The following is a 61,968-nucleotide window of genomic DNA, read 5'->3' on the forward strand; positions in this document are numbered from 1 at the left end:
TGATACAGCCCAGAAGGAGGCTATTTGGCCCATTGTGCAAGTGGCAGCACTTTGACTGAGCTATCCAATTCATCCTATTACTTTTGCCTCCCTTTTGGTATGTGATTTCTTTCCCTTTCAAGTTAAAAGCAAGTTCTCTTTTGAAAGTTAATGTTGACTCTGCTTTCATCACCCTTTCAGCCAGTACTGTCAGTTCCAGATCATAACAACTTGCTTTGAAAAACAACAGGCTTCCTCATGTTGTCTCTGATTCTCAGTCAACTTTAAAAGTGATCTGTAAGAGAAGGAGGGATGAAGTGAGGAAAAAGAACAATACACTCAGTGAGTAGTTACGGTATGAAATGCATTGCCTGGAAGTGTGGTGGATGCAGATTCAGTTGAGGCATTCAAGAAGATATTGGATGACTGTTTGGATAAAAATATTGTGAATGGGTATGGGGAAAGAGCAGGAGTTTGGCACCAGGTAATGATGTTCATTCAACAAGCCAGTACAGGCACAATGGGCTGAATAGCTTCCTGCTGTGCTGTAACAATTCTGGCATTCTATGGACTTAAACCCGTGCCCTCTCATTATTGACTCTGCTGCCACTGGAAAGTGTTTTTCCTCAGTTACTCTATCAAAATCCTGTAAGAGCACCTCTATCAAATCTCTTCTTTACATCTCTTCCCTGAATTTACTAATCTCAGCTTCCTCAGACTCTCCACATAACTGAAGTTTCATATTCCTTTCACTATGTTGGCAAATCTTCTCTGCACGCTGTCTGCCTTGAGTTGGTCATAATCCTCCAGCAGAGTCCTAGCCAGTGTTGAATGTAATTATTAGCATAACTCCATTGCCTTTGTGCCCGATGTCTCTGTTTATAGTCAATTATCCCAAATACCTTTCTAATAGCTCCTTCAACTTTCCCGTCACCTTCAAAGACTTGTGTATATAGACCACCAGGTGTTGTTACCATTTAATTTACGTTGCCTCTTCTCATTCTTCCTGTCAAAATGATTTACTTCATATTTCTCTGCATTACATTTCATCCACATGTCTGCTCACTTTTTACTGTATGCTAGAGTTTCATGCCATCTACAAACTTTGAAGTTATCTATATCCAAACTGGGTCAATATATGCCAAAAACAACAGCACTGGGGAAATGTCACTGCACATTTCCTACCCTTTTGTAAAACAATGGTTTATCACTGCTCTGAATCCAAAATGTTGACTCTCCTTTCTCTCCACAGATGCTGCCAGACCTTCTGAGTTACTCCAGAAAATTCTGTTTTTGTTTCAGCTTTCCAGCACCTGCAGTTCTTTTGATTTTTTTTTAAGTTTGACAAACTTGACTGAGATCTTTGATGATGTGACATGTTGGTGGATTAGGGAGTTTATGTTATTGTGGAAGAAACACAGAGAATGCTGGAGAAACCAGCAGGTCTGGCAGCATCTGTGGAGAGAGAGGTTTCAAATCTGGTATAACTTTTCTTCTTGAATGCTAAGGTCCTGGGGAGTGTTGCCGAACAAAGAGACTTGGAGTGTAGATTCATAGTCCCTTGAAAGTGGAGTCTCAGGTAGATAGGATAGTGAAGAAGGCATTTGGTATGCTTGCCTTTATTGGTCAGTGCATTGAGTGTAACAATTGGGAGGTCATGTTGCAGCTGTACAGGACATGAGTTAGGCCACTTTTGGAATACTGCATTCAGTTCTGATCTCCCAGCGATAGGAAAGATGTTGTAAAACTTGAAAGTGTTCAGAAGAGATTTAGAAGGATTTTTCCAGGATTGGAGGGTTTGGCAATGGCTGAACAGGCTGGGGCTATTTTCCCTGGAGCATCAAAGGCTGAGGGGTGACCTTATAGAAGTTTATAAAATTATGAGGGCCATGCGTGGGGTGAATAGCCAAGGTCTTTTTTCCCAGGGTAGGGGAGTCGAAAGCTAGAGGGCATAGGTTTAAGGTGAGAGGGGAAAGATTTAAAAGGGACCTGAGGGGCAACATTTTCATGCAGAGGGTTGTGCGTGTGTAGACAGAGCTACCGGAGGAAATGGTAGAGGCTAGTATGATTATGACATTTAAAAGGCATCTGGATGGGTACATGAACAGGAAGGGGTTAGAGGGATATGGGCCAGATGCTGTCAAATGGGACTAGATTAATTTAGGATATCTTGGTCAGCATGGACAAGTTGGACCAAAGGCTCTGTTTCTGTGCTGTATATCTCTATGACTCTATGACTGAAATATGTTGGAAAATAGTCCTTTTTTGACTTGTGGATTTCAAGAAGGCATTTGATAAAGTTTCACATTATGGACTTTTTAACAATATTGAAGCTCTTAGGACTGGAAAGGTCCATAATTGGCTGATGGACAGTAAGCAGAAAAGGGCTACTGGACCCAAAATGTTAACTCTGATTTCTCTCCACACATGCTGCCAGCCCTGCTGAGATTTTCCAGCAATTCTGATTTTGTCAAGCTCGTGTTACCATCAACAAATCCATGCTGGTTTGCATTTATTAACTTCTACTTTTCAAGCGCCAGTAAATTTTGTACCAGATTATTGTCCCCAAAATAGTGCCCACCAACAATGTTAAACTGGTTAGCCAGTGCTTGCTGGGTTTAATCCTTTCTATTTATTAAATAGGGGTGTAAAATTTGCAAGCACCCAAGCCTCTGGCACAAATATATGGCTAAGGATGATTGGAAGATTGTGGTCAGAGCCTTTGCAAATTCCACCCTTCCCTCTGTAAACCAGGATGCATTCCATAGCAACAAGGTGCAGGGCTGGATGAACACAGCAGGCCAAGCCATGGGTACCCGCATGGGCCCAAGCTACGCCTGCCTCTTTGTAGGTTACGTGGAACAATCCCTCTTCCGTACCTGCACCGGCCCTAAACCCCACCTCTTCCTCCGTTACATTGATGACTGTATCGGCGCCGCCTCGTGCTCCCATGAGGAGCTCGAACAGTTCATCCACTTCACTAACACCTTCCACCCCAACCTTAAGTTTACCTGGACCATCTCTAACACCTCTCTCCCCTTCCTGGGCCTCTCTGTCTCCATATCGGGCAACCACCTCGAAACCGATATTCATTTCAAGCCCACCGACTCCCACAGCTACCTAGAATACTCCTCCTCCCACCCACCTTCCTGCAAAAATGCTATCCCCTATTCCCAATTCCTTCGCCTCTGCCGCATCTGCTCCCAGGATGAGGCATTCCACTCCCGTACATCTCAGTTGTCCTCGTTTTTCAAGGACCGTAACATCACCCCCGTCAATGGTCGAGAACGCCCTCAACCGTGTCTCCCACATCTCCCGCAACTCATCCCTCACACCCCGTCCACGCAATAAGAACCAAAAAAGAATCCCCCTCGTCCTCACGTACCACCCCACCAACCTCCGGATCCAACGCATCGTCCTCTGACACTTCCGCCATCTGCAATCCGACCCCACCACCAAAGACATCTTTCCCTCCCCACCCTTATCTGCTTTCCGGAGGGACCACTCTCTCCGTGACTCCCTTGTCCGCTCCACACTCCCCTCCAGCTCCACCACACCAGGCACTTCTCCCTGCAACCGCAGGAAGTGCTACATCTGCCCCCATACCTCCTCCCTCACCCCCATCCCAGGCCCCAAGAAGACTTTCCACATCAAGCAGATGTTCACCTGCACATCTGCCAATGTGGTATACTGCATCCGCTGTACCCGGTGTGGCTTTCTCTACATCGGGAAAACCAAGCGGAGGCTCGGGGACCGCTTTGCAGAACACCTACGCTCGGTTCGCAATAAACAACTGCACCTCCCAGTCGCGAACCATTTCAACTCCCCCTCCCATTCCTCAGACGACATGTCCATCCTGGGCCTCCTGCAGTGCCACAACGATGCCACCCGAAGGTTGCAGGAACAGCAACTCATATTCCGCTTGGGAACCCTGCAGCCCAATGGTATCAATGTGGATTTCACAAGTTTCAAAATCTCCCCTCCCCCTACCGCATCCCAAAACCAGTCCAGCTCGTCCCTGCCTCCCTAACCTGTTCTTCCTCCCACCTATCCCCTCCTCCCACCTCAAGCCGCACCCCCATCTCCTACTTACTAACCTCATCCCGCCCCCTTGACCTGTCCGTCCTCCCTGGACTGACCTATCCCCTCCCTAACTCCCCACCTACACTCACCTTTACTGGCTCCATCCCCGCCTCTTCGACCTGTTTGTTTCCTCTCCACCTATCCGCTCCTCTATCCATCTTCTATCCGCCTCCCCCTCTCTCCCTATTTATTTCAGAACCCCCTTCCCCTCCCGCTTTTCTGATGAAGGGTCTAGGCCCGAAACGTCAGCCTTTCTGCTCCTATGATGCTGCTTGGCCTGCTGTGTTCATCCAGCTCTGCACCTTGTTGTCTCGGATTCTCCAGCATCTGCAGTTCCTACTATCTCGCATTCCATAGAGACCAGCTCTTCAATTTTGAATACCACCAACTTTTTAAGTAAGTTCTCTTTATCTACTCTTGTTCTATCCAATTTCTCCAACACTATCTCCTTTTTAGGACTTTGACAGCATCCTCTTCAGAGAAGACAGATTTTGTAAACTGAACCATGGCTCCTGCTTCCAAAAGAAGATCTCCTTTTGATATGTAATCAGCCTTACCCTTCCTTAACTGTGCTTTTATGATTTAAATGATAAAACAAAACTTCTGCTTTCTGTTCTTTGAGCCCACTTTCATGCTCTCTTTGTTCCTTGTTATACAAATATACTTCTCCATTCACTCACTTTACAGATAAACTCTGGAATCTCCCTTACAAGGTCAACGATGGATTGCTGCTATGCTCGAAGATACCCAGGATTCTGGCTCCTGCACATTTCTTCTGGGATCTTCCAATTCTGGCTTTCACAGAAAGAGCTGTGCAATATCCCTCAGTGAACTCCAGCAGAGGAAAATAAAGCTGCAGAAGATGGGACAACCCCCTTCTCATAGTACTGGCTGACACATATAAATTTGAGATCCAGAGTCATAGAGGTCTACAGCTCAGAAAAAAGCCCTTCGGCCCATTGAGTCTACACTGATCAGAAACAAGCTGCTTTGAATGTTAGTAAATGGATAAGTGAATGGGTCAATGTGTGAATGAATGAATGAATAGGTTGATGAGGTTGCTTGGTGAGTAGGTGGGCAAATTGATGGGCAGGTGAGTGCAAAGGTGGATTGGGAGGTAGTCAGGTTGTTGGGGGTTAGGCAGATTGTCAGATAGGTGGGTATTCAGGTCAGGTAGGGCGCTAATCAGGTCTGGTCAGTGGTAATTGAGTCAGATCAGGCAGTGGTTGAATCAGTTCAGGGCACAGTTGGGTCAGATAAGGGTTAAGTGGGGGATGAGGGAATAGTTGGTTATGGCTGTAGGGACTGGGGTTGCTGAGTGATTGGAGTATAGTTGGCTAAGGTTGGTAGGGAAACATTTTAGGTTAAGGGGGTAGTCAGGCGGTGGTAGCAGGATAGTCAGGTTAGGTTAAGGGGTAGTTAGCTTTGGTCAGGAGTCAATTGGGAAAAGTTCCAAGTGGATGATCCACTTCAACCTCCTCCAGAAGTTCCCTGTATTACAGGAACCAGTCTTCACCCAGCACTATATAAAGTTTCCTATTCTAATTTAGAGTCAGAGACTTTCATGGAGGGCCCATTTAGTGGAGTAACGTCCACCAAAGTTTAAGCTTTCTGGGCAAGTCCATTGTAGGATCATGCAATAGGACTTCCACATGGTCCTGACATGCATCTTCAGACAGCCTTAATTTCTGACTACTAGAAAGTAATTTGTTTATTTTCAGTGTTTTCTATCTTAATTGTTGCAAAACAAATAGTCTCCACTGTTAGGAAGGCTTAAAATTCATATGGCAATAAAATATACTTTAACACTTCCAAAAAACCTTCAAGCAAGGCAGAATTTGTTAAAATCCAAAAGGAATCACTCTCAGCCAAAGATTGAAATTTCCAGGAATTTGCGGAGCCCACAGAAGTAGTTCTGTTATTTTAATTCTCAGTTGTTCACTCGGGGGATAAATATAGATGATAAACATGTGGCCTGTCGGAAAACTGGGCAATGCGCCTAGATCTTTTCAAAGTGTCCTTGTGTGCTTCAAACTACTATTTGTGTACTTTTTCTATGTCCAAAATAAAACTCAGGATATAATGCATGAAAGAATACATGTTTGAGAATTTCTGAAAAAAGATACATTTTGTCATGGGTTTTTCATCTTGCACTCATTAGGACAATTTACAAGAATCACCACTGTAGGAGAAACCAAACATCATACACTTATACAGTATGAGAGGGGTGTGCTGATGGGTTAGAAGCATTGCCATGGAGAGTATGCCTGTTAATGATAGATTATAGTTAACTGCCAAGTTATGCTTAAAATTTAAACGAGGCACATTTGGTCTGACTAGTGAATGCATTGCCCTGAAATATGATCCATGAAATGGCAGTCACTTAGCGTATTGACAATACATCCACCACAAGATCCCTCAAAACAGCAATGTGGTTAATGGTATTTTTTGGTGTTGTTGTTTAAGGCATACAACAAATAGTCTGCATCATTGTTCAAGGCCTCTTGATAATAAGCTCTCAAAAGATTTCCCAAACAAACAGAATTTGTTTTGAACTCAAATTTTTATGGCAATCAGTTTCTGCTAAAATTGATGTTCATACAATATGCAACTTTGAATAAAAATACTGGTTAGTGGCTCCCTCTGCTGGTTAAAAGATAATCCCTGACAACACTTTGTTGTGTGACCACGCCTAGTATACAGATTTTAACACTTCTCTTATACAAACTATCTTTGAGCAAAGGAACATAATAATAAATAGAAATTCCTCTTCTTACTTTGCAGAATGACCAAAATACCTGTTGCAACAAACTTTCTGCTCCTATGATGCTGCTTGGCCTGCTGTGTTCATCCAGCTCTGCACCTTGTTGTCTCTGAATCACCATGTCCCTCTTTTTGACTGTAACAAAATATTATTTTTTTAAACAGCTAATTTCACAGTTTTTGCTTCCTTTTCATGGACAAGTGTATGGCCTGGACTAATTAATGAAAAAAAACAATAAATGCTTTAATGGTGGGACTTTTGGGTCTTTCTGAATGAAAGAACTAAAGACACAAAGCTAGCAAGTGCACCACTCCTTATAAACTCCTCAGCGTTTGATAAGGTTCCCCATGGTAGGCTGATGGAGAAAGTGAAGTCGCATGGGGTCCAGGGTGTACTAGCTAGATGGATAGAGAACTGGCTGGGCAACAGGAGACAGAGAGTTGTAGTGGAAGGGAGTTTCTCAAAAGGGAGATCTGTGGCCAGTGGTGTTCCACAGGTATCCGTGTTGGGACCACTGTTGTTTGTGATATACATAAATGAACTGGAGGAAGGTATAGATGGTCTGATTAGCAAGTTTGCAGATGACACTAAGATTGGTGGAGTAACAGATAGTGAAGGGGACTGTTGGAGAATGCAGCAGAATATAGATAGATTGGAGAGTTGGGCGGAGAAATGGCAGATGGAGTTCAATCCAGGCAAATGTGAGGTGATGCATTTTGGAAGATCCAATTCAAGAGCGAACTATACGGTAAATGGAAAAGCCCTGGGGAAAATTGATACGTAGAGAGATCAGGGTGTTCAGGTCCATTGTACCCTGAAGGTGGCAACGCAGGTCAATAGAGTGGTCTAGAAGATATACAGCATGCTTTCATTCATCGGACGGGGTATTGAGTACAAGAGTTGGCGGGTCATGTTACAGTTGTATAGGACTTTGGTTCGGCCACATTTGGAATTCTGCGTACAGTTCTGGTCGCCACATTACCAAAAGGATGTGGATGCTTTGGAGAGGGTGCAGAGGAAGTTCACCAGGATGTTGCCTGGTATGGAGGACGCTAGTAGATTAGGATTATTTACATTAGAAAGACGGAGGTTGAGGGGGGACCTGATTGAGGTCCACAAAATCATGAGAGGTCTAGACAGGGTGGATAGCAGGAAGCTTTTTCCCAGGACAGTTGGACAGACAGAGGAGTCAGTAACGATCAGGCTGGGAGGGTGAATAGTTGTTAATGGGGACTGTTAGTGACTAACAACAGGGGGTGTGTACAACTGTCTGTCCAACTGTCTTTCTCTCTCTTTGGGCTCTATCCTATCGTTTACTCCCTACCCCACCCACCTCCCTATTTTCTGCATATAAACTGATGTTTTCCCAGACACCATCAGTTCTGAGGAAGGGTCACCGGACCCGAAACGTTAACTCTGTTTTCTCCTCCACAGATGCTGCCAGACCTGCTGAGCTTTTCCAGCAACTTTGTTTTTGTTCCTGATTTACAGCATCCGCAGTTCTTTTGGTTTTTACTTTGTAAATGGGCCTATTCATACAAACTCATGAGTACTCTATTTTAAAGCCTCTCTGTTGGAAGAAAATATCATTTTCACATAACAAAAATAGAGAAAAGAAAATAGGTTTTCTAGATTTCATGATGCCTCCAAAAGTTAAATATGCCCTGACACTTGTCCACAGCAGAATACATAATACATAAAAATTTAAGGAGAAGACATTGGATAGAACTATCAAAATCTATTTCTTTCATTTGTCTAGTTTTCTCTGCTGCTGACATGCCTGTTTAGATAAGTACATTAAAAATTTGTGGGCAGCTCATATTCCATCCAATTATGGTGTCAATTAAGTCACTAATGAAAAATGGATATTTAGTTAAACAATGGATAATGCTCCAAACTAGGGTTATGCCTTTTAAGTAACATACTGTTTAATCAGCAATTATGAATTTGTAAATAATGTGACTAGGACAGTAATCTCACCTTCATAATTACAAAATTCAATTATATTGATTTAAATATTTGGATATTTCATGACTGTAGGGAAAATATTTTCCGTGTTAAAATATATTGGTCAGATCATTTTGAATGTTTTACTCTTGTTTATCCCTTCTATCCATGGTTTAACTAAATATTCACTTTCATTAATGACTTAATTGACACCATAATTGGATGGAATATGAGCTGCCCACAAATTTTTAATGTACTTATCTAAACAGGCATGTCAGCAGCAGAGAAAACTAGACAAATGAAAGAAATAAATTTTGACTCACTAGAATAAGGTTGGCAGATGCTGGCAGTTGTTAATATTTCCCAATAGTTACTGGATGCTGAATTGCAACTTTAACTTCAAATCCTACTGTGGCAGTTGGGAAATGTAAATTTGCTTAATAAATATGTCAAATTAAAAGAAAGAGCTGGCATCAGTAACACTATCCATTCCATTCCTGGATTGTCATTAGAAAAAAATTGATTCCCTACTGTGCTTTGTGGAAGAAACTCTCCAGTTCAGACATGATCTGGCTTATAAGTGAGTTCAGACTCGCAGCATTATGATTGAACTTTAACTTTCCTCTGAAATGGCTGTTTAAGCTGTTCAGTTATCTCAAGAATGGGTAGGTATAGTGGCCAATGGTTTGATTGATCTGAGTTTGATTACGTTCATCAGTTCTCTGATCAATGCAATTGTGCTGAATTGCTTAAGCCTATGGTGGTGATAGCTTGTTAATTTGCAGAGAAACATCCAGGGAAAATATACGTCTTCTGTGTGTGACTACGTGTGCGTGTTGAAATCCTATAAGTCTTATAAGTTCTATAATCTTATAGTTGTAAGTACGAGGAATAAATTTGTCATTAGCTTTGAACTAGTGTCATCTCTGCTTTCCTGTGGGATAAATCAAACTGGAGAATGCAGTAAGGACTGCAGATGCTGGGTCAATAAATGTGGAGCTGGAAAAGCACAACCGGTCAGACAGCATCCGAGGAGTGGAAAGTCCTGACAAAGGGTTTTGGCCCGAAATGTTCACTTTCCTATTCTGAACTAGCGAATGCAGAATATTAGGATGACCATGTCAGAGATACCTACATCCTATGAATAAATAGAAAGGACTTTGAACACCAATATGATTGTTTCCTATTATATGCTTTATCACTGTATGTTGCTTACTGCTGGCTTTCCAATTTGGTTGTGTTCTTCAATACACCTAAAGAAATATAATGCAATCTCAGCATTCCGAATGCAGCATTCAAAGTAACCATGCTTAGTCTTGTTCAGCATCTCAACTATCCTACTGGTCCTGAAAGCAATAATGATAAATTAGAGAAATCTTCAAACTGTTGTAAGTTACTCTCCATAAAAGAAAGTGATTAAGGATGAAGATAATTGGGATCAAACAATTTACTTAATGGCTTCCAATCATTTTCATCTAAACAACCTGCAGAGCAAAAATACTATTGAATGTCCTGAAGTAATTTGTCTGAGCAGAAATTGACAATGCTTTTTAATGACTTGGTTTAAAATTACTTATATTCTTCTAAAATAGAAATACTGTGCAATAATGTTTAAATTATTCACCTGATATTTAGTTGTGTGAAGCAGAACCACTGTCTCACCTCTTAAATTAAAATTAAAAGAGTTATTAAAGAAATCACAAAAGCAAAATAATAATTGCTCACACACATCTCATACATAATTATATGCTCTTGGAAAACATATCTAATGCGTGTTAACTTGTATTCTTGACATATTAATGAAGAAGAAAAAGGGGGAAATTGAGCAGAGTTGCCATGAATTTATGAAAGGGAAATCATATTTGACAAACGATGCAGTTTTTGAGGATGTTAAATGCAGCATAGGCAAAAGAAAATGAATGGATCTAGTGCATTTGGATTTTCAGAAGACTTTTGATATGGTCCCACCCTGGAGGTTAGTAAATAAAATGAGAGTGCATGGAATTACAGAGAATATACTGGTATGGACTGAGAATTGGTTAATCGACAGAAAGCTGATAATAGGAATAAATGGATCATTCTCAGGATGGCGGGCTGTTACTAGTGGGGCACTGCAAGGGTCAATGCTAGGTTCATAACTATTCATAATATATGTAAATGATTTGGTTGTTTAGACAAATTGTAATGTTTCTAAATTTGCTGATGACAACAAATTGAGTAGAATGTAAGTTATGAGAAGAATGCAAGGAGGCTTCAAGAAGCCTTAGGCTAAGTGAATGAACTAGACCATAAGATGATAAGATAGAGTGCAGAATTTGGCCCTTTAGCCCATCAAATCTGCTCCACCATTTGATCTTGGGTGATGTGTCTTTCGACCTCATTCTCCTGCCTTTTGCTTGTAGCCATTGATCCCCTTACTAATCAAGGATCTATCTGTCTCTGTCTTAAATACACGCGATGACTTGGCCTCCGCAGCCTTCTCTGGCAATGAGCTCCACAGATTCCTCACCCTCCAACTGAACAAATTCCTCCTCATCTAGTTCTAAACAATCATCACTTCACTCTGTGGCTGTGCCCTCAGGTCCTAGTCTCTAACTAAATGACAATTAGTAGTTTTTTTTTAAACCAACACCAAATAGCCAGTAAATTAAAATAGTCTAACAAATGTATCTTTTTAACTCTCACTGACAGCTTAACCCTTTTTTTTCCATGTTTAAAGAACAGAGTATCCCCAAAGCTGACCCTTCCACATTTCCATCTCAATATACAAAAGTTGAATAGCTCCTTATATACAAACGTTTATTTTCCATGATTCACATCCATCTGTACTGTGAAACAAATGGTCAATAGACTTTAAAGAACAGGACTTATAGTGGAGTAATGCTTCAGGAAATCTGTTTCTTTGATGATGGAACCCCAGTCCTCTCTATTTTAAATATACCCATGCATGAACCTATAACATATCTAGTCTTAGCATAAGCCTCTCAGTCTGCTCACTGTCATCTGGTAGGTAATACGATTAAACAGATTAATTCTGAAAAGTGACATCAGCACCTGCAGATTCAGTAAGGGCTTCTTACAAATTCCCAAGCATTTTTATAAAACCGTCAGCAGTACTGAGGAGTGTCTGCTTGAGCACAAACAAAGCTGAGCAAAACTTGAACCAGGTAGAAAGACACCAATGTAGAGCAAGTATCCTTTCCAATATTTTTCCAAGGTGCAACTGCGCTGTTGCAATCACCCGAGACATCTTCCACTTCATCTCGAGGTCTCTAAGATGGACCATGTCTGCATTGTACTAAACTCTGGATAAGTGGGGGAAGAACACACCCAATGTTGCCCTTATTCTGATGACCACCTTTGTGTATGGTTGCATCAAGCTGTCTGTAAACCCTCAGTACGCAGGCACCAAGTGTCACTACGTGCTGAGGTTCTATCTGTCCCTGTTGTTGTGCAGAATGGAACTGGTCTTGTTGCCGCGGAACGCTCCAAGTAGTTGGATCGTGGAGAAATTTGCAAAGAAAAATACCTTTGACCTCAAGTCCATCAGGAAGTGGTCAGCATGTAGTGCCTTGAGACCCTGCAGGAAAAGGAGAAGGTGGATCCTGTCATGTGGTTCCCTGAGCAGATAGATAAAGTTATTTGGCAGAAAGCCTCATCACCAGAACTTTCCAATGAACACCAAGACATTGCTTGGCTGGTGGTGAAAAGGGCACTACCTGTGAAATCCTTCATGTAAGTGTGGTTGGTCTGCACCACCATACGCTGCCCTCGAGGCAGCTGTGGGGGGTGGGAGGGGCGTTGAGACTGTTACACATCTGCTCTGGATTGTGCCTTTGCAAAGGAAGTCTGGAGAAAGATGCAGTGGGTATTTTCAAGGTTTGTCCCAAGCAACTCTGTGACGCATGACCCTATGCTGTATGGTCTGTTTCCCAGAACGCACAGTGGGACAAACATCAACTGCACCTCAAGGGCCATCAACTTGATGAAAGACTCTCTTTTGTCTGCTCAAAACTTGTTGATCTTCCAGAGCAAAGAGTTGACCTCGACAGAGTGTTGCAGATTGGCACACTCCAAGGTCCAGGACTATGTGCTGAGAGATGCACTAAAGCTTGGTGCAGTGGGGAAAGACCACCATCTGAGGTCTTCCTGCTGAACCTAAATGGGGATCTGTTTGGTTATTGGACCCTCCTGGTGCCTCAATGCATATAAATATAGTCTTGTATGTTGCTTTTGGTTTGTTTGGATAGAGTCAAACTCCAATGTTTGTTTGTTTCCTTGATACACCACTGTAAAAACCAAACTGCATTTGTGACTATGTGGATATAAAGTTATATTTATGAATAAAGTATATTTTTGAAATAAAAAATATTTATCCAAGGTGTAAAAACAAATTACTGTAGTGACTAAATACTGCAGCATGTGATGTTGTTTCCTATTTCCTCTCTATCCTCAATGCCTTCTTCCTAAGGCTCACAAGGAATCCTTGGGCCTTCTCTGCTAAGTTCATTCCCCACCTGGACCAGGACTCCATTCTTAGAGTATGTAATTTAATAAGCAGCAGCAGTTTCCAGATGACATGTTTGTTCAGGTTGGGAATTTGGCAAAAGGCAAGCTGCTGATCGTTAAACAGAGCTAAACCTGCCTTCTATTGCACTCAGATGAGATGCCAGCCAATGCCCCATTCCTGTTCTGGAAATAAAATGACTAAATGTTGGGTGGGGGGTGCTCAGGTCAGCCCAGGACATGCCTGTTCAATTGGAGCCCTCTGTAAACAGCTGAGGGCATTGGCTACATTCCAGTATATTAGAAAAGCTGTACTTAACTCTGTATTGGGCAGAGGGGGAGGAGGATGGGAGAATTTACCACAATATTTTCAAGCTCAGCGGATATTGTTTGGTTAGTGTGTCGTGTTCCTCCATCCTCCTTTCTTCAATGATTAATAAAGTCTGACACAACTTCTCAAACAATTGAGGAAGTATTTCAGGACTAGCTTTACATCACTAAGCATTGTGTGACACTTTCACTAAGAGGTAAACCACAATAGATGAAATAGCAGAAATTCCCTTCAGGAAATAAAAAGCTGGTTACCTCCCTCCAGTTCCACATAAACACTTCATTTAACACAACTGACGCAAAGAGGCACAGAAGTACAAATGAATGTGGCACTTCTGTTCCAATGATCATCTGCTGTACAATGTGACTGCTCCATTATGAAGTTAGTCTTAAAAGCTGTCCTATCACATACCTCTGTTATTACACCTAGAATAGAATACACACCAGAAGAAGCTGTAAAGGCAAGAAAACAACAGAAAGTATCTTTTTCAAGCAGTTGCCAAGAAGAAGGAAAAAAGATAAAGCCTGTATTTCGTCAGACACAATGTCAGGGCCTCCTAGAGCCCTCTTCACAGCTAATAAAGAGCCAGTGAAGTATAGACAGAGCTCCCACAAACAACAATGACATGATGACCGACTTGTGGTTTAATGACATTGGTTAAATAGTGGCCTGGACATCAGGGAAGAATACCCCGATCGTGGAATCTTTTACATCCACCTGAGAAGTCAGACAAGATCTATCCATTGTACATAGGCATGTAACACAAAAGATTTCTTAATTTAGCTCTCTTCAATCCCCATATAATTTAGAATAGAGCCTATTTCTTTTACCATCTTTTAATAATTTGAAAAGACTTCATGAAATATGTTGCTAAAAAATATGTTCATTAAGTGATACAATGAATAAAAGCTGAGACTTTCTCAGAGTCCAGAGTTGCTATGGAGCAGAGGTTGGGAAAGGTTGCAGCATATATTCCCATCATTTGCATATTTTTTCAATGTATTGATTAATATTTGGTGGATGCAGTGAAGGACTGCTGTCACTCTGGATGAGAAATTCCAGATGTTGTGGTGACTGGGTGGAAGATAGTAGCATCACTTTCCACTTGGTTTCCCACCATTGACCTCTGGACTCAGAGTCAATAGAGATGAATAGCACGGAACAGACTGTTCTGTCCAATTTGTCCATGCCAATTAGGTATCTGTAATTAATCTAATCCCATTTGCTGGATTTGGCCCATGTCCCTCTAAACCCGTCCTATTCATATACCCATCCAGATGCCTTTTAAATGTGGTAATTGTACTTGCCTCCACCATCTCCCATGACAGGTCATTCCATACACAAATCACCATCTGTGTGAAAAAGTTGACTTACACCAGGATGTCTGCGTAACTTCAAATCCTGCCCAAAGTGTGAGGAGGCAGCAAAGGTGCATTGCTCTTCTTGCTACTTGATCAACAATGTCGAAACACATAGACCAGAATCAAATGGATATCAAAAATATCCCGAGCTATTAAAGCACCAGCTTGGATTGAAGGAAACTGGTTTTACCTATTATTGTTACAGAATCCAGATGTTATTAGGCCAGAAACGAAATAAAAATTGTAATGGCATTAACCTTAAATGAGACTGAAAATGTTCAAAATACGCTGCAGATGGTACCATGTTTAAAGTTCAATTCATGTCTTAACATTTTGAATGCATATCCACCAAAATCCTGAGAAAGGGTTTACACCCAAAACGTTTTGTTGTTGTTTGTTGTTTTTGCTTGCTGACAGATCTGCTGATCATGAATGCAATGTTTTTCCAATTTTAAATTCTGAGCAAAATATGGACCAACTCTGTCAAAGATGATATCTGGGTGTCCCAGAACACAACCACTCTGTTTATATGCATTGATCAGAAAGAACTAGCATAAAACCTTGGGGCTACAACGGACAACATTGATGCAGATGCCTGTTATATATCTCCCCTGATCTGGAATATGCAAATCAGGGGATCCTTTTGCATCAAATGCTTTGACTTGTCATTCTGTTGGGCAGGCTTCCCATGATTTTTTAGTGAGGGGATCAGGAATCACAGTGCTCCATGAAATCCAGTCTCAATAGTTTCACAAGAATGTTTGCCACAATATTTCTTTCTAACTTTTCACTAATGTGTTGGTTCATCTTGGCATTCCTACAACACTATCTGGTGCAGCCATGCCAGGCAATCAATGGACCATTGAATGTTTCACATGCATGACTATAAGACAGCATAACCAATATACAAGCTACTACTTAGATCAACTTTAACAGTATGGTGTGTGAGCAGTTCTGACACACTGAACTGATAAATGTTGCTTATGCAAGATTTATTCATACTCAGAATGCTGCAAGACTTCATCTTGGATTGTGGCATAATGTGGTAAAGGGGAAACAGCCCAAGCTGGAGCTATTAGAGGGATAAACTCTTATCTCCTGTAATGGAGGTCATCCTCACTATCATTACGTATAAGAGAACTGAATGAGTAGAGGAGAGTTAAACTGGAGGCATTGCTTACGATTAAAGCTGGCACCATTGTGTTCCTGTTGAGTCATGTCTGTCACTTTATTTGTCAACTGATACTGAGGCATGTACTCAATCACAAAAATATGTCACATAGAAAATATAGCAGTGGAAATATTTTGCTGGTCTTTGATTGCTGAAGAGAGCAATCTGAGCTGCAGTGCCTAAGGGTTCTAATCTCACAGTGTCTGAATATAAAATGGGATCCTTGAGTAGAAAATTCCAGAAGTAGCAACATGTGGTAGGGAGCTGGCAGAATGACTTTCAAATCTCATCCCTCCAGATCAGCAAACGTGAGGAGAGGAAGGGAGAGGAAGACTCGTTCTTTGGATGGACTGGGGCTGTTGATTTGAATGGTTCACCTTATCAGTGCTTTAATTTTGAATTTTACAGACATTCCTAACTGATTGTTGACTAATGCTTTGAATATGCATTGCCCCATTTGTTTGCCACCTTTGTATTAAATTGAGCATAAAAAGCAATGGCAGAGCTGTCAGGACACCAATTATTCAGGTTCTCATTGGGATCTGTACAAATCATTGTCAACCTTCCTTGTTGCAGGAAGGTGTTCCTTTCCTCTTCCAGTAGGTACAATTCTAGTCTGTGGTACATGAGATGCAGTGCTAAAAATACTTTTCTACTTTTAGTGCTTAACATAGAACATAGAACAGTACAGCACAGTACAGGCCCTTCGGCCCACGATGCTGTACCGAACTTTTACCCTAATCCTAAGGTCTATCTAACCTCCACCTCTACCTTATACTATCATCCATATGCCTATCTAATAGCCGCTTAAATGCCCCTAATGAGGCCGACTCCACTACCCTCTCCGACAATGCATTCTACGCCCCTACCAATCTCTGAGAAAAGAACCTACCTCTGACGTCGCCCCTATATCTACCTCCACTCACTTTAAAACTATGCCCCCTCATAATAGCTACCTCCACCCTAGGAAAAAGTCTCTGGCTGTCCACTCTATCTATACCTCTGATCATTTTGTACACTATCTCACTTAACCTATCTCACTTATCAATCCTTAACATGAACATTTATTTATTATATCATTGGACCTTTTGATAATGACATAAAAGATCCTTTCATTTCTCGAGCATCTGATCACATGGTTGAAACTCTGATTTCATGAAACTCATGTAAATCATAATGATGTAACTGAAGACATGACTTTAAGATGACTGAATAGAAGATTTGACCAATCTGTCAATCTCATTGTCAATGAAATTTTGACAAAACAAACTAAGAATTTAATGAGAAAAAAGAAATATACCAAAGTTTCAATTGTAATCAAAGTATTTATTCCAAATTTAAACATACTACTGTGTGAATTCTTTCATTTCTATAGTGATAATTTAACTGGCGGGCATTATTAATTCTATCACTCCTAACATGTGCAACCCCAATGACTTCAACAGACCTGGTAGAGCACTGTTATGGCCCTAATGGGAACCTTTGAGGTACCTGTGACCAGCAACACCTCTGAGGTTGAGCCTGTATGGACCTCCTGCAGACCACAGAAATTCAGCTGGTACTGTGGTGGTTGAGAACAGTATCACCATCCTGAGAGAGGGCACAACTCTCACACTTGCTGCTTTTCATGCCCATAGCCCTGTCATGCTTTCAGTGCAGCCAACCCATTTTAACCAATTCATGGTCCCCATTCTCGGCTTTTCTTTCTCCCTGGCTTACCAGTATCTATCTCTTTGTCTGTCTAACTGTCTCTCTTTCTGTGGGCTCCATCGCTGCCTATCTGCTCATTGACCCTACCTGAGTCCTATGGATGTTCATCATTGCTTGGTGTTTCATCGTGTGTTCTTCCATTTAACTCATCTTATGACAATCAATCTCTTTGCTGGCATTCGAGAATAATGGAATACATGATGGATCAATGGATGACAGTCTTCCTCAGAAATATGCACTTCTTCCAAGATGTATTTTTCAGGGAGGTCTTGCTGCTGAAAATGACATGGAGAAATGAAATAAAGGCCAGGATTGAAAGGCTGGTCAGTTGCAAATGAAAGACATTGCAGTGCAACTGCATGGAGCAAAGGAATGTGTTTACACATTTCCCAGATATTTATGAAGGAGTGAAAGCAATAATCTCTAAGGCCTTGCTGCAAAGAGGTACTGTGTTTCCATTTTTCGTACTCTACCAGTTCTGGAGGAGTGATTGGAGCTTCAATACTTGCTGCTCCAGTTTTGACAGCACTTTGTATCTTCCAGTTTTACCCTTTTCCCTTCTATTGGGTATGTGCCTTGTCCGAATGAGCGAGTGAATGACAACTTGTATCCCCCACAGAGGAAACCGCTGATACGTGAGATTTCTACATCTTATGTAAATGTTGAGTGCAAGAAGAAACTAATAGATTCAAGATGGGGAGATATTGATTAGAAAGTGCATGCCTAGAGTATGGTGAAGGAAGAGCCATGAGGGAGGTTAGTGATTGTATCAATCGAGAAGAGAACGCTGCTGGGGAATGCTGTTCAGAGAACAAGAAGACTGTACACGTGTTTCTGTAATAATAATATGGAGTGGTGATATGAGAAACCATGTGCTAACTGGTGAAAGATATGACAGAGAAGAAGGCATTGTGCAGAGTGAAGCAGGTGGCAGGACCTTGGGAGAAAATAATCATGAGGCCTGAGGGTTGAAGTAAAATCCACACCTGTTTGTGGCTTCAGCAGCTGAATTCTGAACTTACATTACAACGTAACTTTTGAAAACCGTAAGCTTTCCATGATGTATTCAATAGGACCTAAGCGTGTAACTGAATCGTAATATTATCTGAAGCTAACCGGGTCAATGTAGTCTGTCGTTCACTCAGCCTCCTTATGTTCTGAGGAAGGGTCACCGGACCCGAAACATTAACTCTGATTTTTTCTTCACAGATACTGCCAGACCTGCTGAGCTTTTCCAGCAACTTCTGTTTTTGTTCTTGATTTACAGCATCTGCAGTTCTTTTGGTTTTTGTAAAGAACTGCGGATGCTGGAAATCTGAAATAAACAAAGCCAGAAATAAATTGTGGAATGCTGCAGGCCTGGCAGCATCTGTGGAGGGAAAGCAGAGTTAAGTGTTTCAAAGGGCCTCAAGATTTGCAATGTTAACTCTGTTTTGTGTCCACAGATATTGCAAGACCTGCAGAGTTTCTTTGGCAATTTCTGTTTTTGTTTTGTTCCTTTTTGGTGAATTTTGTGAGGTGTTGAAGGTCTTGGTAAGGCAGCTGGAGTGCCAATGAAAGATCCACAATGCATCTTCCAGGTGAGCTCTGGAAGTCCCACCCAGTAAGAGCTCCCAGTCAGTCAGAGTGCAGCAGCCCTTGACCCCAGTCTCAATTGGCAGCAGAGTTGGAAGGTTGACATTGGTCATTCCTGCTCAGAGATTAATTCTGGGGGAGGTGGGAAGGGGTCAGAGTTTGGCTACACCACTACCCCAGGTACCCTTGCCATTCTGTGCTCACCACTTCTAGGAGTACAAGATCCCATCACACGTGTCAAAGAATTATAGAATCTGAAAAGCTTTCTTTTTCATTACAAACCACTATAATGTTTTTTTAGATACAAAAAAAATTGGTTAATCGCAGACCAGCCATTAATCCAACTCAATTCTAGTTAACAAGGTGCAGAGCTGGATGAACACAGCAGGCCAAGCAGCATCAGAGGAGCAGGAAGGCTGACGTTTCGGGCCTAGACCCTTCTTCAGAAACGTTATCCGTGGGTTCTCCGACAGTGGCCACATGGCCAATGGCAGCGGGCACATTGTGGGGAAGGTCCTGGGTAGGGTTGGGGATTTGGAGGTGGAGTAGGCCCGTTTTGGGTGGTAGGCACCAGTAAGTTTACTGTACTTAACGGTTTTTAGTTTCCAATAAAGCTGAGTAGAATTGTGAGTTCAGGTTGTGGATCCTATGAAGAATAAAAAACAGGAGAGGTCCTTTGCAGGTCTGGGAGAGGGAGGCTCTGAGCTGGGGTAGGCTTGATTGTAGTGCCAGGAGATGCCGGCGCATTGCTGCGAGTGTGTGTTTCAGGAGTTGCCGAGAGAAACACTTCTGAAGGATCTCAATGTTCTGAATGTAGACATTGTCACGGTTGGGGCCAAATTGGGAAGGCCTGAATGTGGACTGTAGTCCATTGGGGATGATCTGGTTCTGTAGGCAGGTACTAAGAAAGGTGATGTGGCTGTAGTACCTGGTTTGCTTCAGGACGTGATCGAGCAGTTTCAAGGCCGAAGAGATTACGAGAGAGTTGCAGTGGGAGAGAGATCCACTGAGGTTGTTTCAGAGGGAGGAGGGTAACTTCTTCAGTGTAGGCACCCTCAGAAGAAGCTTCGCAGTGGGGTTAAAATTGTTTCAGAGATAGCAGGAACTGCAGATGCTGGAGAATCTGAGATAACAAGGTGCAGAGCTGGATGAACACAGCAGGCCAAGCAGCATCAGAGGAGCAGGAAGGCTGACGTTTCGGGCCTAGACCCTTCTTCAGAACAATTCTAGTTAGTTCATTTGCAAGGTTAGCTAGCTCAGTCGGCTAGAAAGCTAGCTAGTGTTCTGAATATCACTGACAGAATGAGCACAATTCTAAGACACAAAAAAAACTGTAGATGCTGGAATCCAAGGTATACCAACAGGAGGCTGGAAGAACACAGTAAGCCAGGCAGCATCTGGAGGAAAGAAGTCAATGTTTCGGGTATTAACCTTCTTCAGGACTGGATGTGGAGTGGGGGGAGCTGCTGATAAAGAGAGGTGACCCCCACCCACACTCAGCCTCCTGTTTGTCTACCATGCTCAACTCTAACTCTGGCTGGAGATCTGCCCCCTCCTTTGCCTCTTGGGAGGGAAGGCAATAGCAATCATGCCCCTCAGCAGACAATGAGCCGAGGATCTGTCTTCATCTACTGAATGAATTATGTGATTTTAGCTGTGAGAATACATTCTGAGACTATACATTAAATGACCATCAGTTTGTTACATTTGATGCTATCTGCCCTTGCACAATGTCGTTTGTGGCTATTTTCCAACATAGAAAAAAATTACAAAAATGTTTACTCTCTGGTAAGGAAAACTCTGAAACTAAACTACAATCAAAAGGGTAGAGGGTCGGAGCACAAACCTCTGAAAACTCATCCTGACTTAGAATTCATAAACGAAGTGAGACACTTGTCCTCACGCGATCGAAACAACCCTTGGACATTAGTGCTGGCAGTTCACGCTTTCGGCTTCTTTTTATTCCAGAGAAATACTGACAAGTATCACTTCCATCTGCACTCCTAATGGTCTCGTCTTTACAGCGTCTCATTTGCATTGTCAAGTCATTTATACTATTGTCTCCATTACTTCCTACCAAGTTTTCTAAATGTTTTAACGGTACATTGCAATCAGGTAAACAACGAGCATTTATCGAAGGATATTGATACGCTTTTGTTAGATTCTGAAATCTGAGCCCATCACAAGATTAAGTCTGATTTATTTGTCTGACTGAAATAACACTGATGTCACCAACTGCAGTTGAGCAGATCCTATATAAACATAGTTCAAATAAATTTTAAAAATATATCGTTGTTCAATATTCGTTAGTTATAATAAATTATTAATCAATGAAGGATTTAAATAAGATTAAAACAAAAGAGAAAACGAAGGAATGTTGAGTGGTTTTATTTTTGGTTGCTGTTCTGTCACTTGTCTGTCTGGCGTCAGTTTCTTTGTACATTGCAGGCAGAGAGCCCTGTGTCAGGATCTCCCTGGCCGTGTGCAGCTCGGAGTGTTTTTGGTGACAAGGTACGCTTTAGTATCCAGGTAAGACCCACGTTCAAACGTTTTCTAAAGTTTTTGTTTCACTGACGACCGATGGGAGGATCGAGAAGTTTTATTTTTCTCTGAAAGCTGTCTTGAAAGAAACGGTAAGCTTTTTAAAATTAAATAAGTAAACATTGATACTGCCCGAGTGGTGTCGCCTGTTATTGCCATCAAAGGGCACATTCCATAGGACTGAGTCTGCCTGGGGGTGGGGGTAGCTGTCTTCTGCAACCAACAGCTGTCGCAGCCTCAAAATAATCGCCAATCTCTCATTTCAGGCCAGTGCCTCTCCAGCTACACCGCGTTTAAAAGCATAATCCTGTAGTTCTTTCTGCTTTCCTTTCAATGTATACCATGAACGCTTTCACCAATGGAAGATTAAATCTAAGCTAACTCAATGTAGAGATTGAAAATATTTTTGTCAGTATTTTTTTCTCACTCGTTGTCCTCAAAAATAACCAGATGAAATGTCAGCCTGTTGAATTAACAATTTTAAAAATGTTAGCAACTGGGAGGCAGTGTTAAAACCCACTGGCTGCATCTTAAGGCCCGTTCACAATTGTTGTTTTTAAATTTTTGACAATATTTGTAAACTAGTAAGGTGGATAAGGAAGAACCAGTGGATATGGTGTATATGGATTTTCAGAAGGTTCCTCATAACTGGGTAGCTGGCAGAGATAAATTGCATGAGATGGGGGTAATTTATTCACATTGATCGAGAATTTGTTGACAGACAGGAAACAGAGTGTGGAAATAAGTGAGTATTTTTCCAAGGGCAGGCATTGACTAGTGGGATACTGCAGGGATCATTGCTTGGGTACTGATATTCACAATGTATATAAATGATCTGGATGAAGGAACCAAATGTATTATTTCCAGGTTTACTAATGACACAAAACTAGGCAGGACTGTGAGTTGTGAGGAGGAGGCAAGGTGATTTAGACAAGTTGAGTGAGTGGACAAATAAATGGCAGTTGCGGTAAAATGTAGCTAACTCTGAAGTTATACACTTCAGTGTGAAGACCAGAAAGGAAAAGCATTGTTTAAATGGTGATATATTGGGAAACATGAATGTACAAAGTGATATGTGTGTCCTTGTACATCAGTCAATGAAAGTAATCAGGCAGGTGCAGCAAACAATTCGTAAGACAAATGGTATGTTGACCTTCATTGTAAGAGGATTTGAGTTCAGAAGTAAAACATGTGTATACATGTATTCTGCTAGTTAAATCCTCAAATGTCTCCAGTAGATTGTTAACTATGAATTGCCTTTCAACGCCATGCTGGCGTTGTCCAATCCTGTTGATTCTTTCCAAGTGTTCTGTTATCATGTCTTTTATAAAAAAATTCTAGCATTTTCCCTACTGATGATGTTAGGCTAACTGGTCTGCAATTTTCTGTTTAATCGCTCCCCTCCTTTTTTAAGTTGTGAGGTTACATTTGCCACCCTCCAATCTGCAGGAACAGCTTCACAGTCTATAGAATTTTAGAATCAAATATTTCCATATATATGTTATTGTCTTGTTGTGTGCAGTTTTCATCTTCCTACATATGAAAGGATATATTTGCCATACAGGGAATGCAGCAGATGTTCAATAGGTTGATACTAGGAATGGCAGAACTGTCCAGTGAGGAAAAATTGGTTTGACTAGTCCTGTATTCACTCGAGTTTAGAAGGATGAGAAGAGATCTGACTGAATTTATAAAATTCTAACAGAGCTGGACAGACTAGATGTAGGAAGGATGTTTTTCATGGTTAGGAACTCTGCAACCAAGGGGTACAGTCTCAGAATAGAGAGTAGATCAGTTAGAATTGTGATGGGGGAATGAACTCTTAATCACAGAAGTTTTTGGAGGGCAAGTCACTGATTATATTCAAGAAAGAGATAGATAAATGTCTATATTTTAAAGGTGTCAAGCAGTAGGAATATGGCATTGAGATAGAGGATCAGTCACGATCATATTGAATGGCAGTAAAGCTCGAAAGGCTGAATGGTCTACAACTGCTTCTAGATTCTGTTTCTGTGTCAGGTTTCTTCCCCACGCTTTGGCCCCTTAGCTCTGTTTTTCTCTCTCTCTACAGACTTGCCAGACTTGCTAACACTTGAGGACATGGGTAGGTTTGTTATTGTGGCCAAGGGTGGTGAGGGGGAGATGGGATTCATAGTGTGGGGATCATGGCTGAGGATGGTAGGGACATCAGAAGCAAAGGGAAGAGGATAGCTTTTAGTGATCTTCTCTTGCCAATGCCATTACCCTCAGTAGGGTACAGGGTGTCTGATAATGAGACATTAATTCCTACCTGGAACACTGCCAGAAAATCTGATAGGGTTTGCCAAGTGTCTGGATGTTGAAGGAAAGTCATGTGGCTCAAATTTAATCCCTAAACTGCCAGTGAATTGTGATGGGCTCAGGAATAGTGGTTGTCAATCAGCTCATTAATAAGGTTGATTGTCATTCAAATGCAGGTGGTTGAGAATCCCATATCTACCACCTTCCCACTTAATTAGGGAGGGTTTCTCTGTTACTGGGAGACTGATCAGGTTCTTCTGTGATTACTGGGCCTGGCCATCATGATAGGATGGTGCAGTGGTGCCTCACAAGATGAGGAACCCAGGTTTTATTCCAATCTTGGGTGACAGTCTGTGTGGAGTTTGCACGTTCCCCTCGTATCTGTGGGGGTTTCCTCCGGGTGCTCCGGTTTCCTCCCACAGTCCAAAGATGTGCAGGCTAGCCATGCTAAACTGTCCTGTAGTATCCAGGGATGTGCAGGCTAGCTGGGTTAGCCATGGTTAATTTGGGGTTACAGGGTTTGGGTGGGATGCTCTTCAGAGGTTTGGTGCAGACTTGATGGGCTGAATGACCCCTTTCCACACTGTAAGGATTCTATTAAACTATTTAACTATTACTTAAGCTATTTTAAACTATAATTCTATTAAATTAGAAAATTCTGATGAAGTGTCACCGCACCTGAAATGTTAACTCTGATGTTTTCTTCACAGATGCTGCCAGACTTGCTGAGCTTTCCCAGCAACTTTTGTTTTTGTTCTATGTTGCTACTAAAATTCATTGTTTTGAGTTCCTATTGAGTCACCTGCAAGCAGAATGAGGCCTGTTTTAACTCCGTTCATGTGGATGGTTCTGAATGAGTTAAAATTGGCCCCATATGTTCCACTTTATCAATTGCTTTTGGAGTCAATATAAGAAGCAGTATTGGGGTGGGGCAATAATTTGTAAACTTGATATCGTTGCTTGGAATTTTCAGGTTAAAATTGTTACATGCAGATTCAAGTAAGTATTACAAATATTATAACACTTAACTGGTCATAACAGTATGTATTCACTTATGAAATTCATTAAATTCATGATGAATTTGCTGAATATTAGAGTCTCCAAATTTTTTTTTAAGGAACTGGATTGAAACCTCCCAGAATTTTCTATTATAATAGGCAGAACATCCACCCATTTCACACAGAAACATGTGAGAAGATGATGTTTGACTAGATCTGAGATTGAAGACCATCAGTGCTGTCTCTTTTGGTGCATGCACTGTACACGAAGTTTGGTATTGGTGTGTGGTGAGGAATGTTGGCCTCCAAGTGGGCACTTTGGTTCACCCCAACAAGGATGGGTCCAGGCAACTCCAAAGTAAATTTCAGTAACTGGATTGGCCTTCTACATATGTTCTCCACCTCAATACATATAAGAGGAGGTGAGCTGGAAAACCTTTCACTAAACAGAACATGAGCATTTAGATTTCCAACATGTACAGTGCAGGAAGTGCACCTACGATAGCAACAGGGCCTATTGGAATCATGTGAATTAGGAACCCTTCCACAGAATCTGGTTGGGCCAGCATTGGAGGGCCAGGGTAGCTGGATCACAGCCCATGAATTTTGCTGGTCATAAGGATCGATTCTAAGAGCTTCAGTCTCGGACACAATCAAAGCGGTTTTGTCCTGCTACATTTCCATCTGACAGGAGCTGAGTCATAAAATTTTGTACAGATATTCCAATGGTTCAGGCCTCGGTGTTAAACTTATTACCTTTTCTTTGACATCCTGAGTAAAAACTACATCCAGATGGCAGATTGTTTTTCTGACAGCCTAGGATGTTAGTAAAATTAATGAAATGTCGGTAAACTTTAATACAAGGGACAATTTTCAGATCTTCGACTTATTTCTTTATGGGCACTAAAGCAAATCTGTGCATGCAGTATTATCTGATCTGAGAAGAATGCATTGAGAATGTTGCATGAAGACTAGCAGAACTGAATGTGATCCAGAAACAGTGACCTGCATCCTCAGTTATTCTGAAAGATTCTGCCATTCTTGTGGTTTGTTCTTGGAAAAGTAGCATTTTTCAAAATAACCATTTAATTTTCAACCATTTAAAATGGTAGATTTTGCTGACTTGAATCGAAAGCAATTATTTTATTTATTTAGTTGTTGCTTGCAACAACTTGATGACTAGTAATCATTACATCATTGAAGACCACATCAGGAGATCTGAAACACTTTTCTCTTAAACGAAAGTGCTTCAAGCATAGTTTGAATTGCTGTTGCGATCTCTGAGGATGAGACTAAGTAGCTTTTACAAAACTTTGAGAAAACAAAAATATGTAAGAAATGAAGTGAAAGAGAGAAAAGTATTGGAATTTCACAGCTGCTCAATTGGCATTTACATTTACAGTTATCAAAACAGAATATTTTTAAAATGCTCAGGGGTCCTTTGCCTATATTTACATGTCATTGTGAGATGATGGTTTAGCTTGTATGGTCAACCCTGTGTTAAACGTTGCCTGCTGTGGCTCAGGATCCCCACTCTAATCAGACTTTGCCCCATTTGCTGAAGCTGATGACAGTGAGGCTGAGAAGGTACACAATTCACTGGTCTCTATTATTTCTGAACCCTCTTCTCACCAATCGAGTGTATCATTTCTGCACACCTTTTTTGATGTCTCTCCAAGTGGTCAACCTTCAGAGTGTCAATGTTCAAATTGAGCTTACAGATTATCCTCATAGTGTGTATGCTGAGTAGGCATCTAGGCCTCCTGATGGCCCACCATTCGAAATGTCTTTGGGTATACGGTCATCATCCATCTGATGTGTGTGGCTGAGCCAGTGCAGAAGCACTTAGCAGCGAGAGAATGCTGTTGGAATTAGCATTTTCCAAGACCTTTGAGTTGTAAACAAAAAGTGATGGAAAACCTCGTAGGCCTGGCAGCATCTAAGGAGAGAGAAACAAAATTAACGTTTCAAGTCCCAAAATGACTCTTCTTCAGGATATGTCTGAAACTGCAAAATTGTCAACTGTGGCTCATAATACATTTGTCCCTAACTTACATTATTCCAGTCTCTTCTGGGCTCCAGCAAAAATAATTTAGACTGCCTCTCCAAGCAGTGCTGTAGTCTTTCAAATGAGATGTTAAACTAAAGCCATCTATCTGCTTGGAAGAATGTACAAAATCCCATAGCATTGTTTCAAAGGTGAGTAGGGGAATCTGTCCTTGGTCTGCTAATCTACATTTAAATGACAGCTTTAATTTATAACACTTTTTGTATTCTTTACTTCAGTGCATAGATATGGTAAAGTCTCATAGCTTTATTTATACCATGACTTTTTTTGTTACTAAATAAATCTGTGTATGTGTATGCATATGCATGCCTTTTGCAATGTGTTGCTTTACAACCTCTACTGTTCTCTAGTTCGCAACCTTTAAGTTGCACGCTCTACTGTTTTACTTTTTTTACTTTCAGGAGCCTGCTTGATAGGATCAGTCAGGTTTTATTTAATCTTATGTGGATGAGTACAAGCTGTAGAAAGTACAACTATTGAAAGAGTCAAGGAGGAGCGGATAGCACAGGGCACATGGGTGCAAATCCCACCACAGCTGAGAATCTGGAATACAAAGCTAGTTTGTGGTGCAATTGTCATTAAAAGTCATCTGGTTCGCTAATCCTCTCTGGCAAAGAACATCAGCCATCCATACTCCAGATCCACGCAATGTTGCTAGCAAGCCATTCAGTTAAAGGGCCATAAAGTTTGCACAACAAATGCTGGTATCCCATGAAAAAGCAACTGGAGAACAGATGGCTAAGCACCATAAATTTGGGGACCCTTTTTCATTGTGCATTCCTGAACCAGTAGCCAATGTGCATTCCAATGAAAACCCCTATGCTGTAACAATAAGAATGAAATATCTGTGGATTTGCAACATAATCAGCCATGTCTAGCTGGTCAGAAAATAGAACCATTGTGGTCCCTGCACCTAGACCCAAGTATGAAAAAATCACAAATTGATCTCATAACCTTCATTTTCAAAAAAATTCTAACTCTATAATAGTGCATATCTTTAATTTTGTGGCACTATCCATAGTCTTCCCATACAATTAGCTCATATTCCTTCCTCTGAGCCTATTAATGGCTTTTTGTTACAGATATGTGAATGTTGAGATTTTGAATTGCTACTCCATCTTGCAGAACGTGAAATTTTTACAGAATAATGAATTGAGCACCTTGGGCATCACTAGATTTAAACTTAAGGCAGGCCCTTAAATGGGTACCTATCAAACCCATCACAAAGAGATAAAAGGCAGGTTTAAATATGCAGATTGGAATCCTAAACCTTACAGTCTTAAAAAGACCTCAGTGGATCTTATTTCAGAAACCCCTTCCCCTCCCCCATTTCTGAAGAAGGGTGCAGGCCCAAAACGTCAGCTTTCCTGCTCCTCTGATGCTGCTTGACCTGCTGTGTTCGTCCAGCTCTACACCTTGTTATCTCAGATTCTCCAGTATCTGCAGTTCCTACTATCTCTGAAACAATTTTAACCCCACTGCGAAGCATCTTCTAAGGATGCCTACCTTGAAGAAGTTACCCTCCTCCCTCTGGAAAGACTCAGTGGATCTTATTTCAGAGCCCCCTTCCCCTCCCCCATTTCTGAAGAAGGGTCTAGGCCCGAAACGTCAGCTTTCCTGCTCCTCTGATGCTGCTTGGCCTGCTGTGTTCATCCAGCTCTACACCTTGTTATCTGAGTCTTAAAAAGAATACCTATTGTCATTTGATCTACAAGTTGTGCCAGGCGTTAAGCAATCTAACCAGTTGGCTGCAGGCCACTTTTGCAAGGGAATTTTGGCATGCTGTGATCCACACTGGTTTGTTGCTAATCTATTCTCACCTCCTCCACCCTCCAAATCAACGTCCCCACTCAGAAACCTGTGAGTTGCCAGGCCTCCCAATGGTCTGTATTGGTGGGACTCGTGTAAGCAACCACAAGTTTATACCTGGTCAAAAAATTATTCTTATTCTATTCAAACTCAATCATCTGCATTTAATAGAAAGGTGAATAAGATGTAGGATCTCCAAGACTTTCTTCCAATGTAATGTTTGTCCATATATCTAGCACTTTCCTAGCAGTTTCTGTGTTTAATCCAAGCAATCAATGTCATTCTTCTTTGCTGTGCCCTTTCAAAAGCCAGCATGTGTTTATGTTTGTATTTAACCCAATCCATTCTTCAACTGAAGCCATTCTGATGGTTTATGCCAGTTTATTTTCACTCCCTGAGATGCAAGCTCTATTCTCTGGCCATGCAGCTGAACATTCTGTTATTTTTTTAAAATTGCTGTCAATCACTAATGAGTTAAGCAAACAATGCACAAGTACCCTCAGATCCATCTCCTGACTTGAGTGTGTGGAGTGATGTTGTATTTCTCCTGCTTATATGCAGTTCCCGGTTTTGTCCCTATTCATTATCGATAGTAAATAGTATTTGATGCTTGGCAGCCCTTTTAAGACCTAAATTTTGAATTCGACAAAAGTTGTGCTGTGCTCATGCATGATGTAGATACGCCTGCCTTGGCAGCAAGGATTATTGGCCTTTACAGATTTTTTGAAGCTTGATGAATTTTGCCTGTAGATGTATGTTTGAGGAAAGTTATTTTGGTTCCTGCAATATTTCTGTCCTTTCATTCCGACGTTGCTTTCGGTGTGATTCGGTTATTTTGTATGTCTAGTAATGTGCTTCTGACGGTTTCTAGTTTCTCTCCACATTGCTCCTGTTCAAAAATATGTTTACGATAGTTGGGGGGGGGAAGTAGTTTTAACCAAACAGACCTGGTGTGAAATTGATAGGATGGGACTATCTGCTTGCTGTACATTGTGTCATTCCACATTCCATTGGAAAGTACATCCTGTGGGATATAAAACAGGCTGTCAAACCAAGTGATTGTCCAGATTTGGTGACTACTGTTGTTGTGGAGAGCTCCTGACTCCTGAAGGTCAGATGACGCTTTTTCAAGATCATTTCATTCAGAGCCTTTAACAATCAAAGAAAGTAGGAGATTTCTCTGCCTGAGCAGCACTTGAGCACAGGCCACAAAGGTGAAAGGATAATTATTCCAAGTTTTATTGGCAATCTCAGCTCAAATAGTATGAGAATAGAGAATGGAAAATATAAAGGTCAGATGTTGCAGTGCAGCTGGGATTGAGGAATATTGTCAGAATAATTAAATGGTACAGATTTTTGTTCCATTTTGAGTGGGGTAGCTCAATTCAGACGAAAGATCGATCTTATGATGTTTAATGCCTTTCATTTTGAGAATATGAAATGATAATTTTGTGTAAATTTATTTCTATGTCTGTCTTTTTATATGTGAAGATATTTATTTTTCTTGTTTTTGTACAGAACTGGGAAGCAGTAATGGCAACATCTCAGAACACCAACAATGAACAAGTTGTTCCAGGAGATAATGATCAACAAGATGTTCTGTCTGTACAGGCCCGATATCTTCGCAGTCCATCTCCAAGCAGGTCTGATATGTGCAGTGATTAATTCCTTGGCATAAGTAGATCTAAACACAAATCATTTGAACTGTGGTTCAGTAAATAGCACTAAGCTAGAAGTTTGGTTCAAGTCCCATGTCAGGTCTTGAGCACAAACATCTAGGTTAACACCCCAGTGTAGTACTGAGGTGTTGTTTTACAGATGAAACGGTAAACAAGGCTTGCAGGTGAATTTAAAAGATTTAAGTCATTATATTGAAGAAAGCAGTGAATTTCTCCCAATTTTCAATCTAAGCCCTCAACCAATGTCTGCTTGGCCTGCTGTGTTCATCCAGCCCTGCACCTTGTTGTCTCGGATTCTCCAGCATCTGCAGTTCCTACTATCTCACAAAAATGATCATCTGGTCATTATCATATTGCTGTTTGTGGGAACTAGCCCTGTACAAACTAGATACCAAGCAAATGTAAGTCTTTTTACATTCAAACAAATATTTCCTAGGCCTGGATCAGTATTCCCTGTAAGGGAATGGAAGATTAAATTGCTAATTCCCATTATGGACCAAAATATACCTATTCTATGACATTGAAAACATGGATGATTTCAATGGCATGCAGTGGCATAGATGACCTCTTCCCCTCTATTTCCACCTCAGACTCAACCTGTTTTGAGGAAGGTTCACCGGACCCAAAGCGTTAACTCTGTTTTCTCCTTCACAGATGCTGCCAGACCTGCTGAGCTTTTCCAGCAACTTTGTTTTTGTTCAGACTCAACCCAACTCATCATTCTCATTATTCTCAACCCAACTCATTATTTAGTCCAGGATTCTCTCAAGATAAACTTGCAGTATGAGTCAGTAGTTAGGAAGGCAAATGCAATGTTGGCATTTATTTTGAGAGGACTTGAATATAAAAGCAGGGATGTACTACTGAGGCTTTATAAGGCTCTGGTCAGGCCACATTTGGAGTATTGCGTGCAGTTTTGGGCCCCATATCTCGAAGGATGTACTGGCCTTGGAGCGGGTTCAGAGGAGCTTCACAAGAATGGCCCCAGGAATGAAAAGCTTAACATATGAGGAACATTTGAGATCTCTGGGACTATACTCATTGGAGTTTAGAAGGATGAGGGGGGATCTAATTGAAACTTACAAAATACTGAATGGCCTGGACAGAGTGGATGTTGGGATGATGCTTCCATTGGTAGGAGAGACTAGGATCCGAGGGCACAGCCTTAGAGTAAAGGGAAGACCTTTTAGAACGGAGATAAGGAGAAATTTCTTCAGCCAGAGAGTGGTGAATCTATGGAATTCACTGCCACAGAAGGCTGTGGAGGCCAGGTCATTGAGTAAATTTAAGACTGAGATAGATAGGTTCTTTATTATCAAGGGGATCAAGGGTTACAGGCAGAAAGTGGGAGAATGGGGTTGAGGCAATTATCAGCCATGATTGAATGGTGGAGCAGACTTGATGGGTCGAATGGCCTAATTTCTGCTCCTATGTCTTATGGTCTTATTCCTAACACAGTAGGAATGATAAGAGAGATTGCAAGGCATTTTTGACTAAAACATTGGTAAGCACAATTTAAAATTTTGCTACCAAAGTGTGTCTTTTTCCCTGCATAGCAATTTTATTTTACTTCAAATCGGGGGTTTTTGCAGCTACTTTTACTCAAGTCTGTGCAAACAGCCACTTTGCATTCTGTAAATGTGGATTTTTCTGACTATCTTTATTTTGATGTTATGAGAGGAGCAGGAGAGAGAAGGACCCTAAATTAAGCAGCCAGCATCACTTAGAGTAGCAGGTGGGAGCAGAACCTTGAGACTGGCATTCGGAGGTAGAGTTAGATTATTGGAGTTGATTAGAATTAGTTTTGCCTCTACTACGGGGAATGGAACTATCTATTTTGTGGGTCTTTGGTAAGGGCAGGAATACAGGAGTGATTTTCTCTGCAATTGTCCAACATGTTTAAGGTACCCCCAAACTGTTTGAATGAGATTGGGAGACTGCAGGGTAGATGGACAAACTGGCTATCGTACCATGGTACAGGAAGTCATTCAAGTAAAGCGAGCAGCAAGGAATGTAATCATATTAGCAGGGGATAGTACAGTGAGGAGGATTGACCCATCATTCACAGGAGGGAGTGAGAATCTAAATGAGTGTGATGCCTACCTCGTGTCAAGGTTTTTTTTATTCACGTGTGGGATGTGGGTGTCGCTGGCTGGGTCACCATTTATTATTCCTCCTTTGTCTCCCTTGAGAAGGTGGTGGTGGTGAGCTGCCTTCCTGAGTTGCTGCAGTCCATGTGTTGTAGGTTGACCCACAGCGCCATGAGGAAGTGAAATCCAGGAGTGTGACCGAGCATCACTGAAGGAACGGTGATATATTTCCAAGTCAGAATGGTGAGTTGTCTTGGAAGGGATCTCATGGGTGATGGTGTTCCAATGTATCTGCTGCCCCTGTCCTTCTAGATTGTAGTGATTAATGGGTTTGAAAGGTGATATCAAAGGAGCATTGAATTTCTGCAGTGCATCTAGTAGATAGTACACACTGCTGCTACTGAATGTCAGTGGTGGATGGAATGGATGTTTGTAGATGTGATGCCAATCAAGTGGACTGCTTTTCCCTGGATGGTTTCAAGTTTCTTAAGTTTTGTTTGAGCTGCATGCGTCCAGGCAAGTAAGGAGTACACCATTACGCTCCTAACTTGTGCCTTGTAGATGGTAGACAGGCTCAGGAGATTTACCACTGCAGTATTCCTCACCTCTGACCTGCTCTTGTAGCCACAATGTTTTATGGCTAGTCGAGTTGAGTTTCTGGTCATTGGTAACCAAAAGGATCTTGATAATGAAGGATTCAGTGATGGTAATGCCATTGAATGTCAAGGTGCAATGGTTAGATTCTCTCTTGTTAGAGATGGGTATTGCCCGGCATTTATGTGACATTAATGTTACTTGCCACTTGTTAACCCAAGCCTGGATATTGTCCAGAACTTGTTGCATTTGAACATGGACTACTTCAGTACCTGAGGAGTTGCGAATGATGTTGAACATCATGCAATGATCAGCAAATATCCCCACTTGTGACCTTATCATGGAAGGAAGGTCATTGATGAAGCAGCTGAAGATGTTTTGGCCTAGGACAGTATCCTGAGGAACTCCTGCAGAGATGTTCTGGAGCTGAGATGACTGACCTCCAGCAATCACGACCATCTTCCTATGTGTCAGGTATGACTCCAACCACCGGAGAGTTTGGCCCCTTATACCCATTGATTCCAGTTTTGCTAGGGCTCCTCGGTGCCACACTCAGTTGAATGCAACCTTGATGTCAAGAGCTGTCACTCTCACCTCACCGCTGGAATTCAGCTCTTTTGTCCATGTTTGAACCAAGGCTGTAATGAGGCCAGGAGCTGAGTCGCCCTCGCAAAACCCAAACTGGGCATCACTGAGCAGGTGCTGCTTGATAGCACTGCTGATGTCATCTTCCATCACTTTACAGGTGACTGAGATTAGACTGATGGGGCAGGAAATGGTTGGGTTGCATTTGTCCTGCTTTTGGTGAACAGGACATATCTGGGCAATTTTTTTGCATTGTTGCATAGATGCAAATGTTTGGAACATCTACTCATGGCTGGAGAGGAGCTTGGCATGGCATGGAGAAGATCCAGTTGTTGTGATCCATGTAGGTATCAATAACATGGCTAGGACTAAGGAAAGGTGTTCTGCATTGACAATATGGAGAGCTGGGCACTAAATTATAGAGGAAAATATCAAAGGTTATATGTTTTGAAGTACTTTCTGAGCCACAAGCAAATTTTCACAGAGTACAAATTGCCCGTAGTGTTCAGGGATGTGGGTTATAGGGGGATGGCTCTGGGTGGGATGCTGTGAAGGTTGGTGTGGACTTGTTGAGCCGAAGGGCCTGTTTCCACACTGTAAGGATTCTGTGAACACATAAAGTTAGAGAGATGAATACCTGGCTCAACGCCAAGTATGGGAGCTGTGGGTCTTAGTTTCTGGGCCACTGGCACTAGTGCTGGGATACGTGGGACTTGAACTTGCGGTGATCAACACCTGAACCATGCTGGGGCCAGTATTTTTATAAAATGGATAACTAGGGAAATAGCAAGGGGGTTTCACCCAAAATGAGGGGTAAGGGCTCAAACATGTATGATGTAGTATCTCAAAGAGTAGAGACAAGGTAACTGAGGAAAATAGTATTATGGGAAATGAAGCTCAGGAAATGGCAGAAAGGGACAGAGAGAAAAATTCTACTAATGCACCAACAATGATGCCTAGATGTTGCAAAGGTAGCAAAAAGACAAAACTATTGGCTCTGTATCTGAATACACTTAGTGTTCATAACAAGGGAACTGAATTGAAAGTACACAGAAATAAATAAAATGATCCATTAAACATTACAGAGATGTGGTTGCAGGATGACTGGATCAGGTTCTAAATAGTGAGGGGTATATGAGACTCGAGGAGAATAGGAAAATAAGGCAATGTGGAGGGATAGCACTTAATCAAGGATGGCATTTATGTAATAGAAATGGCTTTGATTTAGGAGATCAGGATGCAGAATTTGTTTAGGTGGAGATGAGGAATAACAAGAGAATCACTAGTGGGAGTGTTCTGTAGGCCCCTTAACAGTAATTACAATGTATACAAGAACAAATATTTGTTGCTTGTGATAAAGTGATGCCACTAATCATAGGTGACTCCAATTGACATGTCAACTGGAAAAATCAGATTGACGCGAGTCGCTTGCATGAGGAATTTGAATGGTTTTGAAATGGTTTCTCAGAAAGGTAAATTCTGTTATTGATAGAAAGTAGGTTATATTAGATTTGGAATAAAAACAGAAATTGCTGGCAATACTCAGCAGGTCTGGCAGCATCTGTGGGAAGAAAGCAGAGTTAATGTTTTGAGTCCAGTGACTCTTCTTCAAAACTGACATTAGCTTTGGTATTGTTTCATGAGATAGGATTAATTAATTATCTCAGAGTAAAGGTACCCATAGGTAGCAAATGATTAAATTTCACGTCAGTTTAAAAGGGAGAAGATTGGGTCTAAGACTAGGGGCGGATTTGTATTGAGGCCTGAGTGATGTGGGTGATGTGAAATGTGAGGCAGAATCTGGATAAGAGTCCAGTGAGTCCCATCTTGTCGATGGGAGCATCTCAGCAATCTGTTATGCCTTTCACAAGTGGCATAGTATGTTCCTCGCTAGGCAGCAGCAATTAACGGGGATTATTGCTTGTTAAACACCTTGTTGATGGACTAACTTGCCTCATTGGATAGATTCAGCTTGCTGCTTGGACTAAAGAACCTCCACATTGGACAACAGGTACCAAAGTCTGTCTGTGCTACAAGACACTGTGTACACACACCCCACATCCACATACATTGGGATCTGACATTTATCAGCCTGTAGGAATCCTCATGGCACATCTCTGGTTCACTTACTGCACGTCACTGCTGCATTTGGGTTGAAGCAGCAATTAACATTGTAATATTGCTGCAAGGGCACTGGGCACTCAGGGACAAGCCCCAAGCTCGTGGCCTGGACCATACTGTACCTCTGGACTCCTCACTTACTGCCCAAGCACTCACTGACTCTGAGTACCTGATGCACACAGCATCTCTACCATGTATTGCTTTGCTTTAATGTTTTGTGTTTTAACCCTCAGCAAGAGATACCAGGCCCACGTTACTGCTGTCATTTAGCACAGACACAAAGTCAGGAAGCTTGTCATTGTAGTCAACAATCCTCAGTCAGGTCAAGAGGGATAGCCTTGCCCCAGGGGATCCTGGCACAGTGGGTCAAGGGCAGCATCCAATACCAGTCCAGAGCCTGCTTGTTACAAGCAGAGTCAGTATCCTCCCCACAAAAAGGGTTAAGAGGCAAATGTTGGCAGCCCACTTCTGTCTTAATTTTTTTCTTGGCCTTGTTGGGGGGTCTTTGAGAGAGACGTAGGTATTAAGGGAGATGGAACTAGGTGGCATAGTTATTATTTTGGTGCAGGATGTCAGGTGCCCCAAGTTAGGCACTGCAGAGGTCATGCAGAGTTTGTGGTATTGGGTTGGGTGGGCACAATGAGTGGGGGATCTGTCACAGGCAATAGTGAGGGGGAACAGAGGAGAGAGTGAGTGTGAGAAGATGGTGGCATTTAAACTGATGGGGTGGAGGAAGTCATTGACCTTCTCCCTATGCTGCTGTGCATTCCACCAAACTGCCTTAGCCCAGGTAGCAACCTGGGACCGGGCTGGCACGGTCTGGTATTGTGGCCTTCTCTGCTGCTGCTGGGGGAAGAGCAAGTCATTTCTCTGTATGAGCCCATGCAGTGGGGCCTGCTGATCCCTGTATGCATAGCAAGGTGCCAATTTCCCTCTGTCTGCCAAGTCCAGGGCAAATGTCACAAATGGTGCAGGACAGGTCCAAACTAACAGTGCCTGTCCAGGTATATGACGATCCTTCAAAGGTGGCATTGGTCAATTTTGGGATGTGCAGTGAATGGCAAGTTGTTCCAGGAACAGCATGTTGTCAAGGTAGGTAATTAATACGGAGAGTTTAGTAAGATACGGCAAGAGAACTCACAAAGGCTCATGCAAAAAAGCCCTCCAAAAAACTTAGCACAACTTTGACTTAGTCAGCAAATTGGAAGATTCAGCTCTAGTATTTTAAACCTAACTAAGGACAACTGTGTGGACATGAAAGCTGAACTATCTGAAGAGAACTGGCATACTAGTCAAGGAGTGGATCAATAGAGACCCAGTGGTAGACATTTAAGGGAATATTTCATAAAATTCATGTTAACATCTGAACCAAGAGCAGGAGCAGGCCATTCAGTCACTCTAGCCTGCTCTGCAATTCGAATAAAATCATGGCTGATCTGATTATAACCTCACATCAACATTCTTATCCCTGATAGATTAAGCAAGGAATTGAAAAGTTATCTACCCCCCTCTTAAAATTATTCAAGGACTCTGCTACTACCACCTTTTCAGGAAAAGAGACTCTGCTCTGAGATTTTTTTTTGCTTAATCTCTACTTTAAATGGGTGACCACAATATTTGAACCATGACTCTTAATTTTAGATTCTCTTAAAAGAGGAAACAACCTCTCCACATCTACCTTGTCAGGTACTCCTCAAGATTTAAGATGTTCCAGTCAAGTCACCTCTTACTCTTGTAAACGCCAATGGATACAAGCTTAACCTGTTCAAACTTACTTTATAAGACAGCCTGCCCATTCCAGGTATTAGTCTAGTAAACCATTTTTGAACTGCTTACAATGCATTTACATTGTTTCTTAAACAAGGTCCACACTGTAGGGATTCTATGATTCTAAGGTGACCAATACTGTGTACAATACTCCAACTGTGGTCTCACAAGTGCTCTGTGTAAGTAAAACATAACCTGCCTACAACTGAATTAAATTCCTCTTGTAATAAATGACAACATTCTATTAGTTTTCTTAAATACTTGCTGTAGTGACATACTAACTTACCGCAACTCAGGCATTAGGGCACCCAAATCCCTCTGCATCTCAGAGCTCTCCATATCTGTCATTTAGATAATGTGCTTCTTTTTTATTCTTCCTGTCAAATTGGACAATTTCACACTTTCCCACATTATATTCCATTTGCCACATCGTTGCCCACTCAGTTAACCCATCTATATCTTTATCTTTTTGTATCGTCTCCATAAATACTTGCCTTGCTATCTTTGTGTCATCAATAAATTTGGAAACCAACATTCTATCTCTTCTTCTAAGTCATTTATATGAATTGTGAGTAATCGAAGTCCCATACCAATTACTGTGGCAGTGCCTTTTACACCTTGTAACCTGAAAAAGACCCACTTACACTTATGAGACAACTAGGTGTAGAGCTGGATGAACACAGCAGGCCAAGCAGCATCAGAGGAGCAGGAAAGCTGACGTTTCAGGCCTAGCCCGAAGGGAACACTGGTTGTACACTGCTGTACAACCCTATTCAATTAGACCATAAAATAATAAGAAATAGGCACAGGAGTAGGCCGTACAGCCCCTCAAGACTGCTCCATTATTTGATAGGATCATAGCTGATCTGACACTCCTCACTTCCTTCTCCTGGCCTTTCTCCATACCCCTTGATTCCACAACTGATCAAGAATCCATCTCTCTCAGCCTTAAATATAAACAAAGACTCTGCCTCCACCGCTTTCTGTGACAAGGATATTCAAAGACTCTGAACTCTCTGAGAGAAGAAATTCCTCCTCATCTCAGTCTTAAATTGGCACCCTATAACTCTGAGACTATACTGTCTGGTTCTAGACTCTCCCATGAGGAGAAACATCCTCTCAGCATTAACCCCATCGAGACCCTTAAGAATCATATGTCTCAATGAGATCACCTCTCATTCTTCTAAACTCCAGTGAGTAGAGTCCCAACCTGTTTAATTTTTGCCCATAAGATAATCCCTCTTTACTAGAGATCATACTAGTGAACCTTCCCTGAACTGCCTCCAATGAAATAATTTCTTATTCTTTAAATAAGGGGGACCATTTTCTGCCATTTTGTTATTTTCCATTATTTATTATCCAATCTGATGTTTTATAGGACTTAGGCTCACTTTGCTGTTGCTTTTCATCTTTAAATATTTATGGAAACTCTTATTATCCATTTTTATATTTCTTGCTAGCTTTCTTTCATATGTAAGGTTTCCCTCTTTATTCATTTTTTTTTCATAATACTTTGCTGTTTTTTATAATCCACCCAATCTTCTGAGCTGCCACTTATCTTTGCACAGTTATATGCTTTTTCTTTAAGTTCGATGTTGTATTTAACATTTGTAATTTGGCACAGTGGGTGGATCATTTATACATAAAATAATGGACTAGTACACCGTTCAGCCCATCGAGTCTACTCCACCATTCTGAGATCATGCCTGATTTGATAATCTCAGCCTTAGAATATGAGTTCCCTGATTGGGGCTATTAATTTGGTCCAATCCGGGAGCCCTGGCTGACAGGTAAAAACAAGAGTGTCAGAGGTTCTGTTCACTCTAGCAGCTGGCTCTGAGGGAGCTGGATCAGTGTCATAGACTCCCCACATATAAATAAAGGGTGATTTGCGTCGGGATACCAGCATCTGTGGAGTTATTTCAGGAACATGTAAAGTTGTTCACTTTGCAGGAAGAATGAAGATGCAGAGGATTACTTTACTAGATGATAACTGTAGAATTCTGAGGAACAAGGGATTCTAGGTGTTCTAGTGCATGAGTTACAAAAAGTTAGAATGCAGCTACACCATGTAATCAAGATGCTTTCCTTTATTATGAGAGGAATTGAACATAAAAGTAAGGATGTTATGCTTCACATATACAGAGATTTGATGAGACTGGAACTTGAATACAGTACATGGTTTGGCCATCTAATTTAAGAAATGATGTAAATGTATCAGGGCTTTTTAAGAGGAGTTTTACTAGATTCAGAGCAGGAATGATTGGGTTGTTTTGTGAGGAAAAGTTGGACAGACTGAAGTTTAGAAAAGTGAGCAGCAACTTGATTGAAGTCTGGAGAATCCGAAACTAGGTGCTGTGTTCTAAAATTAGGGATGGCCTTTTAGGATTGACATGCAATTTTTTTTCTTTATTAACATGAGCATGTAGTACAAGAGCAGGAAGTTATATTGAAGTTTATATAAGCCAACAGTTCTACCCCAGCTGGAGTATTACATTCAGTTCTGGTACTATAATAAGGAAGGATGGGAAGGCATTGGAGAGATGGCGGAAGCAGTTTATGAGAATGATTTTTGGTTTTTTGATTTTGATTTTATTGTCACGTGTATCGGGTCCTAGGAATGAGGAATTTCAGTTACAAAAATGAATTCAAGAACTTGGGACTGGTTTCCTTGGTGAAGTAAAAACTTGGCAGAGATCTGATTAAAGTGTATGGAGGGGACCAGACAGTGTAAATAGGGAGAACATGTTCCCACTCATGAAAAGATGGACAAAGACAGAACACCGATTTAACATCATTAAAAGAAGCAAAAATGATCAGAAGTAAAAACTTTTCAGATTTTGAGAGTTTAACTGCCTGAGAGTGCACAGGAGGCAGGTTCAATTAAAGCAGTCGAAAGGGAATGAGTTGCTTATTTGAAAAGGAAGAATGTGTAGAGTTACAGGCAGAAAGCATGAGAATGCTCCTGTGAAATGTTCATTTGGAAAGATAGTGTTGACCAGATGGGCTGAATGGCTTCCTTCTGCCCTGTAAATTTTTTTGAAATTCTATGTCCCCTATTCATACCAAACTTTGCATTAATTTAAAGCAGCTAAAGGAATGACCTTGCAAAAACCAAAAGAACTGCGGATGCTGTAAATCAGGAACAAAAACAAAGTTGCTGGAAAAGCTTAGCAGTTCTGGCAGCATCTGTGGAGGAGAAAACAGAGTTAACGTTTCGGGTCCAGTGACCCTTCCTCAGAACTGAATGAACTTGCAACCTTGTGATTGTATATATTTTACTTAAAAGAACATTCAACAGAATGTGGCAACAAAACATATTTCCCTTTTCTGTGAACTAGATCTTCACAATGTGAATAATTTTGGAAAAGCTCCCCTGTTGAACTTCAAACAGTTCTATTGACACGTTTAATATATGTCTGAGACCAAATGGGGTCTTGGCTTCATGTATAGTCCAAAAGGCAACACCTCCAGCAGTACAGTGATCCTTCAGCATTCGACTGAAGCATCCATCTAGATAATGAGCTTAACCCTAGAGTGGGATTTGAAACCACAACTTTTTGACTCCGAAACAAGCCTTCTATCCATGAGATGTAAAGCTTGCTGAAAATGGAAGTGTAAGACCTTTTCTAAAATTAAAAAGAGCTGCTAATGGTAAAGCAAAAATAATAAATGCCTCCTACTAAATTAGCTAAATAAACAACGAGTTGTTTGAGGCGAGGAGCAACGATGAAAGAAGGGCAAAGAAATTCTTCACACTTAAACAATGTGTTTTTTATTTTTGTTGACAGATTTTCCATTATGTCAGATACAGACACAGAGAGCATCTTCATGGAGCCCATCCATCTCTCTCCTGCAGTTGCTGCAGCCAAGATAATTAATGAAGGTAAGATCCTCATTTTTCTACATTATCTCCAGAAATATGTCAAATCTTAACAGATCCTGCAGTCCCAATTTTAATTCCAGACAGATTTTGTACAGGTGGGCAATCAGTAGAAATTGAAACTCAGCTATTGCCTCTGCAAAGAGGCCCAGGTATGTTTTACCTTTTATTATTACCATTACGTTCATATGTAGAAGTAATGTTTACAAGTTTGATCTTTCAACGTTAAGAACTGAAGAGAAGTTAATATACTGCATTTCAATTCCTTTGGAACATTTAGGAATCTGTGTTCAAATTCTAGAGCCATTCAGTGAAGGGAAGAAGTTTAAAATGTGACTTGGCCTGATACTTACAGATTTAAATATCTTGGTAAAATTCACTGATCCAAATGTAGTCCATTACAAAGAGTCAGCATGAAAATCTGCAAAATTTTGAATATTTAAAAATTTCAGAATTTTAAACCAGTTCAGATAAACTTAGATTCCTAGACTTGTGGGGAGAAACACATGACACAATATACACAGAGATATGGTTATTTTGTTGAGTCATAATGATTTTGAAAGAAAATCAGATAACACATTTTAAAAATTCGTGTTGTGTACCTGAAAGAAATGAGTTAATTTACTTTTTGACTTGGTATGAGATGGTATTTTGAGTAATGGATTGCTTCAAATATGCCAGGATATCTAGTAAGGCATTTATATCCAATCCTTGGAATAGTATCTTTATTTACAAGGCTTTTGGTGGATGATCTTTCTACGTTCTGTATTCGTTTCATGTTTCTTACTTTGGATTTCATACTATCTGTGTTTCATTGCTCCAGTGTTCAATCTAAACTTTAAATGATTCCATTATATCTGTTGTTAATCCTTTGTCTTTTGTATCTGAAGAATTGAAACTCAAAGAAATAAAGGTTGAGCCAATGTCACCAAAAATGATGGAATCAGCTGAGCAGCTACTGGTGGAAGATCTTTATAATCGGGTGAAAGTAAAATTTGATGACACCAGCAAATTCAACACTCCTTGCATCATGGACATTCAGCGTGCACTGATGCACAAGATGGAGGCCCCCAGAGAACTAATGGATGAGGTGTGGCCAAATGTCTTCATAGCTGAAAAGTAAGTTTAAATAAGTAATACAAGAGCAAAATATTGCAAAATACTGCAAATGCAGAAATCTGACATAAAACCAGAAAAAAAAATACTCTGCAGGTCAGGTAACATTTGTGGGTAGAAAAAAGAGCTTTCAGGTAGAATATTAGTATCATAGAGTCATGACATGGACAAAAGGTAAATTGGGGAATTTAAATTGTGACTGCTTTTCCCCCCTTAAGCCCACACAGTGAGGTATTGGTTGATTTACTCAATGCTGGGGTTTCAGAAGCTTCTGGAAATATAATCATGTGTTGAACTTCTGCCATTTCATGAGACCAGTAAGACTATCTATTTTTAAAAGATACAGAAGATAGAACAATTTTCTTTGGGAATTCTCTTTATGTCCTCTGGTCAGGACAACAGCTACAACATTGAGGGAGCATTCAGCTTGTCTCTCTATGAAAGCAATGCAACTGATTCCTTATTCTCACCCTAACCCCTATCCCTACAATTTCTTTTTCTTCAGATGCTTATCCATTCCCCTTTTGAAAGCCCTTATGTTACCTGCCTCCATCACATTCTGAACCCATATGTTCCAGGTGCTAACCCCTTGCTGTGCAAAACAACTTTTTCCTCCTATTGCCTCGGGATTTTTTCCCAATCACCTTCATTTAGTGTCCTCTAGTTCCAAAACCCCTGTCAATGGGAAAAGTTTCTCTCTTTCTACTCAGGGGAGGCAATGGCTTAGTGGTATTATTGCTGAGCATTTAATCCAGAGACAAAAACGAAGTTGCTGGAAAAGCTCAGCAGGTCTGGCAGTATCTATGAAGGGAAAAAACAGAGTAAATGTTTCAGGTCCAGAGACCGTTCCTCAGAACCGGACACCGGACCCGAAATGTTAACTCTGTTTTTTCCTTCACAGATGCTGCCAGACCTGCTGAGCTTTTCCAGCAACTTCTGTTTTTGTCCCTGATTTACAGCATCCGCAGTTCTTTCGGGTTTTTATTTAATCCAGAGACACAGGCAACATTCTGTGGACCTGGGCTTGAATCCTGCCACGGCAGATGGTGGAATTTGAATTCAATAAATGTCTGAAATTTAGAGTCTAATGATGACCATGCATCCATTGTCGGTTGTCGGAAAAACCCATCTGTTTCACTAATGCCCTTTAGGGAAGGAAACTGCCATCCTTACCTGATCTGGCCTACATGTGACTCCAGACCCACAGCAATGTAGTCGACTCTTAACACCTTCTGGGCAATTAGGGATGGGCAGTAAATGTTGGCCTAAGCCAGTGATGCCCTCATCCTGAAAATGAATAAAAAGAAGTCCCAACCCCACATGATTTTGAATAATTCTGTCAAATCTCTTTTCAACATTTTCTAAGGAAACAATGTCCCACTCCTGCAATCCATGTGACTGAAGTGACTCATCCTGGCACCATTTAAATTAATATTTTCTGCACCCTCTCTAAAGCATTCATATCCTTCCTAAAGTGCATTGTCCATAATTGGGCAGTATGCTCCAGTTCAGGTTGAACTAGAATTTCTAAAAGTTCATCATAATTTTGTGGCTTCCAACTCCATACTGGTATTTCTAAAACCCAAGATTCCTCATGCCTGTTTAACCACCTTTTCAATCTGTCCTACCACCTTCAATAATTTACAACATATACCTTTTGGTCTCTGTGGTCCTGCAGTCCCTTTGGCATAATGCCCTTTATATTGCCTTTCCTCATTCTTCCTCCCAAATTATATCACTTTATACTGCTGGACATTAAATTTCACCCACCACATGTCCACTCATTCCACCAGCCTATATCCTCTTGAAGTTTATTACTGTCCTCCTCATCGTCAAGTTTTGTGTCACCTGAAACTTTTGAAATTTTGAGCAGCACATCCAAGTTGGGGATATTAATGTATATCAAGTAAAGGAACAACGCTTGTAAGGTCAATGATTGTTCTTCACAACTGAAAAATGGTTGGAACTGTAACAGGTTATAAGCAAATACAGACAAGGAAAGAGAAAGTGTGTAAGGCAGAAAAGAATAAACGACAAAAGAGATTATGCTGTAATACAAAGGAGATGGCAATGGAAAACAAAGATGCAAATACTAGAAGTCTGAAATAAAAACAGAGATGCTTAGAATACTCATCAGGTCCGGCAATATCTATGGAGAGAAAAATAGAGTTAGCGCTAATTCAGTTTCTCTGCCTATATATGCTGCCAGACTTGCTGAGATAGTGATGGGACAAGTAAAACAACAAAAGCTGTGTATAAAGAAAGTTTGAAGAAATTGAAGGCAGAGGTTACAATCTGATTCTGAACAGTATTGAGTCCATAAGAGTGTAAAAGGTTGAATCAAAAGATGAAGTGGCATACCTGTTGAGCTTTATTGGACAGTGTAGGTGGCTTAGGGTGAACAGGTCAGAGTGGTAGTAGGGAGAGAGAATTAAAATAACAGAGTCTTGTTTACCAATCAACTGAGATGTGCTGCAAAATTATCACCTAATCTTTACTTGATCTCACCAACATAGAGGAGATTATATGTCAGTCACTGTTTCATCTCGACAAGGTGTTTAAACACATGCTTTCACAATGTTCCTGGAGAGACCTGGGTGTAGGAGAGGAGGAAATTTGGAAATCTAGTTTAAGAACTTGAAACAGTGATCCCTTATTCTGACAGAACAGGTGCAAGTGCAGCATATGGAGAGCTGAAAATCTGAAGCTGATCCCAGTGCTTGTTTCTTGTGCTGAGTCTGTGCTGGGTTGTGGAAAGTTGGGGGCAGGAGCGGTGGTGGGCAGCGATTTGAGGTAGAGTGGAAATGTTTGATTTATTGATGGCTCTTGAACATTCCAAACACAGTTCTGATGTCTTGGAAATTATATTACTTTGTCATTAGTGTAATGTCATTTCGTAATGCCAAAAATAGCCAGAGAAGAGGCAGACCTCACGACACAAGAGTTACCAAAATCTCTTAAAGTGTACTCACTACCTTTGCATCAATATTATATTGAACATGTTGCTACTTTTGTTGTACCGCCTTTGACAAAGTTTATTTGGGGATTTGACTTCTTCACTTCCAAACAAATCTTGTTTAGTATCCGCAATATGAGCATTTACTTTTGAATACAGTTGGCGGAATTCCAAGTGTTTACTTTATTTGCTCATGGGACATGAACATTGTTGGCAAGTCCAACATTTATTATCTTTCCTGAGTGCTTTTGGGAGGGGCATAATGAGCTACTGCTTCAAATCCTGCAGTCCATGTAGCACTAAATTGAAACTGAAAGAACTGCAGATGCTGTAAATCAGGAACAAAAACAAACTTGCTGGAAAAGCTCAGCAGGTCTGGCAGCATCTGTGAAGGAAAAAACAGAGTTAACATTCCTCCTTGTTCTGAGGAAGGATCACTGGACCCGAAACATTAACTCTGATTTTTTACTTCACAGATGCTGCCGGACCTGCTGAGGTTTTCCAGTAACTTTGTTTTTGTAGTGCTAAATTGATGTTGGTGATTTGTTGGTTTTAATGTTATTTGTCATTTTCCTCACAGCTTCATATAACTGAGTGACTTCATAAGCCATTTCAGAGGGCAATCAAGAGTCAACCATATTAATATGGGTCTAGAATCACCTACGGGCCTGATAGGGTTAGGACCTCTTCTTTTGCTGTGCAAATGGTATCCCCTTTTCAAGTCAGTTTCTTACATCCTATTCCTATTCCTGATGAGAACAAGTTTTCATTCTTAAAGGACTTTGTGAGCCGGTTGGGTTTTTACAATAATAAATGGTATTTACTTGTGTATTATAAAATGGTAATGCTTCATGGTAACCCTTATTGATACTAGCTTCTTATTCCAGATCCATTTAATTAGCTGAATTTAAATTCCCCACTTAACTTTTTGATCTCATGTCTCCAGGCCTTTTGTAAAGGCCTCTGATTAGAGAGTCATAGAGTGATGGAGTTTTTACAGCATGGAAATAAGCCATTTGGCCCATCATTTCTAAGCTGATTATTAAGCGCATATCTATTCTAATCCCATTTTTCAGTACTCAGCCTGTAGCCTTATATACAATGGTGTTTCAAGTGCTAATCTGAATACTTCTTAAATGTCTTGAGGGTTATCACCACTACCACACTTTTTTAGGGCAGTGAGTTCCAAGTACCCACAACCTTTGGATATGAAAACTGTTTCCTCAAATCTCCTCTCAACCTTCTGCTCCTTACCTTTAAAACTGTGCCCCTCCCCCCAGTTATTGACCCTTCTACAAAGTGGAAAAGCTTCACCCTATCTGCCCTATCTATTCCTCACATGACTTTGTACATGTCAAACAGGTTCCCCCTGAACCTACTCTGCTCTACTGGCCCAACAATGTAGTAGCAATATACCAGTGATGGTCAATAAGAGAGGAATTGACTAACAGCATTAGATAGTGGAGGCACAGTTGAATTTGAACAAAGACACAGCACCACCGCTTGAGTAGTAACATGCTCATGACTTAAAATAAAGGCAGAGTCAAATGTATGTCATTTTCAAGGTTATTGTTTAGTGGAAGCATTCTTCCACCATTTTATCCCTGTCATTGTTAGCAATTTCCTCTCTTGCATTGTGAAGCCCACTTCTAAACAACCATCATCAACTATACAGCCAGACATATACTGGAGCAAGATATACAATGTCCGCCAAATATCCCTTGCAACCATTTCAATTTCTTTGTGTGATGTGGTGTAGTTTTTTTTCCTGATGATTCTTTTGGTGTTCTGGTTGCTAATGGAGCACTGCTTCTAAGTAGCACAGTGACAAGAAAGCAGAATGAAATGGCTAGCTGATGATTCTCTGTAAGGAGCTTCTGTGATGGTGGTGTTGAATTGGGATCACCAGTAAGGTATAGGGTTAGCCCCTGAAGGCCTGGAGAGTTGGGAGAGTGTATTCAATTTTCAGCCCCTATCTTGTATTGTGTGCCATCTTGGTCTACAATGAAAAAATGACAACGACTGACTGACTGAGGCCCATCAGAGCAATCTGGTTGAGCATTGTGCACCCTTAGACCGGAACAGTAACAATAGACAGTATGCAAAGTGGGCATGTTGGTTGCTTGGCCGTATAAAACTTTAATATTGCAAAAAGAGACACAAAGCTGAAAATTCTTTATTGCGCTGCTCAGAGCTAGGATGGAAAAAGCAAACTTGTAAAAGGGATACCAATTACACAGCAAAAGAAGAAGAGTGCTGATTGTTTAGAATATCATTGGCATAGAGATGTAGCAGGAACAGTTAACTGTCAATCTAATTTCTCAGACCAGGCAGATAGACTATGACTGGTTCAGGGTGTTGTCCTGGAAATGCAGCAGGGATTGTTGGGTTCAACAACCCTTTTCTTTCCCAAATTGAAGGGTGCACTGTACATTTCAAGCTCCTTTTTTCTGCATGCAGTCATAGAGATGTATGGCACGGAAGCAGACCCTTCAGTCCAACTCATCTATGCCGACCAGATATCCTACATTAATCTAGTCCCATTTGCCAGCATGTGGTACATATACCTCTATACCATTCCTATTCATATACCCATCCAAGTGCCTTTTAAATGTTGTAATTGTACCAGCCTCCACCACTTCCCCTGGCAGCTTGTTCCATACATGCACCACCCTCTGCAAGAAAATGTTGCCCCTTAGGTCCTTTTTAAATCTTTCCCCTTTCACCTTTATACCTTCCAGTTTTGGACTCCCCTACCCTGGTGAAAAGACCTTGGCTATTCACCCTATCTGTGCCCCTCATGATTTTATAAATTTCTATGAGGTCACCCTTTAGACTCCGACGCTCCAGGGAAAATAGCCCCAGCCTATTCAGCCTCTCCCTATAGCTCAAACGCTCCAACCCTTCAACATCCTTGTAAGTATTTTCTGAACACTTCCAAGTTTCACAACATCTTTCCAATAGCAGTATTCCAAAATTGGCCTAACCAATATAACGGGGTCCCATGTGTTGAAATATGTCGCCTCTAGCACACACAAAACTACACCACGCTATGAGCCTAACTGACAATCTTAAATTGCTCTCTGGTATAATTCTTAGCACAGTTCAGGTTATTTAATAAATGTTGTCCAATAGAAGAATCACATGATTTCAAGTTCAGGCTGGTTGAGCTTGACTGCAAACTATCAATAGGATGATTTGTTTGATATGATCCACCAATCACTGGGATATATGGTTATTTACCTGGTATCACACCAGTATTAAAACTCATATATCACATTGCTCATTAGTGTGGTAGGAGAAACATTTTAGCTTGATGGCAGCATCCTATTAAATCTGGTTCTTATGTCCTAGTCCTGATGGTTACAAGGCAACAAGCTTTAACCTCATGTCTCCTTTTAGTAGTGAAAGATTCTAAGTGGAGACAGAAATAACAGCAGTGAAGGTAAAAGTGGTATACATGTGTTATATTTCAATTGTCATAAACATAGTTCTTTCCATCTAGAAGGTCTGCCTCTGAGCTTCGATGACTGCCTTCACTTTTCTGCAGCCTCTTACTGCATTATTTTGAGAAGGATACCACAGCGCTGGCACATCTCCTTACCTGCAGCTTCCACAACATAAGGTCTAAGATTTTTCATTAAAGGGAGCATCCTTACTTGCACCTTGCAAGTCATCTGATTCATGCTTTCCAGCAGTTGCTACAATGGTGTTCACCACAACAATAAGTGCTCGGTGTAGGTATATTTCCAAATGCTACATTTGTCTTTCCTGGCTTCTGCACAGGAAAATCTATCCTAACAGACACAAATTATCCACTCAGACAGCTAACAAAACATTTCTACCATGCAGCTCACCACCACCTTCTCAAGGGCAGTTAGAGATGGGCAATGAATGCTAACCCAGCTAGTGATACCCACATCACATCTGTGAATAAAACTAAAAGTGGATGGAGTGTGAGCAGCAACAACCTAATGTTGTGACCTTGCAGTGGTATATTTTCCAGAGGACTTGACATCATGCTATTGTGAAAAGTGTGTTAGTTCTACAAACTTGCCTGGAGCATACTTTTATGCCCTAAATTACCATTTAGTCAGAAAATGGGAATAAACTTTAATTTTGTCTTTTCAGGGGTGCAACTGTGAATAAGGTTCGATTGAAACGGTTAGGTATAACTCACATCCTTAATGCTGCCCACGGTACAGGTGTGTATACCAAGACAGACTTTTATGCAGGAATGGAAATTCAATACCTTGGAATTGAAGCTGATGACTTTCCTGACTTTGACCTATCCAAACATTTCCGTAAAGCTGCAGAGTTTATGGATGAAGCACTTCTGACATACAGAGGTAAAAAGTGATTGAAAATTTCAATGTTAAACAAATCAGGGCACTGTAAGAAATGGTATAACCCCTACTGGGATTGGATGAGCCTTGGTCTTCTGTAGGTGCCATTGTGGGTTTAATCAATTCTATTAAGTGAATCTCATATCCTTGAAGTTTTGGAGTTGCCTGACATGGCCCAATTTATACTTATATAATAATCTAGTGCTAACAATATAAAAATGCATCCCACTTTTTACATGTATTGGATATAATTAATTGTCTTTCATTGGCACCTTCATATGCATCTCATATCTTTGGATTAGCAAACTGTTTCCATGTTAGTTAAATAAGGCCAGATTGAAACATTGAGCCATTTTATATCTAAGACAACATACAAAGCAAGAGTTATGATTTGACTCAGTTAATACAAGCTGTGCCATTTGACTATATAATATCAAATAATGAGCATTATGGTTGCCCATATTAGTAAATCATCTTGTTTGACTAAACAAAATGTATTATGCTACCTTTTACTCTTCCGATTTGAGTCTGGGTGAAAGTCAACATTGGCAACTGTCTGTTTCTAGAGTTTTTAATTTGCTAGTATTTAAAGCCAGAGTTTGATGTTAGTTCACATTGCTTCTTCTCATTCCTCCACCTTCTTTTCTCTGCATTAAATTGTATCTGCTATGTCTCTGTCCATCTGTCTCCTCCTGAAATCTGTTATTGTCCACCTCATTGCTCATTACATTTCCAAGCTTTTATATCATTTGCAGGCTTTGATATTAAGCACTGAGTATCCTAGTACTGTCCGTCTGTCTTTCTGCCCTTCCATCTTTTTTGGGTTATTGAGTTCTATTAGATTGGCCCACAATACAGGAAAGAAGTACTGCAGTGGTTTGCTGTTGTCTTCTGCAGGTTGGCTGGTCAGGATATTTTCTCAACCTTACAGCATCAGGCACATTGGAAGTACTTACAAGCTGTCAATCAACCTCTTTACCCTGCATTACGAACATGCTATTCATGACCAGTAAATTATGGCATGGGACTCAAAGCCAGAAACTCTGGCCCATAAGTAAGTCTATAAGACCATTAAACATACGAGCAACATTCCCTTTAAGTTGCAGTCCAGTGTTCCGTGAATGGCAGTCATTGCATTGGCTTCCTGTTTTGAAAGTCATTGCTGCCCACGGGCTGCAGGTGCCCTCACACTCGGTAACAAAATTGGAGGGAATGCTGCACAGGGACAGAAGTTGGACATTCAGACCATCGAGTCCACTCTGCCGTTCAATGATATCATGGCTGATCCCCATAATCCTTGATTCTGTTACTGATTAAAAATCTATCTTTGCCTTGAATATACTTAACGGCATAGCCTTGACAGCCTTCTGTGGGGAAGACTTTGATAGATTCACCATCCTCTGAAAGAAAATATTCTTCCTCATCTCTGTCTTAAGTGGGTGATCTAAAAAGTCTTAAAAACATTTATTCACCACTCTATCCTGTCTTTTGTATATTTTGTATACTCACTCAACCCTCACCGATCCTCTGTTACCTCAAAAAAATTTTCAATGATATTAACCAAACATGGTTTCCCTCTAACAAATCTGTGCTGCCATTCTTTTTGATAAGAGTTCATGGAATTAGAATTGACTTATTAAATGCAGGCAATTGGAACAAGCTGACTGGGCAGCATGGTCAGCATGGACTAATTTAGACCAAAGGGCCTGTTTCCATGCTGTATTACTCTGACTGTATGACTCTATTAGCATGGATAGTGGGTTGGGAAAAACTTTGGCAGGAAAGAGTAGGGATAAAAACAGAAAGTGCTGGAGAAACTCAGCAGGCCTAGCAGCATCTGTAGAGAGAGCGACAGAGTTAATATTTTGAGTCTAGTATAGTTCCAAAGACGGGTTATTCTGGATGTTGACAGACCTGCTGAGCCTTTCTAGCACTTTCTGTTTTTATTTTTATATTTCCAGCCTACACAGTATTTTACTTCTGCAAGAGTAGGGATAAATCAAGCATTTTGGAGTTATGACCAGTAGAGTGTCACAAAGGTCAGTGCTGAGCCCTTATCTATTGATTGTCTATATTAACTTATGATGTGGAAGTGCTGGTGTTGGACTGGGGTGGACAACGTCAGAAGTCACATGACGTCAGGTTATAATCCAATGGGTTTATTTGAAATCACAAGCTTTTGGAGTGCTGCCCCTTTATGAGGTGAAGTGAAGAAAGGCACATAGGCAAAGTATTTAGAGGCAGAGAGATCAAAACATCATACAAATGGTGTGACTGCTTGGCTATCAGTTTCTGCTTGGCCATTCTGCACTGTTATGTATCTCAAAGGCCATCTTGGAAGATGCTTACCCGAAGATCATAGAATCCCTACAGTGTGGAAACAGACCCTTCAGCCCAACAAGTCCACATTGACTCTTGGTGCATCCCACCCAGACCCATCCCCCTATAACCCACCTTGGCTACACACCCCTGAACACTACGGGCAATTTAGCATGGCCAATCCACCTAGCTTGCACATCTTTGGACTGTGGGAGGAAACTGGAATACCCGGAGGAAACCCACGCAGACAATGTGCAAACTCCGCACAGACAGCTCCCAAGGGTGGAATTGAACCCAGTTCTCTGGTGCTGTGAGGTAGCAGTGCTAACCACTGGGCCACCGTGCCGCCCAGAGGCAGAATGTCCTTGACTGCTGAATTTTCCCCAACTAGGAGGGAGCTTTCCTGTCTGGTGATTGTTGCACGGTGTCCATTCATCTGTTGTCGTAGCGTCTGCATGGTCTGGTCAATATACCAGGCCTTGGGGCAACCCTGCCTGCAGCATATGAGGTAGACAACTTTGGCAGAGTCACACGAGTATCTGCTGTGCACATGGTGGGTAGTGTTCCCGCATGTGATGGTAGTGTCCAGGTTGATAATCTGACATACCTTGTAGAGTTTGCCGTGGCAGGATTTCGTGGTGTTGTGATCGATGTTGTCCTGAAGGCTGGGTAGTTTGCTGTGAATGACAGTCTGTTTAAGGCTTGGCAATTGTTTGAAGGTGAGAATTGGAATCATAGGGATGTTCTTGGTGAGATGTTCGTTGTCGTTGATGAGATGTTGAAGGCTGCAAAGAACAGAGGGAACACCACCCACCACGTACATGGCAGATAGTCATGTGACTCAGCCAATGTTGTCTACCTCATACGCTGCAGGCAAGGATATCCCGAGGCATGGTATATTGGCGAGACCGTGCAGATGCTACGACAACCAATGAATGGACACCACGCAACAATCACCAGGGAGGGATGTTCCCTCCTAGTTGGGGAACACTTCAGCAGTCAAGGACATTCAGCCTCGGATCTTCGGGTAAGCATCCTCCAAGACGGCATTAGAGATACACGACAGTGCAGAATCGCTGAGCAGAAACTGATAGCCAAGTTCTATAACCATGAAAGCAGTGTCAACTGTGATTTTGGGTTCATGTTGCGCTACATGTAACCCCGCTACACTGTTCTGTATCTGTTAAAATCTTCCTTATTGTCCTGTTTTGACACTGTCACCTTGATAATTTGTTATGATCTCTCTACCTTAGTTTGTGCAGTTTTGTATTACTTGTTACTTTGGTTAGACTGTGGCATACAACTCTTATACCTATCATTTTATTCTTGTCATTTGATTTGTATCCAGCACCACCTTATTCTTAATATTATGTAATTATTTCTCTGCCTCAATTAATCGCATTATAGGTCATCACCTCATTTGCTATTCAGCTGTTGATGTTTTATTCACACTGTTTGACACTTTTAATCACCTGCAGAGACTTATCATTCAGCCTATTGACACTCCACTCATACCATTTGTATGGTCTTTTGATCACTCTGCCTATAAATACTGTGCCTATATGCTTCTGTTCACTTCACCTGAAGAAGGGACAGCGCTTCAAAAGCTTGTGATTTAGACGAAGTCTGTTGGACTATAACCTGGTGTCATGTGACTTCTGACGTTGTATTAACTTAGAGAAAGAGATAGAGAGTAGTGCATCTACATTTGCTGACAATGCAAAGCTAGGTGGGAGTGACAAAAACAGATCGCAAAATGATGTCGACAGGCAAGGTGAGATGGCCACAAAGTAGCAGATGGAATATAATGTGGGGAAAAGATGGCTTATTCCCTTAGGTCATAAAAATAGAAAAGCTTTTTTTTTAAAGGCTTGAAACTTGTAAATCCTGATAATCAGAAAGGGTCATCTAGAACTGCTCCAGATGTGGTCTAGCTAGGTTTTTTTATAGCTAAGGCATGACTTCTATCCACTTGTATTCTGGGCATTCAAATATAAAAGACAGAATTCAATTTGTCTTTTTGATTATTTTATATAGCTTCCATGATAATGAAAGTGAGGTAACCGTGACAGCTTGGGGGAGGTGTGCCGGGGTGGATGAGTAAATCTATGACTGCAGGTGACAGGACCCGTGAGAGTGGGTGAAAAGGGTGGGCTGAGCTTCACAGTGGCCATTCCTGCCTCAGCACCTACAACCCAACATTTTCAGCTCACAACTCCACTTGGGGTTCCAAAACCTACTTTAGGGAGCCCTGCCTTAGAGTGAAATTGAGGAAACAAGGAAATGGCAAAATTGTTGAACAGCTATTATTCTGTCTGTCTTCACATGAGTAGACTTAAAATAAATTCTGAGTATTTGAAAATCAAGAAATAAAATTAGAGAGAAATGTAAAATAATCTCAATCGCTAAGGCAATGGTACAAGTAATGTTCTTAGACATAAAGCCTGAAAGGTCCCCTAGACCTGATAACCTGCAACCTAGGGCCTTAAAATAAGTGGCTTCAGAGACAGTGCATGCATTGGTTATGATCTTACACTAGGGACTATGATAGGGCTTGAATCACATCCTTAAAGTATCATCTCTACCATCTGGATTACGAGCCCAATGACATTAATACTGTGCCACCTTCTCCTATATTTGAATTCATTTGACAGTGATTTATTGAAATGTTTTGAGACAGTAAAAAGCAAGGCTCATTAAGGGAAACCTAACCATGCACAAAAGGTTGGCATAATTGGAAGGGGAAAATTGGAGGGCTCTGGGGAAAGGGCAGAGCAGGGCCACCTACTGTGCTTTCACAAATGGAAACATTTTCTCCCAATTTACTCTGTCTATTCCTTTCATCATTTTGCATATTTCAGTCAGATCTCATCGCAGTCTTTGCTTTTTGGAATTCTAGAAACAATATTTCAGTACCAAACTAATAGTTACATGCAGGTTAATAAAGGAGAGCCAGCATGGACGTTTTAAGGAAAAATCACGTTTAACAACTTCGCTAGAGCTTTCTGAAGAAGTAACAGAGTGTTGATCAGGGTAGTGCTGTTAATATGCTGTAGATGGATTCCCAGAAGTCATTTGATAAAGTATTGCACAATTGAATTGTGAGCAAACTCATAACTCACGGAATAAAAGGGACAGTAACAACATGGTTTCAAATTGGCTGAGTTATAGGAAACAATGTGTAATGCTTAGAAACCATAGAAACCATAAACATGATACAGCACAAAGGATGCTATTCAACCCATCTTGACCATACCAACACAAGCAACCCAGATGCCTTTTCTAATCCCATCTTCCTGCACACAGCCCATAGCCCTGCAGCTTACATCACTTAAGGTGCAGATACAGGTACTTTTTAGAGTCTGTGCCTCTGCCACAGGCAACTCAGGCAGCAAATTCCAGACACCCACCATCCTCTGTGTAAAAGTGTTTTTCCTCACGTCCCCTCTAATCCTTCTGTCACTTAGCTTGAATGTATGACCCTTGGTTTTTGAACCCTCTGCCAAAGGAAACAGCTTCCTTCTGTCTACTCTCTCTCTACCGCTCACAATTTTTTATACCTCAATCATGTCACCCCTCAGCCTCCTCTGTTATTAAGAAAATCAATCCTAACCTCTCCAATCTCTCCTCGTGGCTACGATTCTCCAGCCCTGGCAACGTTCCAGTAAATCTTCTTTACACTTTCTCCAGAGTAATTATGTCCTTCCAGTAATGTAGAGACCAGAACTGCACACAATACTCCACTTAATGGATGGTTTTCAGACTCGGGGAATGGAAAGTATGAAAGTGAGCTCCCAGGCTGTCACTGTTGGGATTCTTGTTTTTCGTGACATACATTAATGATCCAGATCTTGGAAAACAGGGCACAATTTCAAAATATTTTTGGAATGTTTTTTATCCAGGAATTACATGTATAGGATTCTACCCTTCTTTGAGATGGATTGCTATTATTGCCATGAAATGATGGTTCCCTGTGGCAACATGTGCTTGCAACTCACTAACATTGTTTACCACTTGCTTTGCATTTATTTTGTGTTTTGTCCTACTATTCCTGTATTTCAATAACCATGTAAATTCTGCCTTCAGGACATAAACCTTTTTCTTCTTATGTTATTTGTTCCCACATGGAAATATATCTGTTCCATGCATGGGTAATAATTCTAACAAGAGAAGTAGTTTAACATTGAAAGCCCCTTTTTTGCATTTCCACAGGTAAAGTTTTAGTTTGCAGTGTCATGGGAGTCAGTCGATCAGCAGCCCTGGTGACAGCCTACCTTATGATTTTCCACCATATGACAATCATGGAGGCTTTGATGACTCTACGTAAAAAACGTCCAATCTTCCCAAATGAAGGATTCTTGATGCAGCTTAGGGAATTAAATGAAAACCTTTTGGATGAGCGTGGTCAATGTGATTTTGATGATGACGATGATGAGACTCTAAGCCAATGCTCTGTCATAGAAGCAAAAGCCCATTCTGTTTCTGTGGCTGAAGAGGAGGCACAGAGCATCATGGGAGCTAAGGCACATTCTATCATCGTGGAAGAGGAGGACACAGCCAGCTTAATTGCTAATAGTTTAATGAGCTCTGTAGCAAAATCAAGTGTTGCTTCCAAAAGGCCATCATTAATTGATGAAGCCGAAGAGGAAAGGATTTATGAAGAGTGGAGAGCAAAACAAGGTATGGCACCAAAAGAACGAACCAAAAAACCAAGAGAGGATAGATCCAAACTTCCTGAAGATTTTGAGGAAGCAAATAATGTGGATTGGCTAATTAGGGAATGGCAAAGCAGAAATGAAAAATTTCAGTTGGATCCAGTTTGGCAGCTTGAACAACTGAGCAATAATGGAGAAGGTAGAGAATCCGTTATTGCAGGAAGTAGTCAATATCTTGCCAGTAAGCAAGATGACTCGGCAAGTGTTGGTAGTCTTGACAGTGAGCTTCTTCAACAACGTTTGGAGGAGTATTTAAATAAGCCAAGGAGAACTCGAAATGACTCCTTGTCCACTGAAGCTAGCACATGGGATATGTGGGATGAACGATTGCTTGAGATCAGCAAGAAAGCCACAAGAGGTGATGATAGCCATAGCATTGCTTCTTTTAACTATGGTGAAAAAAGGAGAGACCCAGATGAAGAAAATTCTGTATTGTCAGAAACTAGTTCTATGTTCAACTTCTGCAAGAAGAACAAAGACAATCTGACCCCTTTAGAAAGGTGGCGTGTCAAACGGATACAATTTGGATGGAATAAAAAGGATTCCAAAGCAGATGATGAGAACACCCCTGATGAAAGTGAGGAGGGAAAGAAAAGAGAACAAAAATCACTTGCTGATGTCAACCTGACTGCTTATCAAAGCTGGAAGTTGAAACATCAGAAAAAGCTGGGCAATGAAAATAAAAATGAGATAATAAATTTGGCAAAAGATGAAGATATTACATCCAACAGAACTAAGCAAAGGCGTGCTGAGGTCTTGGAACGTTCTAAACGAACATTGGAAGAGAGTAAATCCTTATCTGAGTATGAGACAGAGAGTTCTATGAGTGAAAGCATTCCACTATCTATTTTTGGGTGCAGAATGTCCAATAGAAGTGTAAGTGATGATGCTGCTTCTATATTAAGCATGCAGAGTAGTGGAACATCAATGTTCAGAGCAAGAACTGCCTCAGCCACTGCAGTCCCTATGCCACCATTGCAAGTAAATGCTGATGCTACTGTTTCACTTTCCAGTATTCAGGATTGGATTGCTTCTGTGGTTAATGAGCAAATTGCACTAAAGCAAAATGAGATCATTGGTGCTGTCCCAATAGACAAAAACCTCCAACAAGGAGCTACTTCAAGATGTATAGACGATGACAAAATGTCACTTCTCAGCATGCAGTCTGGAAAAGCCTGTGCTGGTTCCCTGCTGGGGCCTAAAACAGTTCACAGCACAGATGCTCAGTCTGTCTTGTCATGCAGCAACCTGTCTAGCTTCAAGTCTGAAGGGTTCAACTCAACAGAGAAGATCACAAAAACAAGCAAACCACTTTATAGCTTGTTTGCAGATGAAGTTAATTTTAAAATGTTAGACTGCAAGAACAAAGAAATTAAAAGCGAAATGAAAGATAAAATGGATGCATATCAAAAAGAAAAGGTTGTGTTTGACAATAAACGGAGCACAATGTTTAAAAAGAAGAAGAAAGATGAAAGTGAAAATGAGGTTTTGGTTGAAACAAATTCAGAATGTTTTTCCAATTCAAGAACAGGTAAGTTTGATACAACATCCAATATTTCAGGTGAGCATTCATACACACGCAGCAGTACTCCAACATCAGCTACCAATATACAGAAATGGCTCAGTGATGTTAAGGAAGTCTCTGTTGACAACAAAACCTTAGCATATGACCAGATTATGAATGAAGACAAAAGGCTCACTTCAAATTCTTACCTCCACAAACCTTTTAGCGAGTCATTGCCAAAACACCAATTGGATGTGACAAAAGATTCAGCTTCATTGTATAGTATAAAGGATGTTGATTTGAAAATATCATTGACAGACTCTGAAGAAAATACATCTCGAAGATTTGCTTCAGCATACAGGTCAAATGTTGAGGGTAATAACTTAACTAAGTTGAAATATTCCACCCCACCACCTGACTACAGTTTTCAAAGGCCAATGACTGAAGAACCTGGTAGTTCCAGTGAACTGCACTCCAAAACATCCTGTATTGAAATGAAATGTTCATATCCAAATGTTGGTCTCCAGACATCAGACCAACCAGCCACTCATCTTTTCCCCAGGAGGTCTTGTTTGCATCATTCAGAGACAGGACTAAATACTTATGATGATACCCTGGAGAGCTATCCAAAGAGAACATTTAACCAGAGTTTTGCAAATACAGAGGAACAGGGCAGTGCAAAAAGGAATAACCATGACCTTGAGAATCCTACAGCAAAGAAAGGTATGAAGTCTGCATCAGGAAACAGCAGTGACGATGATGATAAAATTATAGCTGCTTGGAGAAATCGTCAAGAAATCAGAATGAAGGATAAAAAAAAGGGCCAAACAGAATAAACATAAAAATTACGCGTACAGTGGAATTAATGAATGAGAAGCTGTGTGAGAAATTGAATTGAAGTGCACAACAGAAATAAAGTAGCCAATTTTAACAAGCAATTTAACAACCCCCAGCCCACACCAAATCTGATGTGAGCAGTGCAATGCTGTACATCAGCAAAATTATAATTTTAATGAATATGTTATGATGATTGTAAGAAACATATTTTGCAACCATGTGGCAATAAAATCCATGTCAATATATACTATTTGCTTAAATGAGTACTTCAGTTTACTCTTCAGTATTTCATGTCCAGCTTCCACTTTCAAAGAGGTTATAAGGTGATTTTAATTCTCACAGTCTGAGAAAATACCACTGGGATGTAACTCAAATGGAACATTTCTATTTCCAGCTGTATCGATGAAACTGAGCTTTTAACACTGCTAGTTTGGGGTCGGGGGAGGGGGTAATGCCAATGAGGCAGGAGTTTCATTGATAGAATGCAAATTGGGATCATGATGTGAAAAAAATGACAACTTTACTTTTACCATAGATTGAATAAAAGATTTCCGTGTGAAACATTTTGAAATTATACATTTAAAAGTTTGCAAGGGACACGTTGTGGACTCACTGCAGATTTTTAAAGCACAATGTTTAAAGAACAGAACCTTGGAACATTTGTTTCTGGCCTTGGCTCTGCACACACTGAATGTAACATCTGATCAATGGTCGAAGCAATTTGTCTTGATCCCTAAGGTCTATTTGGACTAAGAGGCACAGGGGTCTTGCCTACATTAACTTGCAGTATTGTGTGTTGGGTGGGGGAGGGCCATTGGCCTTTCTTTGACTTCAGGTAGGGCACTACTGTTGACTTTGCTTATTTGCCCATGGGACCGTGTGTTATTAATGACTAACTTGAAATATCGCCTGCAGTCATTCTAAGATTACCTTGGGTCATATAATGCTTTACACCTACAAAAAAAAGTACCATTTTAGAAACACAATCACTCACTTATTTTTGGTTATTACTTAATATTTTTCCTGTATTGCAATTTTACAGATAGGAAAAAAATTTGGATTCTTTCTAAAGAACTAATTTGATAGCAAAAGTATAAATGTCATTTTTCGTAAAAAAAAAAAAAAATGAAGGTGGAACACTTGTCTTTCAGAATCAGGGGAATATGACAGTGTCTGTCTTTTCTCAAATTGAGTTTCACAGACCCTCTTGGAGCCTGGAAAGGTTTTCTGAAACTCTGCAAAATAGTTAACAGTGCACAAATAGGCTCGTATGACAGTGAAAGCAAAAACAATCCAGTAAATAGACTGAGCAACAGAGCTTTTATTTAAGAAAGAAAATGGCTAAATTCTTCTGCCATGCGGTATGCATTTTGTGCAGTTACTGTGTACCAGTAGTGCTATTCAGGTGCTGTAAATGTATCATGAGGCAATTGGATAAATTCGATAAATTACAGACTTTAAAGAGTGTTGAAGTTGTAGATCTTTCCACTGGTTAATCTTAAGTTCAGCATCACCACTGACTCTTCTATGATGCAATCATATCCTGTTTGATCTGGAGGACATCTTTTACTGCTCAATCTAGTTAAATGACAGTGTGACTTGGGGAACATTACTTGGGGAGAGATCCCGAGTGTCATATACAGGCTACTGAACTTGGTGCTATATGCAAATTCCGCTCTTTGGAGAAGATAAGCTGAGAAAGCACCAAACTAAAACAGGTATAACCTCAAATCAAAGACTGTTCATTATCTTTTTCAAAACAAAAATTATCCCTTCTCAATGAGAAGTTTTTTTTCTTTATAATGAAAGTTTTGTAATAAAAATTACACTTACAGCAGGTTCTGGGGTGCATGTGAGTGTTTTACATTTTTGGAGAACAAGAGCAGGTGAACCACCCATCATTCAGGGTGCACTGTTTACCTTTCAATTGATTCTAAACAAAACTACTAATTCCATAAATTTTGGTTTATTTTCTAACTAAACTATTTGAATACAATTGTGTTGCATAATATACATGTCAAATCAGTGCAGAGGTATCATCAGCTTATATGTGTGAAATAGCTTTTATTGACCCTGATTCAATATATATCTTCCATGTTAGCAGCAGAATTTTCCAGCTCTTTTCACAATCTTGTTTGCTTTTCTCTGAGTCCACACCAATGTTTAACCAAACAAGCACAGCAAGTATCAATACTAAACAGACACATAATCACATGTGACGTAATTGACACTACATGATGATCTAGGCTTTCTTTTAATGACTGCTAAGAATAAAAGTCAGCTGCTGAGAGAGAGAGAGAGAGAGAGAGAGAGAGAGAGAGAGAGAGAGAGAG

At 40.8% G+C, this 61,968-nt stretch overlaps 1 protein-coding gene across 4 annotated transcripts; it reads left to right on the forward strand.

Annotated features, from left to right (window-relative positions):
• The first annotated feature begins 21,817 nt into the window (after positions 1–21,817).
• dusp27 (dual specificity phosphatase 27) lies at positions 21,818–60,133 on the forward strand. 4 transcript variants are annotated; one of them, XM_020528642.2, is made up of 6 exons: positions 21,818–21,956; positions 30,642–30,766; positions 41,751–41,845; positions 42,733–42,961; positions 50,046–50,263; positions 56,792–60,132. In XM_020528642.2, the coding sequence occupies exons 2-6, from the start codon at positions 30,657–30,659 to the stop codon at positions 59,632–59,634; spliced, it is 3,495 nt and encodes a 1,164-aa protein (XP_020384231.2). In that variant the 5' UTR covers positions 21,818–21,956; positions 30,642–30,656; the 3' UTR covers positions 59,635–60,132. The 4 variants fall into 4 exon arrangements, with proteins under 4 accessions (XP_020384231.2, XP_048459217.1, XP_048459218.1 ...); XM_048603260.1 differs by having other exon boundaries at positions 21,832–21,938; positions 56,792–60,133; XM_048603261.1 differs by lacking the exon at positions 21,818–21,956 and adding an exon at positions 21,970–22,060 and having other exon boundaries at positions 56,792–60,133.
• Positions 60,134–61,968: the final 1,835 nt, after the last annotated feature.

Source organism: Rhincodon typus, chromosome 11 (assembly GCF_021869965.1).
Source record: "Rhincodon typus isolate 14 chromosome 11, sRhiTyp1.1, whole genome shotgun sequence".
NCBI lineage: Eukaryota > Metazoa > Chordata > Chondrichthyes > Orectolobiformes > Rhincodontidae > Rhincodon > Rhincodon typus.

Excerpts from the sequence above, each read along its gene's own strand:
- dusp27 (XM_048603259.1), top strand. Across the intron at positions 41,846-42,732 it reads AGCCAAGATAATTAATGAAG|AATTGAAACTCAAAGAAATA; the intron begins GTAAGATCCTCA and ends TTGTATCTGAAG. Across the intron at positions 50,264-56,791 it reads AGCACTTCTGACATACAGAG|GTAAAGTTTTAGTTTGCAGT; the intron begins GTAAAAAGTGAT and ends GCATTTCCACAG.